The 63,374-nt window shown below is 42.6% G+C and overlaps 4 protein-coding genes across 5 annotated transcripts; 2 read left to right on the forward strand and 2 right to left on the reverse strand.

Annotated features, from left to right (window-relative positions):
* The first annotated feature begins 3,018 nt into the window (after positions 1–3,018).
* Positions 3,019–6,831, forward strand: sync (syncoilin, intermediate filament protein). Its single transcript, XM_079175768.1, has 6 exons — positions 3,019–3,102; positions 4,106–5,650; positions 5,729–5,943; positions 6,089–6,296; positions 6,380–6,504; positions 6,586–6,831. Exons 2-6 carry the CDS (start codon positions 4,172–4,174, stop codon positions 6,638–6,640), a joined length of 2,082 nt encoding a protein of 693 aa, XP_079031894.1. The 5' UTR covers positions 3,019–3,102; positions 4,106–4,171; the 3' UTR covers positions 6,641–6,831.
* A 310-nt stretch (positions 6,832–7,141) lies between these two features.
* Positions 7,142–11,846, reverse strand: rbbp4 (retinoblastoma binding protein 4). 2 transcript variants are annotated; one of them, XM_079176217.1, is made up of 12 exons: positions 11,662–11,846; positions 10,938–11,085; positions 10,701–10,846; positions 10,147–10,320; positions 9,863–9,981; positions 9,562–9,722; positions 9,326–9,452; positions 9,133–9,210; positions 8,795–8,871; positions 8,583–8,640; positions 8,380–8,490; positions 7,142–8,007 (listed from the first exon to the last, which is right to left on the reverse strand). In XM_079176217.1, the coding sequence occupies exons 1-12, from the start codon at positions 11,675–11,677 to the stop codon at positions 7,945–7,947; spliced, it is 1,278 nt and encodes a 425-aa protein (XP_079032343.1). In that variant the 5' UTR covers positions 11,678–11,846; the 3' UTR covers positions 7,142–7,944. The 2 variants fall into 2 exon arrangements, with proteins under 2 accessions (XP_079032343.1, XP_079032342.1); XM_079176216.1 differs by having other exon boundaries at positions 10,938–11,088.
* Positions 11,847–12,369: 523 nt separating this feature from the next.
* Positions 12,370–36,981, forward strand: slc66a2 (solute carrier family 66 member 2). The gene is made up of 4 exons (XM_079176287.1): positions 12,370–13,004; positions 13,556–13,689; positions 23,799–24,015; positions 34,378–36,981. The coding sequence occupies exons 1-4, from the start codon at positions 12,802–12,804 to the stop codon at positions 34,586–34,588; spliced, it is 765 nt and encodes a 254-aa protein (XP_079032413.1). The 5' UTR covers positions 12,370–12,801; the 3' UTR covers positions 34,589–36,981.
* Positions 36,982–42,159: 5,178 nt separating this feature from the next.
* Positions 42,160–55,662, reverse strand: kcng2 (potassium voltage-gated channel, subfamily G, member 2; the record flags this gene model as incomplete). Its single annotated transcript, XM_079175718.1, has 2 exons — positions 42,160–42,987; positions 54,871–55,662. The coding sequence occupies 2 exons, from the start codon at positions 55,660–55,662 to the stop codon at positions 42,160–42,162; spliced, it is 1,620 nt and encodes a 539-aa protein (XP_079031844.1).
* Positions 55,663–63,374: the final 7,712 nt, after the last annotated feature.

The raw sequence follows: 63,374 nt of genomic DNA on the forward strand, positions 1-63,374 counted from the left end.
CGCAACTGATTTAGTGTGCTGACTCACTTCATTGATTTTTTTACTGTAAAGCGAATAGATCAGCAGTCCAAGAGCATCAGCCGTGTTATGAACTTTTGAACATGTATCAGTGTATAAACATACTTAAATGCTGATGAAACTTAAAACTCCTGTTCACTGAATGTTTTGGGGGGTGGTCACAGATGCATTGTTTATGTTTCATGATGTGTTTTCTTTTGGCACTTTTGGACATTTCAGATTTTGTAGTATTGCTCCTTTAAATGTTTTTTAGTGCAGCCTACCATCTGAAATGTAATGCATCTATGAGAAACATGTGGCCGCAACTATTTTGGCTGTACATGCAGGCTGGTGGGTCATACTTTAGGTCATGCACAACCATTTTTTTTTTTGTCTGGAAAAAATACACTGAAAAACTGTGACCACTGGATTAAATCATGTTCTAATTAAAACACATGTTCAGCTACTGCACAAGTGTAACTGCAACGGTTTGTTTCGGTGTTAGATCTGCGTTGTTTTCTATGTTATTTTGCTCATATTCAGCACCAATGTCTTTGACTTTAATCACATAAGGAAATAATCTCAAATCCCTGAGCACCAAATGTGGTGAGACCACCGACATTGAATAACACCGTGAGTGTAACCAGAGTGGAGCCACCCATAAAGACGCTTTCAGATGAAACGCACGTGTTCCTTTATGCAAACTGCTTTTGAAAAAATGTTTTCAGAGCAAACAATAGACCAAATGCATATTTTGTTTTGAATGAGATATGCACTATGAAGATGCACTTAATGTCAACACACAAGTGTTGGAATATACACTAAAACAGATGATCAAGGAACAGATTTTGGTAAATAATACGTTGCATACTCTTCTGTATCGCAGTACAATTTTGAGCCAAGAGACATTGTGCTGCCGGCCCTGAAAGGCAAAAAAAGGTTTGAAATTTGAACAATACGAATGTAACCTTTTGAGTTCAGCTTTTGTTTCAGCTGTCTGTGAGACTGATTAAAGGATGGAAAGAGAAGAAGAACAGGAGGAAGGGGAGGACACACTGACAGGATGTTCTGGTGAGTTCGGGCAGTCCTGCAGATTGGAGCAGACAGAAACAGAGCATATGGCCTATCTCAGCGGGACATTCAGTCCTCGACCACAACGCCCCCTTACATATTTGTTTCCCCCCTTGTCTGACTCCACACCCACACACACTGATGATCTTTCCGTCCTCCGCGAAGGGAAATGAGAGAAAAGAGACCGAAAAGATGATGATTTTGTGTGGAGGTCAAGGGAAGAAAAGTCTCAAAGTCTCTCCAAGTCCCAGTGGCCCCAGTGGTCGTGTGCATCAGCTCAACAGGTTTGAACAGCGTGTTGAAACAGTAAATCCCTCAACATAACTCAATGTGAATCACCATCTCGCTCCCAAAGCCGAGACTCGCCAAAACACAGAGTCACAGCGGCCAACAAGAGCGGATTAGATCAACATTACATCTTTCCTTGAGCACGAGTGACGCGATCTTGTCATTGCCAGCGCTGAATCTCAAAGGAATCATCATTATTTTATAGGGTGTTAACTGCAAATAAAAGTATATTTAGTAAAAAAAAGGATCTTGTAAATACTCTGAAGTGGGATTTGTGGTGAATTAATCTCAGACCTTTTTGTTCATTACACAGACAGGCGTCCATCGTTCTCTTTCTAGCTTCATGTCTCTTTGTAAAGCAGGAATTAGCCTTCAATAACATTGAGAAAATAACAAGATAGACAAAAAGAGTGTGAAAGGTCATCCACCTCAGTAAAGTAACAATGTGTAATGTCTGTAGTGTAATATTTCCTTTTATGTATAAGACGAGTCAAAATTAAACTATGAGGCCATCTAGTGGTGTCTGACTGTTATACGTGTTCTTATGTAACGTGTGTGTACTGAAAGGTAGGAAATATGAAAATGAACTATAACCCATAAAAGGGATGTCACATGAATGATGAACTAAAATAAAGTCTGTTTTGGGGGTAAAAATACAAAAAAAAACATTTAGTATTTGCAGCTCAAGTGACAGGTCACATGAGGAGTCTTTCCACCGCTCTGTCTTTCTCAATATTTCTACGTCGGCCACATCTTCTCATGTCTTTTACAGGCCTGTCTCGACCCCTCTGCCCTCTCCTCAGACTACACGAGACCACCTGTGCTCCATTGTCGGGGTCACAAGTTTAGGTTGAAAACCAATCCTCCCCGTGGGAAGCGGCCAGAAAAGTGAGGGGTGCTATTTAAAGACGCCTCGATAATGAGGAGGTGCGGGGGGAATCTGGAGCCATGTTCTCTTTCATGATACACACACACACACACACACACACACACACACACACAGACACACACACACACACACACACACACCATAAACCCTTCACACACCTGTCTAAAGCCATAATAAACACATCCAGCTGTATCTGGCATTGTAGACACCTTCTGCTGCGGACCTTACCAAAATAATAAAAACATTCATCCAGTGAATTATCTAATGTTCTAACGCAGTTTTAACTTCAGTTTAATCTGTAAACACTGTGGTTTTTATTTAAATATGACAGATTACTTTTTGTATAGTAAGAAAATGTCACTTGATTAAGGAAAATGCAAGTTCTCTGAGAATAAAGACAACTCTCAGGGAGGTTGTTGTGAAGTCCTTTTGTATCTTCCAACAAATATAAAATTATACAAGCAGGTTATAAACCACATTTGGCAACCAGGTGTTCAGCACAATTCTTAGAGGTCCATTTTGGCAAATCCTTTATGTCTCTTGGGTGGAAACAGCCGGCCGCGGCTCCTCTTTCTGCCTGGCCCAGTGTTTATTAATATATGTAAACAGAATCGAGGTAGCCATGGTCACACATAGCAGCACACTGAGAGAGAGAGAGAATGAGAGAGAGAGAGAGAGAGAGAGAGAGAGAGAGAGAGAGAGGGAGGAGGAGAGGAGGCTGGGTCAACTGTCTAAGTTTGTCTGCACACACTTCTCCCGCTCACTCTTTGCTTTGTTGCTGGAACCTCAACTCATTTCTAACGGCTCCATCCTGAGGACAACGCGTGAGGGCAGAAGAACCAACCGGACGTATATCAGTAAGTGCAATTCAACATTTCACGTTTGTGTATTTCATTCAATTTGAATGGAAACCGCTGAAGAAAATCCAAACACTAACCCTGCATGCCTGCTCCCAAGAGTCGACTTCCAAATAAACAGCTTGCTCAATCGCAAATCAGGAAGCTTAGAAGACATTTTTGTAAAAGAAGAAGACAACAAGCGTTCAGAATGCCGTCTTTGTGTGGTGGAGGTCTGAAGGAATGTGACTTGTGCCCAAAGCCTGGCCTTGCAGCAAGACAGCTGGTGAGTGTCATGTCTTCCCTTTAGTCAGCCATGCATAAAGTACAACACTATCCAGTCCTGTAGGTTTTTACCACTCAACATTATTTTTTCATGATCTGACCTTATTTAACACAAACGATAGAGCTCGGCGAGGAAACAGCAGCTATGAAATGAAATGTCACACTTGTCTTCCTCGCCCGTTCTACATTACGAATCGCTGTCAGTATGACAGTATCGGGTCAATTTGATCAATTTACTCTCTTGGAGTCTCTGGACAGTCTTGACTAACACCTCATAGGGTGTAATTACAGCTCCATTATTCACCAGGGGGAGAGTGCATATGCCCATCCATCAGCACAATGACATGTTCGGATAATCTGCTCTAATCTGTTCATAATGCCACTTCAGACGACAGCCTTTTGTACGTGTTTATCTACATAGAGTCGCTGTGTTCTGCATGAGTGGACTTGTTTGAGGTGTGGTCTGATCATTGCCAAGCGGCCGGTCAGTTGGTCTCTGTGGCATCTAAGCCACGCCGGACAGCTGCTTGTAGTATATTATCTGCCCCCTTTGCCCAGCTACATGTGCTAATGACATCTGCATACCTCACACGGGCGTAGGGGCAAAATATTAACCCAGCTCGTCTGTCGACATTTCATCAGCGCAGGGCCGAGTATTTGTGACATGCAACACACCTGCCAACGACTACAGCCGTCATGTTGAATAGGCTGTCTAACGTATTCATGTGCTTTTGTCAAGGGATGAGACGGCCGTAAAAAAGGAGACTTCTACAACGGAGGTGGATACAAGAGTTCGGCTGAACCAATGGAGGACGACAGCGTTTCATCTGGGTTCGAGCCTCTCTTCATCAAAGAGGAGGATGTGGATCCGGACAGAACCCTCGCGACGCGATCTGGACTCACCTTCAAGGGAACGCAGCTGAATCAATCGGTTTTAATCAAGCCATACTTACAGGAGATGGATGAGTTACTGAAAGGCTGTGAGGAGCTCATTGGTGTCCCTTTCGGCTCTCGCTTCTCAGCGAGTTACAATGAAACGAGCTCGACTACATCAACTCGTAGCCACAGCAAAGAGGAAGACACATCGGAGAGCTATGGAGAAACAAGCGTTTCTCCCCAAGCGTATCTTTCCACGAGCTACATGGACACGCACATGGATGGGGCTGAAACTGAGGAGCAGCCGGCACAAGGCCGGTCACAAATCTCGGGCACCATCGGTAGCAGGCGTGGAGTAACCTCAGTAGCTACTCGCCAAAAGGAGATGCCTCTCACTTCGGCGGGAAACCAACTGAGTGACACCATGGTGGAGTACGAGGGTCAGCTCCTGGGGATGCTGGCCATGCTGGAGAGCTCTATGGAAGAGTCTGGGATGGACTATGAGCCCCAAGGCTGCGCTCCAGATGCAAGCCAGGAGTACGTACACATCAGTAAGTATCCTCGTCTTAACAGGGGTGCAACACTGGTGCCAGTTGAGCAAGGGAGCTCGATGACGTTGGAGACCCAGCCAATGCAATTTGAGTCCTGGGCTGGTCGGCGTGCAGGGGGAGAGAAAGCCTCCGGGGAGAGCAGACATGAGGAAACAGTGGGTTCAGCAACAAACGGAGGCCTGCAGAATCATTTCTCGATGAAGGCACTGGAATGGCAAGACCGTGGGGTTCTTGATCCTCTGTTTGGGTTTTCAGGGCCATCGATGCCATTAGATAGCAGAGAAAATGATCCGATGTGCTGTGAGGCGACAAAGACGGGATATTTTTCGACGAAGGAAGACACGTGCACGAAAGGAGACGTAACTGGGATTGAAGTAGACGACGCCGAAGAGCTCAGGATGGACACCATTGATCTGGAATCTGGCATGAATGATTTAGGCGCGCTCGGGTGTCAGATGGAGGAGTGCATAGAGGAGGTACAGCGGTTGGAGAGGAGGAGGAAGGAGCTGCTGACGGAGGTGCTGGAGTTGAGAGGGACTAAAGACAGAGGGGAGTCAGCGGGGAGCAATGATGAGGAAGAGGAGCAACTTGACAGCAAAGTGGTAGAGCTGATGAACACATTCAAGAGGGAGGAAGAGGGGAGAAGAGAGGAGAGGAAGAAAGAGATTCAGGGCTTAAGGGAGGAGAGACAGGAGGAGGAGAGGATGCTGTGGAAGGTGAACCTGGAGAGACAGGGGCTGCACGAGGAGCTCAGAAGGCTGAAGAGGAGGCTGTTCGCCGTGGCCAGGGACTGCGCTCACAACCAGGCCGCCCTGAAAACCCAGCACCGCGAGGTGGAGGTGCTGAGGAGAGAGGAGGTAAGAAACACCTCAAGAAACATTGTTATCTGTGCATTTCAGAGGAAACCTCGATCATAGAAATCCCTGTTCCTCCAGGAGAAGCTGCAGTCGCTGGTGCTCCAGCTGACAGAAGAGGGCTCCCGGCTCAGGGCGGCTCAGCAGCAACAGCTCTCAGACCTACAAGCAGCGCTTCAGGCCCAGACCTCCAGTCAGACCTCCAGCACCCAGGATGAGCTGACCGAGTGCAGGAGGCACTCCTGTGGAGACGTCCAGCAGTATCTGCAGGGTGGGCTGAAAGCGCTGGAGGACAGGTGCTGTAAAGTTGTTCAAAGTATTCATTTGGGCTTGATCATTATTCATCATGTTTTTCATTTCCCTGTCTCTTTAAACACAGACCTTTAGTGTCTGATTACATGTATGTTTCCTCATTAAACTGTAAATGGTTGTCCTGGCCAGGTACGAACCCATCTTGCTCACACTGCTGAAGAGAAGGGAGGCAACAGCCGGAGCGCTGCTGAAAGCCAAAGAGCAGGCCCGGGAGCTGAAGGCCCAGCTGAGACCCCTAAAGGAGGAGATCCAAAGGCTGAACCTCCAGAGGGCGTGTCTGGAGGAGAAGCTGAAACTAATTCACTTTCAACGGAGAGAGGACATGGGGCAGTATAAGGTGAGCAAGGTGGAGTCTTAGGAAGTAGAAGAGATGTCCCTTGACCCTTGACCCAAAGCACTAAAGCTGTGGCCGTGTTACAGGCGACAGTGTGCTTTCTGGAGGACAGCAGCAGAGAGCTGAAGACAGAGTTAAAGATCCAGAAGAGAAAAACCAAAGAGATAGAGGAGCTGAGAGACAGCCTAAACAAACAACTACTCCTCTACAGGTAAGACTTGTTCATGAATACTCTGAATCAGACTTGAATCCTGGAGGGGGAAACGCTCTAATTCAAACGTGTTTCTTACAGGGCTGCCATCGAGGAGCATAACAAGTCTGACGACGATGACGAGGAGGAAACATGATCGAATGTTCTTGATCTAAAAAAAAAAAAACAGAGTTCTGTGATCATTATTTTTTTATCTGCAACATAGTAAACGCCACTTTTCAATGAATGCACTTTACACACATTGAGACACGCTGTTGTCTATTTTTTTAGAGCAGTCGCTGCAGCTCGTAGAAAGGTTTCTGTTATGAATAAAGGCTTTTGTGATCGCTGTAATCCGAGTGCGACTGACGAGTTAATGTCTCCGCGTGACGAGCCGAGAGGGGTTCATGTGCTTATAAGGGCAACACGGCTGAAGGACCAAACAGTGGGACACGGAGTAACGAGTTCGTTAAAGGCACCAAGTCATCACACCGGGCACATGAAAAGGTTCACGAGGCACGACCGACTCTTTCACTAAGAGGATTATTTTTAGGATTGTTTAAAAATACTCCAACGCTTCGCAAGGCGCTGATCTTATTAATGAAACATGCAAGTAACACATTCATGTTGAGGAATGTCAAACAAGCGGAGGCCAAAGACCAATGAAACACATTTTATTAAGAATGCACTCACTGTACAATTACAAAATATTGAACATAGAAAAAGTTCAACCACTAATCTATAACACGACAAATGATTAATGTAGGACTAAGATGAGGGAAGGTGGGACCACAAAGGGACATTTAAAACTTTCTTTTTTTATGTATTTTTTGTAATTTCATTGAGGAGCAGATGGTGTGAAAATCTGAACAATTAGGTGACTGAAGCAGGGAGATGATGAGACGTCTTTAGGACCGTAAGCTAGCCTGACAACAAACTGTCAGAGTCACTACGCTGTGCATCTAGTCAAAAAACTGGACTGCATTTCACTTAAAACATGATTCTTTTTTCCTGCAACATATCCAACATGTGCAGAGGCAGCTGTTCACACTCAGCTCATCGTTGTGAATTATCACTTGTTGTTGTGATCACCATCTCAGGTTCTTAAAAAAAGCATTTCATTCATTATTGAAAATGTATTCGCTAAAACATGTCCGTGTACGAGGGAGAGCCAATTTAATTACAAAAATATATATTTTATACGCAGTGCGGGGGAAAAAACACGAGTGAGATTCTTCAGGAAATAAGTTACTCAGTTAAAGGAGAGCTCTTCACTGTGAGTATTCAAAAAAAACGGCTGACATGATTATTCTCTTTCTTGTATTTACAGTGATTTACAGCGTACGGTGTCCCACGGGAAAAGTAGAGCGAAAGGAACGTGGGAGGAAGTAGCTGCATGGAAGTACAGGAGATCGCAGATTGTGATGAGGTTGTTGGTTGAGACGCACGGCAGGAAAAGAGTTACGCCGTGGCCTCGGGGTCTGTCGAACCCTCGGGGTCTTCATCGTTGTAGATGTTCTCAGCCTGAAAAAAGAGAATCGGCGTCAATCATTCAGCTGCACACTGTCAGGTTGATATGTAATGATGAGTCGGAGGCATTTTGTGAGTCTGTGACAACAAGAGGAAGATAAACTGTGGAGCTTTCAAAGAGCCAAATGTTCCAAAAACAAGTTTCACTGCTGGGTTTTCTGACATCTATCACAGTAGAGTGTTAGAAGTTTTAGTAGCATTAAAAGAAAGTATTACAAAGTGATGAAAACACACAACTGAGTTAGTACACTTAACATTCCTTCTATGTTGTCTTTGAGGGAAAATACTTCCCTCTGACAAGGAATCACGTTCCCTGCCTGTCCGTCGCTAACATGCGTTCATAAATTGCCGCCTCAGCAGTCTTACCATTTGCCAGACTTGCATAATGTTGTCTTCAGACACCGAGCAGATGACCCAGGGCTCGTTGGGATTCCAGGAGAAGTCGGAGATCTTAGCGGTGTGGCCTCCATGGATGAACTAGAAGATAGAAGAAAAGACGCCATTTTCGTTATTACGACACAAGCTGATGTTTCCACTAATAGAGAATCTCAACTTCCAATGAGACCCACCAGAAGCTCGGGTGGGCCGTCCTCTGCATCTTCGGGTGACTGCTCCTCTCCGATTTTACTACAAAAACAAGAAGAAAGAAGAGTTGTATGACTGACCCCACATGTCCACACCGGCTAGAACGGCGGAGGATGATCTCTGGCAACAACAATGCACCCTGAACGCAACACAGTTACATTCAGGGGACACTGGGAGAAGATGTTGAGTTGCTTACCTGAGGTCCCAGACGTTGAGGCGGCGGTCTGTTCCGCTGGACGCCAGTATGGTCTCATTATGAGGTGACCACTGAACCTGGAACAGACAGAGGAGTCAAACTAGGTACAACACTGAAACTCTCCTCACAAAGACTTTACCAGCAACATTCATCTCGGTGTCCAGCGTTGATTATTCGGATATATAATAACTTTACCGGCTTGTCTGAGAACTCAACTTAAAATTGCTTCATTGTGAGCCAAATTAATCAACCGCCTTTAAACTGATTCTACAGATTTGTACCCGAGACATCCTGCTGTCCTTGTTTCAATAAAATGCCATGAGTGATAAATATCATACCTGGAAGATCTCGTCCTTGTGTGACTCGAAGGAATGCAGCTTCAGTTTCAAGTTTCTTAAGTCCCAAAGAGCCACAGTCTGAAGCGAGAGAGAGGGAGAGATATTACACAAAGCTGCCTGATTTTATTACTAAACAGCGACAATATAATCAGTAAAATGCAGAGGATTAAGGTGTGGTGGCATATTGCATTACCTTGTCTGCAGAGCCGGATGCGAGGATGAACTCGCTGTACGGGTTGAATGACAAACAGTTGACCTCTGCCGTGTGAGCGTCGACTGCGTGGCTGGGTTTAGACGTGTTGTTCGAACGAGTGTCCCAACTGAGGGGGAAAATGACAAAACGTTCGTGGACTGTGAAGACGCAAGGTCACAAAACATTTGAACTATTTCATCTGCTCGTCAGATTTGACTCGTCATCGAGCGTCTTACATCATGAGCTTCTGGTCGTCGGCTACGGATCCAAAGAGCGACTCGTGAAGCAAGTGCCAGGAGACGTCTTCCACCACGGCAGTGTGGCCGGTGAAGATGGTCTTCGCCTCTACTATCTTCCCTTCCTTCGGCACGGCACTTATGTCCCACAGACAGATTGTCTGCAGATTAGAAAAAATGAAGAGTTAAAAACCCATTCATATTTCAGACACCGTATCTGAACACGCTATAATTCCATGAGAGGCCGCGTGAGTTTATTGTTAGTTTGAATACAAACAATGAAATCGGACTTTTCACTCACATGGTCGTCTGACGCACTGAGGAGAGAGCCGGACAGATTTGGGTTCCAGGAGAGACCGTAGCCTTCCTTCTGGTGGCCTCTGAGACGCAGATCGGGGTGACACTCTCCCGAGGCATCCACTGTCAACGAAAATATGGCACATCGTCCATTTCATTCACCGCAATAAACCAAGCCGGTACGCAGTAATGATGATGATGATGTTAAACAAAATACAACTAGCCTACTTAACTTTCCAAAGAACAAACATTAAGCAGTGTCTTGTGCTGTGTGTGTGTAGGATCTACCTGGCTTGGAGGGGTGCTTGGTGTAGTCAAACACCAGCACTTCTGAGGTGGGGGTCTTGGTGGCGATGATGCAGGGGTTCTGGGGCATGTAGCGAGCACGGTTCACCTCTCCTTCGTGGTTGATCTTGATTTCTATCTCGATCTTGCCACTCACTGAGCCGAAGCCTCCGAACTCTGTCGGGAAATACGAGGAAATGTGTTTAAAGAGACAAAAAAAACAGACGTTTGTGGCTACTGGCAATTAATTTCGGAGCACGGTGTTTAAAAAGGTACAATTCACCCCTGCATAACAATGCAATAACCTGGTGGTCACTCATACCAAAGGAAACTATCTTACTTGACATGCAACAATCACATTTTATGCTCGCTGAGGTGTGGATGTGCAGTGCCTAATAAAAACTCCCTTTTCACTAAAAGGCTTCAGAATCTAACTATCATTTCATTCAGTATTATCGCACCACATCAACCTGGTTACACGATTAGTCATCTACACGTTAGCCGTCTCCTTAAAGCACATTGGGGCATACTATAAACATACGGTGCAGGTCTCCCACCTCCTTTTTCGCTGTCATAATGTGAGGCCTCAAACTGGGCGTCATCGTTGGGCAGCTGAACGCTGGCGATGACCAGGTGGTTCTGCTCATCGGATGTGTGAGTGCCCAACACCAGCCGGTGCACGCTGTAATCCTTCCCCTCTGGCCTGGTAAGGAAGAACAGAAAAAGTGTTTTATAATTAATGTCGTTCACACTTGAGTGCTTGTTGGTATGTGTGTGAAAATGACTGAGTGTACCTGGAGACGTCGGGCAGCCACTGGGCGGTGAGGCTGGGCCACTCTAGAGCGTGGGTCATCACCAAGTCATACAGGAAGGGAGTGTTCTTCTTCCAGATCTTGTACTCCTCGTTTATCACCCTCTCCTCCACCGCATCATCAAATGCTCCTGCTGAGAGAGGACACACTGTGTAATACATGAGTACTGACAATGTTGTGGAGGCATCATTCATCAGACATTTACAACACCAGTGTAGGTTAATATTAAGGAAACTGACAATGTACCTCAGTGATCATCAATGCATTAAAGATAATGAAATGGCACATATATGTGTACGGTTGTCTCTGCAGACGACAAACACGACTCAAAGTCCTAATTGTTCAATATGTACCAGTATGGGAGTACAGAACTACATCCCCGTTAGCTTAACATGCTAACATCATTATGCTCTTGCTAGTGTTAACATACGTTACTTATTGTGACGCTGAATGTGTCGCGCTGCAGCCTCAATTGCAGTTAGGTGGTAATGTTATAGAGTAAACAACAACAACTGGTGTGAAAACAAGAACTGTGACCTGAAATCGAGGTTGTTACAGTGTACACACACACATAAAATGCACCCGGCTTTTGTTATTGTCGGCTCTGGCAGCTAACGTTAGCTGCTACCCAAGCTAGCCAGGTAGCTAACGCTAGCAAAGATATGTCAGATAAACACTGACCACGTTAAAAAGCCTTTAGCCTCACCTTCCTTGTCCGCCATTGCAGATATAAGTCGCTGATAGTCCACAGAGAATTGAGGATACTAATTGAGATGCGGAGCCCAAATACCCTTATCTCAGATCCTCCACTCGTGCGCCAGCAGACCCCCTGGTGCTGTTAAAAGGCACACAGTGAAAGACGCTAAGCTAACAGCTAGCTAGGTTGTGAGAGACGTGGGAAGCATTCGCGCGCTCTGTCTGAAGAGGGAGGGGCCACAGGGCCGTCCTCCCACAAGTCATTGCGCAGCAGCTGCTGTGCTCGTACTGACCAGCAGATGGCAGCAGGAGGTCGTGGGCAGATGGCAGCGTGATGCTTCTTCTTTTTTTTGCTTCTTCGTTTATTGGCGGTTGGCAAACAATTAATTGGTGCATTACCGCCACCAGCTGGTATGGAGAGTGGATCAGGATGAAGACTAAAACAAATAATACAAAATAATATATATATATACATATATATATATATATATATATATATATATATATATATATATATATATATATATTCTTTTATTTTTGTATTTTATTTAATTTGTTTGTTTTGGTTTGGGGGAAATATTGTAGGTCTTTTGGCTGATCCACACTCCGGAGCAGAAGGTAGCGGTAATTTACCAATAAGCTGGATGCCAACCACCGTAAAACCAGAAGAAGCCCATAAGCACCAAAGAAGAAGAAACACAGATGAGCCAGTCAGTGAAGAAACTACAGTCACAATTTTGGGCGCTAGCTGTTTATTGCCTATTCCAATATAATTTTATATAACATCAGGATCCGTTGGAGTTTCTTCTTCTTGAGTTTGGTGCAACCATGTCAAACAACGACAGCTAGCATCAACAGGAGTGTTGAGAAATGTGACGTAATGAGCAGCTTAACGGTCGTCTGCTCCACTGCAACAAACCACCGCTGCCTTTAGTGAGCGTCGTTCTGTCGGTACAGTAGCATATTGACGTCCCCAGTGTTTGGACTATTCTCAGATATTACTGTACCGTCTCTGTGATCCGTGTCAGGACTATGCACGAACAACACGGATGTTACAAGTCACTACAAGGAACCACCGCGTAACAGTCTCCATCGAGCCAGTGACGGCCAGCTGACATCACTGCACAACATCTCCCTGAGCAGCTGAACAATGGAGGATGAGGTGTTTGACCAGATTGTGTCCGTGTTTCACGACCTGGTGGCGTGGATCGCCGCTGGTGCCATGGTGTTCGGTGGGGTGGTGCCCTACGTGCCCCAGTACAGAGACATCCGACGGACCCAGAACGCAGAGGGCTTCTCCACGTACGTGTGCCTGGTCCTCCTGGTGGCGAACATCCTACGGATACTCTTCAGGTAACACCATCCTCCTCCTGGCTGTTCACTCACAACAAGACCAGCTTCTGTACTTGCTTATAATGCAAAAGTATAGCCTGTACTTTATGGAACAAGAGTTAAGATGTTTCAGGAATCAATTCTTCAATAGATGCTGGATACAAATTATGACCAACAGAGACCTCTTACACAAGTTGCCACCTACACAAGGTAACTGAATAACTGGTGGATTGGATGCATGATGGATTAAATTATGGTTTCTAATAATCTTAAATCGATAGGTTCATTTTATTTAATTAAACTGGAGTACTAACCAGGTACAGGCACACGAGTCCCTGACTAAACCAAAACATCAAACTACTGAGCAGTTCACTCTAAACTGTCTAATGTGGCAGCCAGGTACGTGTTTAAGAGTGAGAAACCCCTTCTGGGATCATTTCCTGTATGATATCTTCCTAGAGGTTAATAACATTGTACACGCTTCTGCTGAAGTTCCATAGCAGTAGTAAAATCCAGCATGTGTGCTACATGTTAGTGCCTTCACACATTTTTCCCTTTCTTCTCTCCATCAGATTTGGCCGCTACTTCGAGACCCTGCTGCTGTGGCAGAGCATCATCATGATCGCCACCATGCTCATCATGCTGAACCTGTGCACCAACGTCCGCACGGCCACTGAACTCAACACCAAGAGGCGCTCCTTCATAGGTCAGAAACCCTCCGCGGGGGCCTCTTTACGGCGCAGATAAAGCTCGCTTATCCGAGTTTACTTTGGCGAAAGTGTGTTTGTGTGGGAGTCTGTGAGCGAGGGGTGAGAGGGATGTGTGATAGAGCTGCGATTGTGTGTGAGAGGTATAAACATATCCCAGAGTGAGTGTGCGTAGGCAGCTGCATGTGTGAGTGTTTTACCAGGAATGTAAATACGTGTGAATGATTGTGCGTTGAGAGTGTTTGAGAAAGGTGTTCACAGGTCTCCTCACCTCCCTGTGTGAGTGACCAAAGGGCCACTCCTTCAAATGCTATGTTTGTTTGTTGGATAATCCAGTTAAACCTGCTTCAACACTTGTTGCAGACTACGAGTGAACTTTTCCACATGTAGGTTGTGTTTGTTAGGATACGTTTGAAAACTAATTCCCCAAAGCCCCTCAACGAAGAAACACAGACTTCAAACTGCATCTTAATACTTGTAAATAAACAGGTATTTCATGTATTATTGATTCTTTTTTGTTGCTATTTACAATTTTCAATCAATAGACAATCTAAAAACGTTGATAGATGACTAATATTATATTTGGTTGTAAGTTTAGTAGGGAAAATATACATTTACAAGGGCTACTTTTTACTATTCTGTTAATACTTATACTTAGTTACAAATGAGTTAATAATAATATAAACCTAGAGTTTAGTGAAAAGTTATTTAATACCCTGTGTTGACACTTTGGATCCTGTTTTTCTTTATGTACATTCGTTTGCTTACAAACGGACAAGGAGCAGCCCTTTGTGGGTTTCTAAGTCACGTGTTTCAAGCCTGCGTCACGTGTCGCGTGCGGTGCTCCTGCTCCAGGATCGGATGCTTCAGCTCCGCTTCCTGTCCTCGTGGCAGTCTGACCATATGGGAGGGGGAGCCACTTGGAGAATGAGCGCTAATGTCCGTTAGGCTCAGTGTCAGATGACAAAAACAAACATCAAATGAATCCAGTACAGAAAGCAGTTAGTCGTCTCTATTAAAAAAGGGAAAAGCCTGTAGCTGTAGGCCGGTCAGCCATCTTGACAAACCAGTGTGAGTCAAGAAAGAAACGTCCAGATACGTTACAGCTGATTCACAACTACGCAGTTGCGTTTTGTTTTCTTTCTATATGTGTTGTGTGCATTTTGTGCAAACCAGTCATGATGGAATTCATTTTTGTTTGTGGAAAAAATGACTTTGCTGTGAAAGCCCCAGGAATAGTGAGTCACTTTGAGAAATAGGCGACAAGTAACTGCTTTCTTTGCCGTGAATTAGATGAGACGGTTATGGGAAACAAAATATGCCAACCAGCTCCTCCAAAGTTCACTAATTATCACGTTTGTTTAATACAGGCAAGATTAAAGTGTAACAACTACAAGCTGTGCATTAACAGAGGGTTATGTGCAGGACTGTTTCTCGACCAGGAGTAGTAACTTTCGTAAGACACAATGGATGCACTTGAGTATTGACTTATTGTGTTTTGTGACACTGTACCGATTCTCAAAAACACTATTGTTTTTTTAATTGAGAGTTTACATGCAAGAGTGGCTCAGATTGCATAAAAAGTAGAGTTATGATGTCGGATGTTACAGGGATTGTTATGCAGATCAAACTGTTCTGTTTTTGTTTTTAATTAATCCGATTTTATGCAAATGAAAGCGTGTTAGTGCTAAAATTAGATTATAAATCGCAGTGTATTGCCAGTAATAATGAGCCCGAAAGTGAATGAGTGTTTTCCCCAGAAATATTATTGCTATCGCCCTAAAAACAAATCTCAGGTTTTTCTTGAGAACGTTAAATAGCCGTGACTTAACAAGCGTTAAGGTGCAGAGAGATGCCCTTTTGTGGTCTTCTGATCAGTTATATCATTGTAATAATCAGTGATATAACTGATCTGTTTTGTTGTATCACTAATTACTCACCATGACCTGAAATGTCTGACGCTTCATAGCTCACCTCTGAAGGAAATCAAGCTCTTCTTTTTCTTTCCCTGTTTATTATTTCTTTATTTTTTTCCGCCCGTAGCGACAGACAATAAGGACGAGGAGATCAGAATCCTTAAGAGGCTCTTTCTGGGTATGTACAGCACTTACCGTGTCTGCCATGAAACATCAGTTGTAGTTCATCTGCCTCCTCCATCTGTGTGTGTGTCGTTGCATGATGACTAACGCCATCAACACGTGAGCCCATTTCACCCGCATGTCGTCCCGCCGTGCTGCTGCATCCCTGTGTGATTCACGGAGCTCACTGGCCCCCTGTGAAGCCTTCAATGCATGTCACACGTCACACCCTCGGTACGGATGAAGCATCAGCTTTCATTGAAAAACACCTGTGTGAAAGTGATTTTTGTGCATGTTTTCTTTAGTGCTTGAATCTGTTATTTCTATGAAATGACAGATTTAGGAATAAATCAAAAGCTTGTGTATTCTCACAACTCGCATTAGTTACAGAAGACTAACCTGCTGCACCGATATTCAGAAGCCTTTTACTGACATCTTGTAGTTTTTCTAACGTTATGCTTCTGTTTTTCCAGTTGGAAATGATTGTTTGATCTCAAACCAAATGTGTTTTGTGTGTTTAATGGCCCTTAATTAAACCGGTGCATGCTCATTTCATCGTGCCCTTAAATGTGAATGTAAAGCATCTTTTTAATGGCTGATTTATGCAAATTGATGTCTTCTAACCGGCTTTTTAAATTGTTCCCTGAACTACACTTGGTTTCAGCACAATGCCCCTTTTTATTATGGATAAGTCAGTGAATCAGTTCGGTGGGCTGCAAAGCTGCTGGTCTTCTTTCCGTTAGTCAATCTTTATTTTAAACTCTAGACATCTTGCATTATCAAGCTTATTGAGAAGATAATCAGAGGTTCATCCAACTAATAAGTATTGCCTGCTTATCCAAGCCTGATGTATATTATTCTCCTCTAAGCCACAGACTTCCATTGTTGTCCAAAAACAACACTGGGTGACATGTTCCTTCATTACCAGGAACACAAACACTAGTTTGTTTTCAGTCCACCGTCCTGCTGCTGGAAATACTCACTAGAGCACAAAATACGTATTCATCCGAGGCTGAAAATAGTCCCCAACAGATGTACCTCTCTGTCCCGACTGAGTAACGTTGGCTGAAAACTACAGTGCCCAGCTGTTTTTAGGAAATGGATTAAAAAAAAACATATATTTGCAACATTTCTAAAGATTTAAATCTTCAGTAGAAACAAAGAGTTTAAATGGCTCAGCAGACAGGTTGTACAAACTTGTAAAGTATATTGATTTCTTCCGCTGTAAGAACTTGTGTATGTATGCACTGTATAATTAGCACACAGGATAAGTGAAGAAAGGGCTGTTATTTCTGGTATGGACACTAGATGGCAGTAGAATACAATACTTGTATGATGAGAAGATGTACACTTGGCTCAGCAGGTATATTACAAATTGTCCTCTTGGGACTGAATGATGGCTCAACAGACGGTTTGGTGTTCAAGTGCTGTTTTGTACGCTTTAGTTGGATGTTTTGTTGAATAGTTCCAGACATTGTGGCTTTCTGTGGTTCGGTCTGTTTGCTTGTTTTCTGGCCTCAGAGGAGCAGCAGGATATTTCCCTCACTGCCCGGCTCCTCTTTGCACGTATTGAATCTGATCTCTGTGAATGGCCCATCGATCCGTGAACTCCGCCAAGCATCACTACAATTGACAGAACGCCATGTTCTCCGATCTCTGCGCTGCTCGTGGACATGAGCGCGTTGTAGTCTGCTATTGATGGAGGCATAGAAACACCCGATTGCAGAGGGAGGAAGAAATTAAGAAGGGAAGCGGAGTTAGACACGCGGCATCACTTAAGAGGACGGATATAGGATAAAATGATGGTGATGGAGAACCAGCAGTATAACACGTAGCACCAGACTGGTGTCAAGTCTGCAGACGTCAGGTGGAACAGCTTCATATTGCAGCTCTCTGCAGTGACTCACCAGAGTGTTCTTTAGTCAGCAGGGCACATTCTCAACCTGTGTTCCTCTTATTGTTCCGTCAGTTCCCTTTTTATGTTCTCGTAGCGGCACAGCATCATTATCACACCAGGTACTTCCATCAAACAGCTGGACGTTGACGCACAGTGTGGCTGTCTTGTAATGGATCTTCCTCTTATGCCCAAATAAGGCTGTATTACTATAGACATGGCCGTCTGAGAACATTTCATGTAGAGGCGTTTTACGTCGTAGTGTGTAATTTGGTAGCTGATGGTTCAGTAAGTCATAGAGGTTCTAAAGAACACCCATGGTGCCTCAACCACACACCTAGGTCCTATGTTGTAGACTAGTTTTATGGGAGAAATCCTGGTGTAATAGCAGCTCAGAGTGATTTATACAGAAGACTGCCTGCTGGAATCCTTTAAGGAGATTAAAAGATCAGATCATTTGTCTGTGACGGGACCAGAAACGCTGGTGATCACTCAGGTGGAGGTAAAAGGGTTTTGGAAGATGAAATATTTGTAGAAAAAGTTCTGACGGGTGACAGTGGGGTGCGTTTCACCTGTCTAATGTGTGCCAGAGTCAAACTTTACTTTTAGTTATTTTTAAAGAGCCGACAGAGGAAACCCTGATTGAATTAGTTGAGCAGCATTTGAATGAATTTGTGTCAGCCAGCGAACCATCAGACGGGGCTCTGCTCCAGGATTCTAAATCCTGTATGCAAACTTTGGGGGCGTCTGTGGTTTCAGACTCCTGGGTAGCTCGCCGGTTTGTGCTTCCTGTCAACACCGCATCCTCATTCACTCTCAGCTGGCTTCTGATCCATCAGCTGTCTGTGAATGGAAATCTTTGAATTCATTCCAGTCAGCACATCGAGGTAGCCTGGTGAGGGCCGCGTTTTATCGGAGGAAGAATAAAAGATCTACTTTTTGCAAACTTTGTTTTTCAAGAGAACGCATTTTGATACTTAGTTCATGTGCTTTTTTTTTTACACATAAATAACCACAACAGTGCAGACACAGCCATAAAAGTGCTGCGTAAATATATTCGATAATTAGGTTGTGTTGTTCTGCTGAGCTAAGCGGTAACTTTAGCACGTAACTAGCGTGATGTCCCGTTTTTCACTACACACAGTGCAGTTGTGAATAACTTAAGTAACTAACCAGCAAAGCAAATAACAACTGGTTAATTGGAATAGCATCCATAAATAAAAAAAATAGCATTTTTTGCAGCCTTTCCCACAAAATGATTCACTGTCCCTGTGCTGGTAGTGGCGCGCTCAAACATGAATCTACAGTTATCTTGATTATGTCACAATGATTGATTGGTGTTGAACCACAGAGATGTTTGCCTCACAGCGTTACACAGGAACACAGCAATACAAGAGATTTCCATTTCTTTCTATAGTTTGGTTCTGGCTCATTGCTCATTCTGGTCCCACGGCGGTCTGTCAGCTTAGAATAAATCACTCCATCCTGTAGGTGCAGTTATCTCCTCACTAAGGATACTCAGAGGCCCAATTTTTAGCCTCTTTCATGGAAGAGACCTCGCATTTAGTCTAGGTGGCGGTGCAGAACAGTTGCTGTGGCTTGGCAGTGAAAGCCCATTAGTCAGTGTGAAAAAGCTCCCCTGTCCGAATTTCAGAAAATAAAGCTCGTCAAAATCCGAGGTTCAATTTCCCGGGCTGTTAAAATCTGTCTTTCGTAATAATGTTCCTGCTGCTACAACGGGTGCTTTATGAGTGACAGCAAGCCATTATTTCTACTGCCCCCATAGACTTTTTTTTGTTCCAGGCCCTAACTGAAGCTGGCAGGAAACAGTCGGTAAACAAAGCAATTGAAAACTCAGAGCCTGACCGGTGTCTTCCTACACGCGTACCACAACTCTGTGGGACTTCAAAACCGAGCTGCGTACAAGACGTTTGGCCACCACAGGGAGTCTATTGTATGCAGCGCCAGTCTGTTCCCACACAGCGATATCGTGGGTACCGGGATTTAAGAGGAGGAGGAGGAAGAGGAGGAGAATGCCCCAGGGCACACAAGTGGCACAGCGAGACAGGGTGTATGGCTGAGGTTAGTGGTCAGTGTGTACAAGATGTTGTTTTTACATCCGCTGCCGCTCAGAATTAGAGGCAGATTTGCATGCATCTTTAAAGTGTGCACACGCAGGATTAAGAGATGGTGACAGCACAGCACCGGCATGAAGGCGCGTAATCACTAAAACATGAGCCGGAAGACGAGGACTGCACAAATTATTTAGAAGCGTGTCATAAGCACAATGTTGCCTCTTGTTTTTGATTGTAAGAAAAAGGTGTTCTGTACTTTGTGGAATCCCTGGCCACAAAATTACGTTGCAAATTTCACCACAGAGGAAATTTAATGTGTTACTATTCCTCCTCCTCCTCCTCCTCCTCCTCCTCCTCTTCCTCCTCCTCCACTATCCACGCCCTGACAGCAGTGACTGGGGACTAAAGTTAAGAACAGTAAAATTAAATCTTGTTGCATACGCAGTCCGTGCAATTATGTCCCCAATCATTAGCGTCACTGAGATTACTGAGAAGTTGTTTGTTCATTTTAGAACAACTAAAAAGGTCTCAAGAAGTTTGAGGTTAGAACATAATATGTAATCGGTAAAATGTTGAAGAACTGGCTGATTGGTGAGGCTCAATTTGACTGCATCCTGAAGGGAAAAATTATACTTTAGACTTTATTTATCTCGGAACATAAAAGCTATTGTGTAGCAAGAACTTATACATCAAAGTACAGCTATAGTTACGGATATTACTAATGTTAACTTAGCTGCATTTTCATGCCTCCGTGTTACGTGTTGCATTCTGTAAGTTGTCTGTCAGCAAACCAGTTTTTGGCCATAACTCAAGAATGTATATGCTAATTATGACAATGTCTAAAAGGCTAAAATGAGAAAGTGAATACATTTTGGACACACGCATGAAGTGAAACTTGACTGGTTAACGGAGGCCCACAACCGCGAGGCGGTAATTCTAGTTCATCTACTTGAGAGCAGAAGAGACCAGCTGACAGAAACACAGTGAGGTTATATTTGCTTAAAGTGTTAGCTTATTTACACATCCAGCAAGCACTGTGTTAATGTGTTGAAGCTAATTTAATACATGCCTGACACCGTTCTGTGTGTAGCCTTGGTCTCTACTCCAAAAGTCTGCTTAATTGGACCATACTGCTAGCTAGCTAACTAGCCAGCAGCAAGGAAAAATACAGTAAATGTTTCCTTATGCTCCTGCCAACAACTACTACCACAGTATTTGTTTGTTTTTTTTCCGTCATACTCTCCCATCTGGAGCCCAGTCGTTTTCATCACTTGCAGCCATACATTAAACGTCTCACACGTTCGAGCTGTACATGCCTTTAGCAGCCTGGTTGGTGTTGAACGCTGCTCTATCGCCCCTGATATCCTGCCTCTGTGTTTGGCTGTTATCATGCAGCACCAGCCTGGCGCTAGTTGGCCCAGATTCACAGTCCTCTGCTGCCAGCAGGGCTCCACCGCCACGGCTACAACACCTACAGAATAAACAGATATACAGTAACGCATAACAGCGCTCAAAGGATATTCATGTTGATTTATACTCCAAACAAAAATTCATGCCATGTTATAGCTTTTAAGAACCGTTTGCTTGCTGCTGCCGTCCTACATAGTTTAAGGTTTTGCATCGAGTGTGCCGTTGGTAGACAGAAGGCCGTGGCCTGATCTGAATTGCTCTTTGGAGGTTTATTCGGTTACATTTACAAGATTTGTTGAACTCGCCTGTCAGACGGGAACAATTGGATTGAATAGTGCAAAGCCAGGTTATCTGTCGTGCGTGTTCATGTAGAAATACCATCTAAATGTCACAATGGCTCAGTTAATTCTCTAATGAAACAATATTTCATTAAATCTGAAACTGAAATGTCATACAGGCTTGTGTTCTTTCACTCTTGATTTGATCAAGTCTTGATGAATTGCAGGTTTTATGGTATTTGGTTATGAAGTTATTCCAAACGATGCTCCGGCATTTTATTTATTTATTTTTCTAGCTTTATCTACTGTATAGGCCCTTTTCCGGAGGCCTATACAGTGCAGTGCTTAGATGTGCCTCTTAGATAAAGAGAAACCTCATTTAAACGTGATTAAACAAATCGGCTCTATTGCATTTGAGGATTGTGGAAATCTCATTTACGTTGCAGCAGAGAAGAAACAGCTTTCGCTCTCAGCCGTGATTAGATTTTTGTGATAAACTCTTTCGGAGTCCTCTGCTCTCACATTAAACCAGCAGCTACTTGGGGACTTGTTCATATCATTTGTACCATGAAGATATGTTGAATGGGCTTCTTTTTTTTTTTTTTTTGCAGAGAAGAAATTAGAGGAAGAGATGTCAGCTGTAGTTGAAGTAGTACCCGAGGGGATCGATGCGTTGTGGCCTCTGGTTTGATTAGTATTGGCTGTGTTGCTTATTACAGGAAGCCGGTGGTGTTGTGCTCAGAATCACTATCTAATCTGAAAGAACACACACCAGAGGTGTTGGGGGCAGAGAGTTTTAATCATTCATCAGTGTCCAGATTCCCACCCAGCCCATTACTACTGCGTGGAAAATACTATAACCACCATCACCCTTTTCTCACACAGCCTCCTCCCTCAAGACCCTGAAGTCAAAGGCGTCTGTACTGCCAGAAGCTGAATGAAGTCCAACTCGTGTGCGCTTCAGACGGCCTATTTGTGGCAGTGACATATAGTTGAAGGGGATTGTGGGAGGTGTGTGAACATTCGCAGCTCAAGTGTGAAGTTAGTTAAAAATGTTCACAATAATAGTTTTTTTTCTTCCTTTTGTTAACTAGATACAGCTTTAAAAAAAAAAAAAAGGATTTGTAGATAATGAATTCCTCCAGTGCTGGAGGAATGAGGAGAAAAGAAAAATGTGATTACTTGCAAGTACAAAAGAGTATAGAAGTGTCTCACAGCTTACCAACCAACCGGAAATTTAATCCACAATTTGTGTGTCATGAATGTTTCAAACACTATCAAACAAAGTCTCGAACACCAACATGTAAAGTCATTACTGAAAGGCAATTTTAAAGCACTTTATGACTATATAAATACATTTTAATTCACTGATGTAGTTTTAAAACCTTTTTCTACAGAATAGTATTTTAGGTGACACCTTAAAAGGGATTTTTCTAAATTGATTTATAATATTAAATAGTCTATTGAGCTTTTTCTTCATTTTAAAGGCATTTACTTCATTACCACAGTCACTACTGGTAAGAACTTCAATGATTCACTATCACACTTCCATAACAGAAGGTCAGATTTGAAGCAGTGGAGGCTGAGATATTCTGACTTCTTGTCCCCAGACTGGATCGTACATTTCATATGATGCTGCCAAACGCATGCATTACACAACTCATATTTACCAGGAAGCCAATGCGGAAGCACTTTAAACCTGCGTTCTTTCTAATGGCCAACAGGGGGCGACTCCTCTACTTGCTAAAATATATCTTGTTGTATATAAGTGTATGAGACGATGACCACTGGATTTCTTACCACCATGTTTTTGTCTCAGAGCTTAAACCCTTCCAACAGTGTGTTTTCAGTCCATTACAGTTAATTGTAACCGCTTTGGTTCCCTTAAAATGTCTCAGTCAGTGTTCGGTGGTCACTTCTTCCTGCAAAAAAACAAGATGGTGAACTCGAGGCTTCAAAGCAACAATCCACAAACCAATGGGTGTAGACGTCTGCTTCTTATATACAGTCTATGATATTTACTCAAAATCATTGCCATGTTGCTTGTTTTTTGGGACAACACTTCTGTATTTTTGGATGTAATGAATGTTGCATCCTCTCGGGGCCACTAGCTACACTTTTAGTTTGTTTTTCCCCCCAAAAGTCCCCCTGGAATGAAACTCTTCAGCTGTGATGTGTCTGAAAAAGTTCTGTTTCATGTCTCTTATGTTTTTTTTTATAACAGCTTTACTTTATTTTTTACAGGATCTGTGCACATCAATTAATGTCTCTGTTATTCTGCCAGTATTGGCCAGCTGGTTGAGAACTGTTCTCCCTTGAGGAGGTAGTTGTTATCCATTTCTGTTGACTCATTTGTGATTTACCTGTATTTAGACTTCGACTGGAGCTACTTCTGGTTATGGAGTCGCTTCTTGGACTACATGCAGTGCGTGCTGGCCTTCACGCTGACGGCGGCCTACATCACCTACCTCTTCCTGGACTCGACGCTGTTCGTGGAGACCCTGGGCTTCCTGGCCGTCTTCACCGAAGCAATGCTGGGCACCCCGCAGCTCTACTGCAATTATCAGAACAAGTCCACAGAGGGCATGAGGTACGGACTCAATACTGATGAGAAAAGTCAATACTTCCGAGTTCAACGGACACTAACTGGGCAGGGAAGTGACTATTATATTTCTCACATCTATGAATTATGAAAAGGCCTAAATTACAAGCACATGAAACATGAATTTGATCAAGGACGATGTAGTTTCACGACGTATTCTGATTTGGCTTTAGCAGCAGTCGAGTTGAGGTTCAACCAAAGGCTGCTCTAAATTGTCAGCGTCTCACAGTGCGATCCAGGACCACCCTTTAAAAAAAATGTCTCCTTTTTCTCTCACGATTGTCAACTCTCATCTCGGAGAGCTCAAAACTCACACAGTGTAAAAACACACTTTGACTGCTGAGAAGTCTTTTTGGGCTGCGAGTATAATTTAACAGTCAAGATTTAAATCAAAACAAAGCGTGTTGCATCCTTGATTAATGATAATGTCTCTTTATCCTGAAGAGTACTGTTTTATTTATGAGTGCCGCTTCCATCACAGGCTGTGTAGTACTGGAAGCACACGTTCGTGAGCAATGCCTCCAGATTATGTTGTCTCACATACGATTACTAAACACCGACACATGCTTATTAAGTATTTCTGGCACCTGTCGAACAAGAAGCGAGGACGGGGCTCCTGACAGCTATTTATTATGCTGACATGACAATTAACCCTCTGAAAATCAATATGATAATGAGGTATTCTGTCTTGCCCGTATCTACGGCCAATGTATCATTTTAGCTCATTAATGTTGATTCACATCAAATCTCGGGCTGTAATTAGGGGGCGTTGACGTAGAATAGATTTTTGAAAGCATACACAGTTTGTAGCCAAGCTCTAAAAACTGCTTTTCAAAATAGTTGCCACAGGATTGTACAGAGGATACGAATATTTATGGCAGCACTGCCGTCACAGGCAGAGCCGCAGTTTACCAGGTTTTTAATCAAACAAACCCCAAGTAACACAAGCAAAACAAAACACCTCGCTCAGTCGAAAGCTCTAGCACAAGAAAAATAAGCTACATCAGCCGGGCCGCTCGCCGACTTACTATATCTCCACTATCTCTCCCCCCTGGAGGTCTTGGGGAGAAGAGGCTCTGCTCCTCCTCTCAGCATGTTCTCTCTGATCAGCTTCCCTGCTTGATATCTGTTCAGCTCCCTGATGAGGAGATCAGCTTCTCCCACACCTGATCCCAATGCTCTCCTGAGGGAGAGGGTGGAGCCCAGTCAATGAAAAAGCTACGAGACATGAATGGATCAACAGAGAGCCCAACATGCAGGGTCAAAGAAATATCATAAAGACAAATGTTGAAGTTGTAAAAAAGATGAAACTGACAATCTATTTAAAGACTTGTGAGTCCACACACAGTCCTGATTAAAAGCTTTCTTCTGGCTGTGCATGTCCTGCCTCGGAGCAGTGCCCCCCCCCTCTCTCTCTCTGCTGGTTGGCTTTCTGCAGCAGACAGATAACGGCGCTCCAGCACAGCTGCCTGTCCACTTAACCGGCAGTGACAGCTCCCACGCTGGGCTTTCCGTACCCTCTCTGTCCCATGCCTTATTTATTTTAGATTTCTTTGTTCTTCCTTCCCACCCGACACTGTCTACCGTACGGCCGTACGGGAGGAGTTCACCCTTGGTTACTCTTATAAGTCCGATGGATTACATGATTTTGTTTTTATGATTAGTGTATCTGACTTTTAGACATTATAGCCCTAGAATGCAATTCAACAAACCCCCAGACAATGGTTGCAAACATGCTGGTTGAACACAACGTTGTTATAAACATACCCTCTACTCAAAACGCAACTTTCTTTTGTGGTTGCAGTGGATTCTGGTCTATTCAGCTGCTGTAGAAGCAGAAATTGGTGTGCATGCCACTTCCATGATCGATTTCTTCCCGTCTGATTGTTGAAGCTTGTAGAAAAAAAGCACTTTAAATCTGAAGTCCTTTCAACAAAACCTAATAATTGCTATTGATGTTTTAGAAAGAGCCCAACAATGTTCTGCTGTTAAACCCAAGCGTAGGAAGTGTCCTGTCGTCTGTATTTGACCAGTAACCCATGAGGATAAACTGAACAACAAAAACCCTACAATGGATGCAGAAAAACAAGACACATTGCCCAATAGCGGTTTCCCGTCATGCACAGTATTTTTATGTTTATTAACTCCTAAACACTTTTAGTTGTTTAAACACTCGTGCATCCGTTCCTCTCAATCCATCGTGCTTAGGTAGGCAATCGTAATCCTGCATGGGAATGGCGGACTCCGCCACAACCATTAGACATTGTTGTGTGGAGAGGCAATCATAGAATGTAAATGCATTGAATGGTTATTACAGCCAAATTGCAGACCATGAGTAGCATTAACAAAATATATTTTCCAGTGATAAACAACTAATAAAGGTACAGCAGTATGTTTTACCAGTGATATAGACATTTTCATTTTATGCGCTATGTGAGATTTTAAGGCCAAAAATAAATATATTATTTTGTATTTTGCTAATAGTAGCTTGTGAAATGTAGCCCCGGAGGTATCTGACCCATCGAGTCTCCAGCCGTCTCTGCTCGTCTGTTCTTTGGTCTCAACCTGCAACGTGTTGTGCCAGCCAGCAGCCGGTGCAGTGAAAGCTGTCATAGGAGGCCGAGGACGTCGTGGTTTCTAGTTCTGTTTACTGCTTGTGTCCTCTTGTCCCTCTGCTCACAACCTGTTGAGTCTGGAAGGCTGTTGCTAGGTTACTTTACCTCCTCACTCCGTTCAAGGTTTCTGTCTGTGTGTGTGTGTGTGTGTGTGTGTCTCTGCAGGAAGAGCAAGCAAAAACCTCTAAAGTGTGGATGTCTGGGTTTCGAAGTGCAATTTTTAAAACCAAAAAAAAAGAAGCGTTTTAACTTCGGTGTGGGGTCAGGTTTGTGTTCGTGGTGTTGGAACGTTTACAGTGAGCGTTGGGGATTTAATGAATGTGTGTTTGTGAGGACGGATAAGCACATGTGCATTTTGCGAAGACAAAAACAAACAGACAGGAGAAGTAAAGCAGAGTGCTCTTTCCCCGTAAGTGCATGGAACGGAAAAAACACAACAATAAGTCTCATGTTCGAAATCACATAAGGTACTGCACACTACAAACTCAGTCTGTATGTACTGCACACTACAAACTCAGTCTGTATGTACAAACTCAGTCTGTATGTACTGCATACTGCCTCCTAAGTAATGATTTTGTACGCCATTACCAGCAGACTGTTCTCACTGAAGTAAACTGAAGAAATACGTCTTCTCTGCTTCACATCACGGCATCAATCAGGACGTCACCGGTCCGAGTTACAGTGGAAAGAAAATTGTTTAACACAAGTGAACATTACCAATTTAATATTTTTACGGGAAATAAAAATGAGTAAATATTTTCGTGTTAAGTATGTTTTCTACAGTACATTATAAATGTGACCTCCCGCGGTTTCCCTCATAACTGGACCCTAATAACACCATCATTATTTTATTCAACCAGCTAAACATTTTTAACCGTCTTCCTTGCAGTCCGCCATTTGACAGGCTGAAGAGCCGCAATGCATTCTGGGGCGGTTAAGTATGTCCGTACCATACTCGGAAAGTCTTGCAAATCTGCACCAGAGCATTTCTCGCGTCCACAAAATCCACACACTGCAGTTTATTATGAATGGTGGGTAAATATGCAACACAGCCTCACATCCCATGCAGCACGTACATGTGGAAAAACCTCCTCCCCGAAGCCCCCGCTCCGACCGGAGACACATTTATAACTAATGTCAAAACTACTTCCAGTGCTCGCGGTAGGAATCTTCACCACCTTATACACCCTCCCAAGTAGGCAGGGACTAGAGTGAGTCATATCGGATGTCCTCAGTATATATACACACCAGCATTGTTCCATTGAAACATGGATAGAGTTCGGGGGCAGGGTGAGGAGTGCTGCGTTGGAGGCGTTGGTCCCTCGAGGACGTAGCTGAAGGTACTTGGTTTTCGTCCGATGCTAATTGACCCCCAGGTTCTCTGTTAGCCTCACTGATGCTGTCTGACACCGCTAACGGCTCTGATTCCATAATGGGCCCTTGGAGGTTTGCTTCACTGTGATGATAGCGCTATTGAGTCTTGTTCCTAATTTAACCTGTAGCCCCACAAAATAATGTAGTTCGCTACTGTAAGTTCAGCTAAACTCCGTGAAGCAATGCTCGTTTACTACTGCAGTTAGTAAGCTAAATACATTGTGGCATCCTATGTTTAAGCATAAAAACTCACGGCTTAATCAGTTTCTTGCACGCTTGTGTTTCTTGTTTTTGTTTTGTAAATGATTAAAAAGGACGCTCTTCAAACTCTTGAAGTAGTGAGGCTCTTTTGCAGCCCCGTGCACACCGCCTCAGCATGTGGATAAATCCAGAGATCGACAGGAGAATTGTGTGCGTGGGTGAGAGGTTTAGAGGATGTTCAAATGCAACACTTTATGCAAAGTTCAACAAGAACATATTGTGGAATAAATGAAATATACCTTTTGTGTAAGTGCTGAAGCAAATGACAGCATTATCAGTACGCCCGGTAGCTTCTTTCACACTGATGATATTTAAAGAAAATGTCATGAATGTACTCCTCCGGTCTCGGCTTGTGTGTGTAATCTCTTTGGCTCCGAATAACCTTTTTTTGTTCATTGTTTATTCTCTCCTTCCACCAGTTGTCAAAATGTCCCCCATATTTGAACTGAAAAACAGCGACTTCTTCCTTCTTTGTGTGTTTTTTTTAAAAAGCGAGCCAGCTTTTTAGTTTTGCACACTGCCTTAGGGCCCTGTAAACGCTGGTTATCACACTGCACTCTGATGCAGTTATCAAACCCAAACAGCTCACTTACACTCACTGACAGCACAGACCTCTCGTTTTACAGCTCATCCAAACCTCTTGAGGAATGGAGAAAAGGCCACAGTGGAAGAAGGGTCATGATCCATTGAATTGATAACACAAACGTCCAAGAGAAAAGGCAAACTAAGTGTCCCTGATGCTGGCTGTGATATCACCAATCTCTGGTTTCTATTTCTATTTCTATCTTCTTTTCAGTGTGAATTGACATACTTTAGGAATTGTGTTTCGAACCGGTTGAAATTGGACTTGGAACCGAGTGAAACTATCTCAGCCAGTGCAACTGTAAATGCTCGAAGACCGTGAAAGGTGTTTTGTGCGTTTGTGCGTGGGGGATGACAGGGGTTTTGAGTTAAAAGTTGTCAGGCCGCAACTATTATTAGATGGCCCCCAAACTGGAGAGCCAGAGGTTGGTGCTGGTACTGAACAGCATGCCATAAAGCAAAACAAAAAAACACTCGCAGACAAACATAAAACATGGAGATGGGACACGTAGACAGCCAAGTGCCTCCTTAAAAGGCTTGTGGTGTTGAGCTGCATCCCAGTATGCTAGATAAGAGTGCCAGAGCCTTATTTAGCCAGCGGGCTGCTGTCCACACGCACACAGCCACACACAGCCACGTGCTGGGATAGAGTTGTATTGACTACCGATGCTGCTGGGCCATCACCCCTGCGGCCGAACGCATGGCGCTGCTGTGTGCAGCAGGGCTGTAGAACAGAGCAGCTCTGGCTCCCTGCAGCAGATCAATGCAGCTGGAGAACCTTTGGATCGTCCGCCCAAACCCTTCCTCCCTCCGTCTGCTCGCATCACTCAGAGCGCTGCTTCCTCTCTCTCAGGATATGACCATTAATCAATTTGTTTCTGTTCATTTAGGGGGAAATTTAGGGGGAAGTGAAGTCTTTATCAGGGAAACGTCTCCCTGCGTCTTGTATGCAATGCGTTTGTCTCGCGAAACTAATAGCACATCATTCATTAACGGCAAGAGACGATATAAATGATGTAGGCGAGGACCACAAAGCCATTATCATTAATGTGGTATCTACTCTCATAAAACAAAAAATAAAGTTAATGTTATAGAAAACTCAATGCAACTAAACTGCCTCGTCCACAAAATGATAATGCTCCTACAGCCCAGACGATTGAATGAGTAAGAGCAAATGCACAGCGAGCATCAAACGGTGATATATTGTTATCATTCAATATCCCCAGTGCTGTGTGAAATGATAGATCATCGGGGAAACCCTTCACCATCCAGTGTCACACTTCCTCCTTTAAGTCACATTTTCCAGTGTTTTAAAACAATACTATAATATTTTCTCCTGTCTTTACTGGACATTATGTGTCTTTCCATCCATCTGTTTGAAGTCCAAAGTCTGCTTTCTAACGTTCAGGTGAAGTCAATAGGTGTCAGAGTTCTGAGTTAGATAACTGTAGAGGTAATCTTCCAGCATTTCTGTCTTTTTTTAGAACATAATTCCTTTTTGGTGTTACTATTGCGCCGCCTCAGCAAACAAGCTCCTTCTGTTAAGAGAGCAGATTCTGTATTAAAACAGTGAATGCTTTCATTTTGGGATATGCAGCTTTGTTGTTCTTATTACTTAATTATATTACTCCCCAAATAATGTCGCTCTGAACTCCATAGTAATTCTCCCGGTAAGTATTTCAGTTAATGCATTATGAGTCAGCGCTGGACTCTCCTCTACCGCCGTCATGTGCTCTCTGCTGTCCAGCAGAATAACAGCTGAATCCTAAGAGATGCACTGAAATGCATTAAAGCTGCAGAGAGACGATAAGAAATGTTGTGGCACAGATTTCACAAAGTCTGTTTAGTAAGAAGAAATAACTCTTTATTAAATGATATATTGTTACGTCACTTTGTACAGCTTACAGTTATAGCTATAAAAAGAGGTTTACGGTACGTACCATAATTATGTAAATATGTTCATCTTATTAGTTACTAATTAGTTAGATCAAATTTATAAAATATTAAGCCAATAACGTCAGCTAGGTTAGCATAATCCAATATTTCTCACTCTTTCTGAACTGTATTTGATATTAAATCCCCCCCAAAAAAATACCCATATCTCCTGTTTACACAAAGAATTAACTTTAATATCTTTGTTCCCTAAAGTAGTTTTCTTTCTATAAAAAGCAACAAACGACATTGACATGATGTTGACATGAAATAAAGAAATGTATTATGGTGTATTTAAGGGAACTGACAATGTTATAGTAGATATAAAAATAGAAGAAAAAGAAAAGTCCAAAAAATGATTTGATAGCGGTGAACTGTAGAACCTGTAATGTTTGGTTTGCTACAGAGCAACTAGGAAACTAGCGAGTAGCTACTAACAACTTAAGCCAACCTGTGCAGCACTTCTACTGTAGAAATTGTGTCGCCCACTACAGCTCTACGTCTTGTCAATATTACAGTCTTCCTTTTCTTTTAACCCTGAAACGGTTCCAAAATGCCGGTAGTTCTTTGCCAACGCATTCATCGTGTCTTAAAATAGCCTCAACATAAACATCCCGTGTGCTTTAACCTTCGATGTGTCTCTATGTATTCAAAGCAACACAAACAAAGCCAGCATTGCTATTCAGTGCATATTTTCATCCCCCGTAGCAATTGTCTGGTCCAATGTGCAACTTCTCCACTGCCGTCATCTCAGCTTTCTCTCCTCCTTTTATATTTGTCTTGGAGAAGGCGATAAATAAGTCGCCAGACATGTCCGCTCCCTATTCTACCGGCCCTCCCCGTGTTACCTCTTGTTAGGGAACGAGCAGAGGCATCGATCAAACAAGAATCCAGCCTCTTTCATCATTACCTGCAAATATACATCGTGGCAACTCAGACAGCAGCCGCCGAGGAGCAGGGAGGGGGGGGGGGGGGGGGGAGAAAAGAGTGGGGACGGAGGATCTCTTTCCACAGAGCTAACAAGATCCTTACTGAGAAAGACGAGTGCGAGGACGGTACGCAGGGGGGGGGAGGCAAATGCAAACAGGTATAGAGAGGCGAAGGAGCTGGTGGGAAGATGAATGGACAAGGAGAAAGAGAGAAGTGCTGGTGAGAGTGGGCTTATGAAATAAAAAAATAAAAAAGTATGTGAAAATGGAAGCTAGAGGGGACATTCAGAGATGCTGCAGGGAAAGAGCCGGTAAAAAAAAAAAAGTAAGGAAGGACTATGAGGAAAACCGCAAGGTTTGCAGAAATGAAAAGGGCTAAGGTGAAGCTGGGGGCATGAATAATGCAAGAGCTTTTTGCAAAGCTTTGCCCCGACAATGGCTGAAAGAAAGACGGAGAGTTGGGGTTACGCTCGGCTCTGCTGGGGGGGGGGGGGGGGAGAGAGACACTAGATTACCTCTCATCCATCTTTTTACATCTGTTGAGAGGCTTACATCTGTTAAAAGGCAAGAGAATCTGCAAACGCAGAGACTCATCCTGTTTTTACTGTCATACCGCCATGTTTCACCTGCTGCAGGAATCAAGGCGTTGTTCTGTGACTTGTTTGTTTCAGCACGTGAGGATCCACAGGGGTCGGGATATGTGAGAGAAATTCAGTTATGAAATCCTCCCGTCATAGATTAATGGTTATCTTTGTTAAACACAGCGCCACAAAATAAATATATTTGTGTGTTGCAGCGTTACGGTTTCCCCAGACCAAAAGTACGAGGACAGGGCTGTCTGCATACTTTAGCCCATATAGTTATTCTAGGATTTCTACCTACACCCCTGTACAATAGAGATTGATTGAATATCATTTTAGGAGCAAACAGCTTTTAAAGATTACATAAAAACATCTCAACAACACGTCTTCCCAGCACAGTTATCACAGCTAACTGTTGATAGAAGGTAGTTCCAGATCAATGGGTTTTTCCATCCCGGAGTAAAGATGTCGCTGATTATTTACTACCTCTGCTAACCATCCTGCATTGTATTATCTTGCATAGTTAATAACACCGTGGATAAAACGCACTCTATAAATCTAAGTAGCAAGAAAAACCTCCCACAAAGCTTTTTCAAATAGTGCTGACCAACCAACCTGACACGCTTGAGTGAACACATTTCAGATGTCTCAGCTCGCGTTGGTATTGTTGTAGGCAGGTTGCTTTTAGGAGGCACATCTGAAGACTCCTGTATGTGTGCACAGGGGCACATTGTAGACACAGTGCTTGCTCAGTCCTTTTCCTCTGCCAGCGTTGCCTACACGTATCCCTGCCTCAAGCAAAATGTATGAAAAAAATTCAGAGCTCTGCAGAAGTGGAGATGTGTGTTGATGTTGTTATAAACTGGTGTGGAAAACACCCTTAACCATTGTATTATGTCTATTTTTTGGAGAGTCTGACATGTATAGAAAGTTTTGTGTTTGGACCCTGGGGGGGGGGGGGCTTCATTCTTTTCCTATGTTTCTTCTACCCTCGTTAGACTTCCTTTTCAACCTCATTAGTTGAGTTCACATTGTTTCTCAGTGCCGGCGAGAGGACAAAGCTTACGCTTAAAGGAACTCTCTGCCGTCTCAAAACCACACAGGCATTTTTCTCATTTAACTCATTCCATGGATTGTCTCATTGAGCACACTATGAACCATCAGCTGTGTACCGGAAACGCTCTTATGAGTTTTATTTAGAAACGTGCCACAGGATGTCGAGTTGATGAGAAAATTTGTCCCCCCGAGAAGATTCATTTTCAATTTCCCATGGTTGTTATTGTGGCAAATTAGCTTTTCTCGTCTTGGCTGAACTGTTAGTGCTGTCCCCTTTTCCTGTTCTCATTAACATGTGCTGTTGGTAACCAGCACAAATATGATGCATTAAAGAGAAGACGGGAATGCCAAGTTTGGAACCTCGTGAATAATTTCTGAAATATATACAATTATTAGAGAGCAACTCTACAAGCAATCCCATTCTGAATCACAAACTAGGAGTCTTATAAAACACAGTACAGACAGCAACTAACCAATTGTTTTATTTAGCTTAACAAGACTCTGCATGCTATCTACCTAGCCAGCTAACTAGCGAGGCTAAGTTGTTAGCTTGAGCAGTTTCAGTGTTAGCGGCAGCAGCTAGCGTTAGCTGGATGGTTCAGAGTTTTTATTCTATAATTGCTCATCAGAGAAAGGTACAGAGCTCTGTGTAGAGACGAAAGAGTCTTTGTCTGTGGTCGCGCTAGCCAACACCGTATCTTCACACTTTTGTAGCTCTAGCTAACAGGAGTTGGATGGATAAATGTGGTAGCAATTGTTGAGCTTGCTAGCTTAAGAGAGGCTTCAGTGATTGGCCGAGCTGTGACTTTTGAGAACACCACTGTCGAGAAAAAACGACAATGTGGAATAAAATCTGACATGAATTTAAAGTGTCACAACAATGCTATAATATAATAAAAATAATGTTTGAAGAAGGAACTCCAACTGTTATTGAGGACGTGATGGACTGTGAGTGCTATTCATTTTTAATAAAATTGTACTAAAACATTCATCATCCCTTTTCTTACTCTTTCCTTCCAGTATCAAGATGGTGCTGATGTGGACCAGCGGCGACACCTTTAAAACAGGCTACTTCCTGCTCACCCAGGCTCCTGTGCAGTTCTGGACGTGTGGCCTGCTGCAGGTCTTAGTGGACTTCACCATCCTGTTCCAGGTTTACTACTACAGCCGCTACCCACAGAAGCCAGTGTCCCACACTGTCTCCCACACCACCAGTGCCAAAGCCCTCTGATAGCCGCTGTGAGCTCTCTGAGGACGTCAACACCCAAAAGCACCAGTGAGGAAGCATTTTTAGAGGAGCTGTGGACGTGTATAAACATACATGACTACCAAAGCGCCTTGAGATGGCACAGGCTACACACCCTCACCCTTTAGTATACATCAAGACACATACACACCCATAAATAAGGCATGAACATACACACTTGAGGCATGAACATGTTGGTGTCTGCAGCGATACCCGAAGGACACTTGTCCCAAACAAACTCAACCTTTTTTTCCTTTTATGTATCCTACTGACTTCTTCGCAATGCGACAGTATGCTTTGTCTTGGAAGGCAGACTTCTGAAAGAATATACCCTTGAATCGACCTGTGCATGTGTAGAATGTTATGCACATAAATGAATACACAAAGTGCAGATGTGTGCGCTGAAATCTGCGCTCAAGGAAACGTGGACCAGCTGGTGATTGATGCACGGACCCTCTGCCTTAAATCACACACATTCAAACATGGCTCGCTGCATTACCAGCAATATACATGTTTGAATCAGTCAAATTGATCTTAAAACACAAAGTTACTGAATGTACAAAAATGGTATTTGTTATTTTGTTGTTATTTTTCCAACACAGTGGAGAAATGCTGGTCAGTCTGCCACTTGTTGGACACTTTTGCCGTGTGCTGTGACACACAGGCTCATTCTTCTGTGTTAACAGAGGAATCAAATTGTAAGAAACTAAAGGCAATCCGAATTTTCCAAAAGAAGAAAAATCCCAAAGGCTTTGAAGATGCATTGTATTGGCTTTTTAAAAACAAACAGATGATCGTACACATTAGCGGCCTTGATGGTAACGGAGCGATGAGATAATCGAGCTTTGTACGAAGCCAGTGTTGCTGGAAGGACAAAGGTGTTCAGTGTTTTGAAGCATCACGACCCGTGTTCAGGCTGCGTACAGTAGGTTGTTAAAAGGCCAACGCCAAGATTTTTATACTGAAGCTGCTAATGACATTTGTATATCTTATATTTTGATCGTTTTCATTCCACAAACGCCAAAGTAGTTGATGTGCTTTTACACTAAACACAAAAGTGAATTTAAGACAGAGCACAGTGAAGCAAGGACGAGTTAGCCTCAGTTCAAATGTGTTAATTTGAGCTAAATCTGGCTTAACCTGCGAGTTTATGAATCCACTTCATAAAGGTACAGGAACGAGAGGAAAAAGGAGGCGGAGGGTTACGGTCAAGGTCTGACTAACAAGATGTAGATGCAGCACTAGCGTCCATCACTCCTTTCTGTAAGAATGACATTATACGCACAAAGTTAATTACTGAGATGTGGGAAAGCGGCGACATCTCTACAAAGATCAGACGAGCTCCGAAAGAATTCTGTTGAATACAGTGGTTATTATTGCCAATAGAAGTTACAGCCAAATTGTCCTTTTAGTTCACTTTTTTAGAGATTGATACTTCTGAATATGTTCAGCAAAATTGTATCTTCACTTCCCATCATTGTCTGAAGTTTATTGTTGATATTGCAAATCCGACAACGTCCCCTGATGTCCCTCCTCATGACTCCACAGTGCTGTGTGCTGCTGCTTTGGGCAGGTTGTACTCATCACCATCTTGTCTCGAGAAATTAATTTCCTGTTCAGAAGGAAAGGCCGCCGCATAACACGGTGAATATGTTGTGTGTTGTTATTGTTGTTTTTGTAATCTTTCTCTGGGGACGGGTGACATGCCAAACCAGGAGGTGTCAGGACTGTCAGCCCTTCAGTGAACTGTGTACCGGAGCAGACCTCATTCTGTCCTAAAAATATGGAAACTTCCCTTTTGTTCCGGAGGGACATGGCAGGAGATGCCTATGAATAATTCTTTCCTCGCTCTTAAATATACAAAAGAACACATGGTTGCACCTTGGTTTCTTAGTTGAGGGTGGGCACTTTTTGTGTTTGACACCTGTTTAGTCACCCTATTTATTTTGTTATCCTTATTTTTTACAACTCTTTAAATGTAAGATAATGTACGCTCGCTGTTTATTCAGGCAGTGGTGGGGTTGACTGTGTTGTGCTCAACGTGATCAAAAGAGTTTCACTTTATTTCATTCCATGTGTCTGTTTTTACTTTCTTTTTGTATTACTTTGTGTTTTGTACCATTTCATCCATTAATTTTCATATAAGAGGTATTTTCTCATATACACTGCCATTGTTATGCATTGTCTTATCTGTTACTGTACCAAAAATATAATTACCTGTATGTTCAGTTTTTATGGCATTTTTACTCTGTTACATTGTTGGTTTGTGTTTAATTTGTCTTTTGAAGTGCCAGTTGTCCATCTCAATAACTAGTAACATCCATCAACACTTGTTTGAACACCAAGTTGAGAACCCAACGTGGCATTGACACACAATAAAGAGGACATGGAGAGATTCATGAGTCATGTTCTGTTTGTGTCAGGCCTGCAGACATCGACCGATGCAGCTCTGGCAGACATCAATTGTCAAAGGAAGAATACGTAAGCCAAGCGGTCGAGGTCCGTCTTTGGGCATAGGCCATCGAAATAGTAAGCACATGAATTGTAATGCGTGGGGCTCTCACATCAAGCTCTCCACTGGTACATAGATGAGACAGTACACAGATAATAGAAAAAGTGGATTTGAAAATGCATTTTCTAAAAGTAGATCCAGATTTATATTGTCTTTTACTGTGCCATTAACCACGACCGTCTCTTATACTGTCGATGTGGCTGACTGTGCATAGGTTTTACATTTTTTTGATGATGCAAGATGTTTGACAATTTATTTGCGAAACAAAATCATGAGATAATGAAATGGACCAAACACAATAAGAATGTCTTACCTACAATACTTATGTAGAGAAAACACTTCCAGAACAAGTATGTTGACAAAAAGTCCTACTATAGTGTGTTGAAAGAAATTGTCACAAAAGTCATATTATAGTTTATTTTAAAAGTAATTAAAAAGTCATGGTATAGTTCATCGAAGAAGTCCTAAAAGTGTCATAGTATAGCATGTCGAAAAAGTCAAAAGTAATGGGATGGCATATCAAAAATAGTCAGAACATTGTACGTCAAGAAAAAGTCTTACAAAAAGTCTTAGACTTTAGACATGTCGAAAAAGTCATCATATAGTATGTCGAAAATATAAATTGTATAATATGTCAAAAAAGTAATATGTCCATCTAATGAAGTACTTGTAATGAGATGCACAGGATAAGTAGAGCTAATATAAAAATCATAAAAAAGTTAAAGTCAAAAGTCATAGTATATTGTTTTGTGAAAATGCTATAAAAGTCATAAATTACATTAAAAAGTCATAACGTATATAAAAAAATGTGATTGAAAAGTCATGGTTTAGCATGTTGTAAAAATATGATATAAAATTCAAGGATTTAAAGATAATTTATTGTCATTGTGCAACACAGTGATTTATAACAACATGCAGTCAAAGCTTATTAGCATCACAAGACACAAAGCTAATTTAGACAGTGGTAGATTCCTGCATCACGATGAAAACAAACAGAAGCAACAAAAACAATTCTCTTGGCAGATAACTTGGCCGGCATCTTAACATTCAACGTTCAACATCAGGAAAACATTGTTCATCAACCTCGACTTTTGTTTGAGCACCAAGCGTCATTGATGTAAACACAGAGTCCACTTCCTCTCGTCCCGCGGAGTGCTGCGCTCTGTCCGGCGGTGTGCTTGTCGAGCCAGCTCTTTGTAAAGATGTGGGCACCGCAGTCACCCACCTCTCATTGCTGGCTTAGCCCGATGTCTTGTTTCAACCATCTTACATTTTTGCTTTCCTCCGTGGGGAAGTTTGACTTCACTTTTGGTGGGTCAGGAATGGCTGAGTGGTTGGCCTTGGGCAGTGATAGGACTGCTGCTGTACTGGAACTGGAAAAAGTACCACAATTCATGGGAGCTGCAGGCCGTGGAAACCCATTGTACAGTATGTCGAAAAAAGTACTTAAAAGTCACAGTATAGAATGTTGAAAAAAAGTCGTAACAAAGTATAGCATGTCGAAAAAGTCTTTAAAAAGTCATGGTATAGAATCACGAAAAACATCACAATCATAAATAGTCACAGTATGTCGAAAAAAGTCATCAAAAGGTCATAGTATAGCATGTCAAACAAAAGTCAAAAAAAGTTGAAATAAAGTTGAAAAAAAGTTGAAAAAAAGTTGAAAAAAAGTTGAAATAAAGTTGAAAAAAAGTTGAAAAAAAGTTGAAAAAAATGTCATGGTATAGAATCACGAAAAACGTCAGGAAAAAGTCATAGTATGTCAATAACAATCATAAATAGTCACAGTATGTCGAAAAAAGTCATCAAAAGGTCAGTATAGCATGTCAAACAAAAGTCAAAAAAAGTCAAAAAAAGTCAAAAAAAGTTGAAAAAAATGTCATGGTATAGAATCACGAAAAACGTCACGAAAAAGTCATAGTATGTCAATAACAATCATAAATAGTCACAGTATAGTATGTCGAAAAAAGTCATCAAAAGGTCAGTATAGCATGTCAAACAAAAGTCAAAAAAAGTCAAAAAAAGTTGAATAAAAGTTGAAATAAAGTTGAAAAAAAGTTGAAAAAAAGTTGAAAAAAAGTTGAAAAAAAGTTGAAATAAAGTTGAAAAAAAGTTGAAAAAAATGTCATGGTATAGAATCACGAAAAACGTCAGGAAAAAGTCATAGTATGTCAATAACAATCATAAATAGTCACAGTATGTCGAAAAAAGTCATCAAAAGGTCAGTATAGCATGTCAAACAAAAGTCAAAAAAAGTTGAAAAAAATGTCATGGTATAGAATCACGAAAAACGTCACGAAAAAGTCATAGTATGTCAATAACAATCATAAATAGTCATAGTATAGTATGTTGAAGAAAGTCCTAAAAAAGTCATATTATAGGATGTTGGAAAAAAAAGAGATACAGAAGATATACAACGAAATGCAGGACATCCCTTACAAAACAAGAAAAACAAGACAAAACACAAAAACTTAGTGCATTCCTGTAGTGCATTTTGTTCATTTGCATGAGGAAGAACGCAAACAGCAGCAGCAAAAACAAGTCTCTTGGCAGATAACATGGCAGGGATCTTTATATTATCATTCAACATCAGGAATACGTTGTCCATCCACTTTGACTTGAGCGCGATGCATCATTGATGTAATCAGGGAGTCCGCCTCCTCTCATCCAGCTGGATTCATGCGCTCTCATGTGCAGATTAATCCGGGATGCAACGATGAAGCCAGGTCGTTGTGAAGATGTGGGCAAAACAGTCACCGACCTCCTGGCTGGGTCAACCTGAAGTCTTAATTAATCCATTTAAAATTGTTATTTTGTAATTTATGTAATTTGCCCTCATTGATGTACTTTCTTGTGTTTTTTTTCTTTCATCTCAAAAGGCTCAGGCACACACACACACACACACACACACACACACACACCGTTCTCCCATACACTGACTATATGATGTTGAAGTCATAAAAAAGTCATAATACAGTGTGTCGAAAAAAAATCATAAAAAGTCATAGTATGTCAAAGAAAGTCATTAAAATGTCATGGTATAGTATTTGGAAAAAATGTCGACATTTAAAAAAAAAAGTCGTAGTATAGTATGTCATTAAAACACATACTGTAGTTTGACATAAATGTCATAAGATAATCATAACAAATCTTAGTGTAGTATGTCATAAAAATGTGTTTTTATAGTAAGTCATATAAGATGTCATAAAAGTCATAGAATTAACAGAATTAATTTATTATCAATATCGAATGTGGGAAAAAAAAACATTAACCAAACTGCAGATAAACCAATTTAGGAGTTTCGAAGTGAAAAAGTAAAGCACGCTCTCTCGTGCTAACTCGAGGGCATCCTTTTGTATAATACATCGTTAAATCAAAGCCTCTCCACATTGTTCAATATGATCTTTATTACATTTTTTTAAATGAAGCTGTTCCTCAGGCTACGGATTCATAACGCAAAGCACAAATCCATTCAAATGATGTGTCGCTGCACCATCCCTCAGCATTTAAACAATATTTTAAATTTTAAAAACTTTAATACTGCAGATGTAATAGTTTTAAGAGAGTCATATTTCCACGCTTTTTAACGAGTCAGTTAATCCAAAGACTGCGATTCAGAGGTAGCAGATTAAATGTGTCTTTACAACCTGTATGGCACATTAAACTCTCTCGAGCACTTACGCTGCTTTTACAATAATTTGTTTTTTTTAATGTGTCACATCAAAAGTACAAGGCACTCGAGTCAAGAAAATGAAGTGCTTTATTTGCAATTATGTGAGGAAATCATGTAAGACTGTGAACATTATTATTAGAATTATTAATAATCTGAAATATAATTTAGACATAAGCATTTGGAGTCCGTTGCTTTCACAGTCAGTCAGTCCCTTTGAAGAAAATTACACATATGATTACACATATTTGTAAGTGTGCTTCTCTAGCCGGTTTCATTCTAATTCAAGAATTTATTTTAATATTGTGTCCACTAGTCACTGTACCTCAACATGTGCTAAGATGTCTGGCACCGACATCTGTCTCTCCAAAAGATACAGTAGCTCTACCTAGTGCTGTTAGTATCAAGGATACGAAGTAATCACTCATAATATCCCCAAAATAAGAAAATGAACAGTGATTTGAACTTTGGGTGGTTTTAACTGTAATGAAACATATACAAACCTTTCAGATTTGTGTAGAGGATTGGGCAAGAAATGAGCGGCCATACCAGATTTCATGGCAATTTGCACGGCATGGCAGTTGCACCTGACCAAAGTGTTGAACAAACAGATATGCGTATATATCATTTTTAACATGCAACAACTTTGCTGAAACCTTGATAAAAGCAAACAAGCCTATTTCCTGAAATGGCGTACTACTCTTTTAAAGCTCTAGCATGGGAACCACGAGTGTGTGCAAAGCCCTTTGACAAATAAATTAGTTTTGTGTTATGTCGTAGATTAATAAGCTCTGCTTCATTGCAAATAAATGTGCTGACATCATCATGTGCATGTGTGTATCTTATGTAACAAAGTTATTTGGTTTGGCAAAATGCAATATGGAGATGGTATTGCACATCAATAATAAACTACATGTCTCACAACTCAGCAAATACCTTTATTTTCAGACAATCCTCTCAAATGCAGCTACATGAGGAACATTATTTATAAGTCTGAGGTCTGAAAAACAACTTGTTTTCGTGTCTGTTTGCTCAGACTCGTCTGAAGTCTAAATCGCAGTCAGAGAGAATCCCGTCTGTCACTTTTTTCTCATTCGACTGGTTCTTTAACGATGCACTTGAACTATCTAAGTTCTAAAGTCAAATTTGTGGAGAAAAAAAAAAGACCTCTGCAGCTCCTCCGTAAAACTTTGGAAACCCCAGATACACTCTGGTGCAGAAGCGGCTTCCCGCGATCAAAGCGGAGACCTCAATCTCCAGAGAAGAAAATCTCCTCCCTGCTCACAGTCCTGCAGCTTGACAACTTGGAAGTCCCAGCGCTGGCTGCCACGGCCTCCCAGACTGCCACTTGAACACAGACAAGACAGAGCAGCTCTAGGTGTTCATGGCCGCTTTAATCTCAGCAGCCCTGCGAGCGGCCATGGACTTCCTCCGCTGCATGGACGAGGCCGCGGCCTCCGTGATGCCGTGGTAGCTGTCCGTCTCCTGCGAGTCTTCGCTGTTCTGGGACTTGGTGCTGTCTTGCGAGTCCGGCTTCTGCCTCAGCGCCCGGATCTGCTCCTCCTTCAGCTCCAAGTAGGAGCGGGAGAAGGTGTGAAAGATGGACGTGACGGGGAAAGCCATGAGGAGGATGCCGCTCAGGATGCTGCTGAGCGCCACCACCTGGCCGGGGATGCTTCTGGGCACCATGTCGCCGTAGCCGACCGTGGTCATGGAGATGACGGCCCACCAGTAGCTGCCGGGGATGCTTGTGAACTCCTGCTTGGCGCCCAGCTCGCTCTCAGCCAGGAACACCAGCGGGGAGAAAAGAGCCATGGCGACGCAAAGGAAAAGCAGCAGCAGGCCGAATTCACGCGTACACCTCCTCACCGTCAGCCCGAGCGTCTGCAAGCCTAAGGAGTGGCGAGCCAACCTCATCACGTAGAAGATCCGTAGAGCTCGCAGGACGCGGAGAACTAACCCCACCTTCTCCAGGTAGTTGTTCCCCGAGCCCGCAGGCTTCTCTCCCACCGACAGAGAGTCCACGATGAGGGTGATGTAGTAGGGGAGGATGGCCACCACGTCGATGACATTTAGAGGCGTTCGCAAGAACATGCACTTGCTCTGCGTCTGAATGAAGCGCAGCGTGAACTCCAGGGAGAACCAGGCAACGCACACCGTCTCCAGCACAAAGATGTTATAGCACCTCTGGGAGCACTCACCCTACGGAGAGAAGAAGAAGAAGAAAAAAGCATATAAAGACAGACATTAATTAAGGGTTGTGTTACATTACAAAACAGCAACAACACCCCCTCAGTGTGTGAGATATACAGTGCTTCAGATAAGGTGCAGTGTCAGCGATTAAGACTATTTCAAAGCCTGCTATTTGGTTCGTGGGGTTGTCATTAACAGAGGAAGCTGATGTGTTTGATCTCACAACAAAAAGGTGATGCCGAACAAAACACAAAAGAGAAGGTGCTGAAAGATTCACGAAGTGTAAAACAAAAGGCTTTGATTATCTCGTTTAGTAAACCTTTGCCGACTCACACGTCAAACCTGACTGACGAAGAGGTGAACGCTGTAGAATGCTACATCAGTAATTAACTGTCTCGCCGGAGTCAGTCATCTTCTCAAAGCTACCGCAGCTGAAATATTCTCTCTTTTAATGATAATCTATTTTATTCTACTGCTGAAATAGGGTTCATACATATTTTAAAATATAATTATAAGAGATTACTTGGTTATTAAGTCAAAGTCACCCCTGGAGGACACTGGGAAAAAAAAGTATGTGCTTTTCATTTTTTTCAGCATTTAATTAAGTGTTATTAATTACAAACAATATACTTTGCTTTATTAGTATCAGTTAATTATGTGTGGATTAATTAGAATATGAGAATGTTGAAGCCATACAGAATTTCGTCCTCTTTGAAATGTCGCGTAATACTGAGAAATAGATACCTCTAAAGAATCTTCAATCCTTTCAGACTCCGTTCCCTGTTGTGTTTCGTTGGCTCAGATATTCACGACTTTGATGTTGTGCAGAAACATATGATGACATTAGCGAGCCAACAGTGATACAAGAGCACACTCTCTGTGGTTGTAAAGATTTTCTCCAGGTGAGAATGTGCGCGAGCGGGAAATATACAAGCAAAACATCTCGCTTAGTATTTGCTCAGTCAACAGCTCTGCTGCCATGGACGCGTCATTCCAACTGACTGGCCTCAAAGAAAAGAAGTCCCCCTCACCGTTTGAGCCTCATGCATTTTTCAGTATAGACTTAGTTTTGCATATAGCATGTTTTTTTGCCCTAGAGAGCTAAGACGTGCTAAACCCATTAAGGAACATGTACGTATATAACGGATCGACACAGCTGGAGTTGCAATTTTTCACACAGCAGCAGCAGCAGCAGCAGTAGCAGCAATTATCTGCTGTATGGATTTGGAGAAGTAGTCATCGTGATCAAAAGTGGGATGGATTTGCCGACCGATTTATGTGTTATGTTCTTCAGTGCTGCGGTGGCAGAGCTCTGTCAAACCTCCACAGTGTGTATGTGAAAGTGCAATTAAATGCCGGTCGGCATTACTTACTAGTTTATGATAACTTGCAATCCATGATTTCCTGAATTGTAAATCAGATAAAACACAAAATCTCTTGCAGTTTTGACCGAGAAACGTTCCATGGAGTACCCAGCTAGCAAGAGATCTGCAGGCCTGAAGCAGCACACTGCAGGCAGCCATCACAATATGACTGTATCTGTACGTCTAACAATCAGCCCTCGTCTTCAGCTGTTAATAGCCATGTTGGTGGCTACCACTTGGTCCAGACTAAAATATCTCAACAACAATGTGATGCATCACCATGTCATTTTGTACAGGCATGCATGGTCCCCAGAGGATGAACTGTAGTACCTCCCGATGATCTTGATCCCCTGAGTTTTTCATAGAAAGTCTGCTCAAAACTTCATTTTGTCCAGTAATTTGCTTTGTGAACCGAATACCAGCATAACTCATGACAGTCCCTTCAGCCCCAGCTGCACTTTGTGTTCAGTGCTAATTAGTGTGGATGCTAAAGCTGAACATTAACATACCAGAACCACAATTGGTATTAGCATGCTGATGTGCATTTAGCTCAAGCACAGCCACACAGAGCTCTCTTTAATTAAACTGCATTTCAGAAAGTCTCCATTGGCTGCCGTCCACAGCCAACATTAAAATGAACAATAGGAAGTTGGTTCTCTTCCTCTGCACAGCTCCGTAGGTCCCTGGCCAGCTGCTAACAAGCCGATATATTCTTATTGTGAAATGTGAAATGATAAAATAACTGTGAGGTTAAGAGCACAGATTGTCGGCTTCTCTTTGAGGGGATTTGAAGCCGAATTGGACCAGAAATTTAAAAGAAAAATTTTATATTCTCCCATTTCGGAATGCCAAAACCATTTGGATAGATTATAGAGGAAACAGTACTTTGCTGAATATTGTTTTATTCAGTAAAAGAGCCTCTCCATTAAGTTTCATATCGTCAGTAACATATTTTCTGTTTCTCTCTCAAACTCATTATCCGCTTTATGGCTGGGTCATCAATCTGCCTCTGAGTCCTCGTGCAAAGTGTTTTCCTGAACACCAGTTTTTTGTATTTGCGGGGACATTAAAGCTCTGCAGCACATGGCAATGTTGAAGCTCTGGAGGCGCAGCAGAGGAATTCAAATTTGAGCTGAAATCCACCCTCTAACCACATGCTGCCATTCCACATCCAAAATAATACGAGTCTGAAGCCAAGACAAATAAATGTGCTCCTGTCCAAATCCTTAAGGAGCTCATTCGTTTTTTCACATGGTAACCAGTATGTTTCACACCTCCTCTGTCGTTCTGCTCTTCTGCGTCCACAAGGGAGTCTGTCTGTTTTTTAAAAACCGATACTGTCCCTTTGCTTGTATTCGACCAGCATATTTGTATTGTTCTCTGTCGGAGGCTTTTTTCCGGCTGAGTGCACTTTCCACTCCCTCCCGCCTGCTCGTTCTCCACACTGAGAAGCCTCTGATGTCGGCAGAGGCGCGGAGGATCAAAATTAAAAGCACACAATTATCCGTCTCAGCGATCAGGGGACTCTGAACCCTGTCACAGCTGAAGACAAGCATGCAAACCAAACAATGAGGGAGGCGACGGCCCACCTCTGATCCCAGCAGATATGTTGGAGTGGGTGTGATTCACAAACAGGGGGACTTCAAGTGCCGAGCTGTCCTGGGCACGCCCATGCTTTTAATGGATTTATTCATTCACCTCACTGGGCTCCACTGTGTGCACTGAGTGTCTTGTGTGTTTGCTCTGCCGGTCAGATTGAGTTTCAACGCTTCCCGCTCTCTTCCAGAAACCATCTTAATAAGCTTCTTCAAAAAGACGGCATCTTATTTCAGAACAATAACAGGATCGTGTGTGAATCCTCAGGCTTTTCAAGTGAAGCAAGCGCTATTTCCATAATCCACGAGAGGAGATGGCAGATTTATGATTGTATGGACAATAAACAAAAGGCCAGGTTTCACTTTTAGCTCTGATAGCAGGAAAATTAAGTGTTTTTAAAGCAAAAGAAAGCTGCATGACATGTTGTGTGCAGTCATAAATATTTAAACAACTTGAAACCAGTAACATACAGGATGAAAAGGGCTCTAACACCAGCAGTTGGTGCTGCCGATGAAGTAAACGCGTATAGAAACAGACACCGTGTCTCATTTCTGCTTCCTACGTGCTTTACAAGAAGACACATAAACCATCCATGTGTGGATCTGTAGCTCAGGCTATAACTTCAGAATAGATGACAGCAGGACACTAGCATTATTATTACTACGAGTGTGACTTTCTTTATTTTTATATATACCGTCATCGGATATGCAAGGCAATAATTGTCCACAGCCAACTGCAAATTAAAAGAACACGCGGTTGCTCAACTCAACTACATTCACAACGATTCATTTCCACAGGCTGAATTAATTTATGTCATTTATTGACTGGCTGCAGTTTCGGGGAATTGGAAACTTACTAAATATACATCTGTCTATTTATAGCCCTGAAAAAGACTGACGGCCCCCTGACACTCACACAGTGCATGCTGGGATACCCCCCCCCCCCCCACACACACACACAGTTAACGATGTATTCAATAACCATTAGTACTGAAAGTAAGTAACATGCTGCATTTCAGCGTCATGCCTGTCTACTCCACATCGAAATACTGTCAGCCAAGTATATTTCTCTATCCTCGTCTTAATTCTTCTCCCACAACCTTAAAATTACTTTCATTCAGTGTAAAATCTGTGACAGTGAATGCTGGGTTTGCGATTACTGCCCGGGAAAGAGGAAACAGCGAATCAGGAGAGCAGGACGGTTCAGGGAAACCTGAGCAGATAGAAGCTCACTCGAGTAATTTTACACAAATTATAACAAATAAGATTGATGTTCCCACTAAGTTAATAGCTTTGCGACCTGCTGTGTGTCTAATCATTTCCCAAAATGGTCAAATAACATCATCTTATTTCCCTCACTCTGGTTTGGTGAATTTCCTCCAGTACGTCTCTCTCTCTCTCTGTGTGTGTGTGTGTGTGTGTGTGTGTGCGTGCGTGTGTGTGTGTGTGCGTGTGTGTGTGTGTGATTAGGATGCACAATTATGATTAGCAGGCAAAGTTTTCTGCTCAAACCCAGATTCAATAATTACATAAGCATGATTACTTTCTCTGGAACTTTTTAAAGACTCTAATAAACATCGTCTTTGGCAAGAAGAAGAAGTCTAATCCACCACTGCCATGGAGTCTGGTCAAAATGTTTCATCATTTCAGAAATGTATTTATTTTTTCGATCGCCTGAAAACACTGCTATAACTCTCTCACACACACACACACACACACACACACACACACACACACACGTGGGCATTGATCTCGGCCCAAGCAGTTTTGTGGCTTGTCAATATGTATTTATGACGGTCGGTTCTTTAGGGAGGGCTGTGGAACTTTATGACAGATGGTTGATATGCTTGCTGTACTTTGCTGAACAGAAACGTATTCTGTTCTGTAAAAGCCAATAATACCTGCTCTGATAATAGCCTGCACCGCGTAGTTGCCCTTCTGGATACATTAAAGCATTGTTCTGTCCATACGCCTGATATAATGGTATAGCTGAATAGCTGACCATCCACTTCAGCCTGAAATACCAGGAACACGGTTCCCCGTATGCCCATTCACTGTTATTTATATCCTGTTCTCTACTGCTGCGACAACCAAAATTCCCCATGGGGGTCATTATAGTTTCATCTGGTCTAACCTAATCTATAATATCATCAAGAATTATGGCTGTTGCCTGACAGATGTGTCTCTCGCTCTCTCTCTCTGCTCCCTTAAAACACACATTTACAATAAACAGTACGATAACTGATGGACTGAAGTCAACAGAGAGGGAGTGAATGAGTAAAAGTGGTCCGGTTTTAATGTTTTAAAGTTGGCAACAACAACATTTATGAGCAAGGCTAATGCACCTTAAATGGGCTGAAAGTAATGCCATAGATATATTACATACACATACATATATATATATTTGACATGAGATGAATGCTCAGTCTCCTGGGACTTTGATTAGAGTTTAGAACTGTTCTTTCAAATTTCCCGGAGCATCATCAGTCAATATCCCTCACAAGCCACACAGCAAAGTGCTTCCTTTGTGGTTTAACTGGAAGAAATATTTAAATATTTATTTAAATATTGGGTAAGACAATGCTTCGGTCAATGGCAGACAGACTGCTCTTGCTTGTAAATGTTGACTAATGCAAATGCTTCTATGGTAACAGGAGAAGTGTTTTCTAATAAAGTCAAAGATGTTCCCTCCTCATGCGCTGAGAGGCTGTTCAGCTGGTGCACTTGCAGCTCCGCAGGGAAGAGCAATTAGAGCACGCTAAACCGGAGCATTTTTCTGTTGTAACCAAAGGGTTGGAGAAATACATTACATTGTTTAACCTTTTTTAATCTCAGTTTTTGTAGATTCTCGATTAATCCTGGAACCAGACGGCAATGCACCGGCCTGTCAAGGCATGTGAGGGAAAGTTGGAGCCGTGTCAGAATGGGATCTAGATATAAACACAGCAGTGGGGTAATGTCATCAAAGCAGTAGTTAGTCTCCAAACCTTTATCCTTCATTTTACAGGCTGATTGCATCCACACTACAGAAATACTTTGACACAATCCTCTCGCTAAGTAAATCAACTTTTGGTGTTTCCCAACTTTAAAGGTTCAAAATCTTAAACCCAGTCAGACGCAGACTATTGTAGACACTCAAATCTCAGATCAAGTCCTAAAAAACGGGAGACCTTCTCACGTTCCAGACGGAGTCAGAAGACTACTTTACGTAGTTTTGAGAGAACAAAGAGAGTAACCAGTGGAAAAGTGCATCACATGACTGTCTCTGGTGTTTTGTGCCGGCAAAATAGTGAATGTTCACTTGTCTGAGCTTGCGTGACAGAAATTACGCCATTAAGAGTTGGTGAGAGCCAATGGACTCAACTATACAGTACATTTGTCTGCGAGAAAATGTAAAAAAATTAGCTTTGTCACGCGTGAAAAACGAATCCCCTCCAAATAACCTCTGCAGCTTTTTGTTCACCAGGTTGTCGTCGTGCTAATGTGCCAGTCTTGGAACAGCTCAGTAAAGTATCTTCATATAGTATTGGTTCTATATTCTTAGTATCACATTATGAACTTAAATTGATGAATGCATTTAAAAAATCTGATAAACTGATGGTACTGTGCAGTTGGGCGGCTTTGACTGAGCCTATTTTAACTGACATTGCCTTCTCATTTGCTTCTTGCAAAGTACTATATTAATATTAACAGCTTAAAGAACTATTTTCTCTTGTTTAAAAATGTCCCTGCAAATATGTTGGCATACTCATCCAATCTCTGTACATCACCTTTCACATTTTTTAACTGACAGTAGAGGTTTGCTTAAGTCCTATAGCATAAAACACGGCAATGTTCCCATGGGGATTTACAGTTAATAAAAATCACTTCTCGACTCACCAGAAATTATTTACCGAACACTGAATGAGAAACACAAATCATCACCGCCATGATGGATCGCACACTTCTCTGGGCACGAAACAGCAATACGTCTAACTCACAGTCAGGGGGGAAGAGTGATGTTCACCTCTTATTTTCAGCATAGACTACAACAAATATCTTTCTAGTTTTTGTTTTTTTTACAGCATTGGCACACATTTCTCATCCACCCGTCCACACCCTCTGACCTCTGCCTCCCCTGTGATGATTTCTGGCCCGAGGTGAGGGTGTACTTTTAAAGTGGCTGGGATTTACATCACAATGGAGTGTATAGGGCTCTGAGGCATGAGCGGAGTCACCGAGAGGTTAGATCCACAGCCGGAGCTCTCGCAGGAGATAAATGGGACAAGAAACACAGTTTTCAAAGATGCTTCTGTGAACAGAGTAAGCTGTTCTGAGGGAAGAAATCAACAAAACACTTGAGATGTTTCATCCCCTATTCATCCAGAGAGTGCAAAGAGCGGCCATGAAATACGAAATGCAACATAGCTTCTTATTTTTTTATATTGTGTGTGTGTGTGTGTGTGTGTGTGGGTGTGTGTTAGAGGGGTAGAGAAAGGCCTCTTAGCCACCAAATGCTTTTTCTAAGAGCCGCATTAGATTAGAAAGCCTGGCTAAGTGCTTTTCATTGCAGGAGGATCCTTAAAAAGTTGTTTCTGCCCGAACTCTCTCCTACGGCTCAAGTGACCAAGTGCATAAAGATGGACGCTTCCTGGGTTTGGGTTGCATTGCCCTCCTGCTTCACAGTGCAATTTAATTTAGGCTGGAATCCACGACTGAGAGCTTCACAACATGACTTAATTTCCTGTCAAATAAAAATGTTAAAATGCTTTTAGCGTCTTACATGACTATGTGTATGTGGAAGGGGCAGCTGTTTGCTCACTGTTTTGGTTTTCTGGCTCGTAACTTTATACTGTTTTCGTCTGGCGGCGACCTTCGTCACTGAAAAGGGAAGCTAACGCAGAAGTGCCTTCAACTTGCATTCTTTCTAATGGCCATTAGGGGGCGACTCCTGTATTTAAGTCGAAGAGAAAATGACCCTACTTCTCTCTTGATTTACTACCTCAGTAAACACTGTAAACATGAGTTTCATTTAGTGAGTTATGGTCCCCATTTACAATAAAATAGATCATAAAGCAATGTGCTTTCAGTTCATGAAAGATAATCCTAACATTTCGGTTGGCTAAAAGTCTTCTTGAAAGTATTAGTATTAGTAGATTTAATCAGGTGTAGCAGGCATGGGAGTGCTGCTTCCTTCATACTGCCGAACCCTGGAGCCATAATTGAGGTCTGAAAAACAACATTAGAAATACACAATATATTATAACCTAGATATGGATATCCAAGGGAAATGATAATTTCATTAGTTTCATTACTATGGGGAGGATATGTGCAGATGTAAATGGTTGGCTATCAAAGCTAATGGATATTGGGAAGTTCTGTAATGTGGAAGGATGAGTGGGCGGACTCCAGTGAAAGAGATGTGCGGTAATTAGCAAAAGCAATTCACCAATTTGAGCTGAATGCAAGGCTTGAGCTACTTAAATGCTTTGCTTGACATTCGTGTGAATGAAGACAAAGCAGGAAGTAAAGCCCACTCGCAGAGCATTAACATACGTTTTCAGAGCAAGGCCGAATTCTTCTCATAACACGGTAATACGGAGAAGAGACGCTCCACAGCCTTAACTCTGTCCCCTCGCTACAAACCGTGACTGCTGGGAACAAAACAGGGGAATCACAGGGTGCGACCACACTTTTATTTTTCTTCTCAAACCATCGTGAGAAGGTTGGTTTTGTCTCCTGTTGTGTGTAGGATTCCTTTTATGTGCACACGGAACAATTACCACCTAGCCAGAAGCGCAGTCACAACACTTGTAGGACAAAGTTATAGTTATGTGTCTCCTCATATTCAAATTGGCATTTTGGGGGTGGCACTTTGTTTTTATTTACCGTCTCCGGTGTTCATGGCGGTTAAGAATATGCAAATAAGTGGCAGATTGTGGTTTGCCTCCCTTCATAGTGTTATCCTAGGTTTGCCAAGAATGACACAGGCACCTCATTATACTGATAAACCCTTGCGTTTTGGGGTTTGCCCACTTAGTTTGGGTTCTCACTTCTAATGAACCACCAGCACCTAATGTTCTCCTGGAGGAGGAGTGAGGCTCACTATTTCAGGCACTCCTGGGTGCTTAATTGGTGCCACGATGACACCTTTTCAGCTGTCCAGAGTTTGAAACATATAATCACTCCCGTTGCTCTTCTGATTCAGATAATTAAAGCTGCGGTTTCATACAGGCATATAATGACAGATGACACTTAATTGGAGATAAAAAAGAGACAATGTCTAAGCTGGTCTTGGTTCAGCTTTCACCCGTTTTGTTTTCCTGATTGATTTTCCCTTTGAAGCTTACGCACTTCCTGCTAACACCCCCCTCCCGGCCTGCTGATGAAGATATATCTTTGACAGAAGGAGACGCGGCGGGGCTCTTCTTTAATCATACACTGGTCTGCTGATGTCGTTCAGGGGTTGAATTAGTGCGATACAAAGACGCTCTGGAGCCAGATCTCCGAGGCTTTCTGAAGTCTCCGAGGCAAAGGTGGACATGAAAATGCTCGGGAGGAAGACATCGTAGGCTTTAATACGCTTTTTCTGTGCTCCACTTGTCACAGACTGTGACAGCATGTGTGGTAAGTGGGTACAAAAGCCCGAGGCAGCAATATTTCTCTTCCATGGAGATGAAAGCTGAACGCAGCAACAAGTGGATGTGCTCCGCTCTCACTATCAGACCTAATTAGAGACTTTAGGTTACGAGTATCATTATTTTATTTAGACCTTCTCAAGCTGTGGAATATTATTGGCCATATTTGTTTTTATTCGTTTTTGTTTGTACTGTGCTTTGCTTTAACCAGATTCAGATTATTTGGAGTAAAACAGAATCTTGGAAAATACACTTTCTTCCTTTAAAAGACTGAAACGAAAAGATGTACGTTAAATATACGGAGCTGGAGTCAGGACATTTATACACGTAGAAACGTGTCTGTCTCTGACTTTAAAAACATTATTAAAAAAAAAGAACCTAGCAACAAATCTATCTGCTTATAGGGCCGACATCAGCTTCTCTTGACGACGTCAACCAGAAACGTGAATCAACATTAATCCCCATTGATTGCCCGGGGAACTCTTCCTCCTTTGTTTTTATTCTAGATGAACTAATTTGAGCCTGTTTTAGGTTTCAACTAACTAAGCATTTTATTTACAATACTGTAGCCTGAATAAAAAATTGTGAGATTGATACTGGAATATCTATATGAATATGGGATGGTAGCAGCTTGAATATCAACAACAGCAAATGACAAAATGCTGAGAGTCAGTTGAGTTGGATTCACTTGAGTTGATGAAAATGATTTCAATCTTTTTAAAGGTTCATCTTTAACAAGACGTGCAAATCGCAGCATAACGATGTGTATGCAAGTTAGCGCACACTTTCTAGCTACTTTCCATTGAGAAGAGTTGACTGGCTGCACAGTTACAGCTGCCAAAAACACAAAGCTCCCTCCAAAACCACAATTAGGTGCTATTAAGTTTCTGTCCGTGTTGAATAAACAAATAAGATTCAACGTGTTAATTAGATTGTTGATATAGAAGGATTTTTTTCAACTTTGGACAGAGCAAGATTAGCAGTTTCCCCTTATTTCCAGTCTTTATGCTAAGCTAAGCTAACCATGCCCTAGCTCCATTAACGTATACAGACATGAGATTCATATCTATCTTCTCATCTAACTCTAAGTTATTTCCCAAATGTTGAATTTTAAATGTCCCCTTCAGGAGTGATCTGACTTGTCTTGTTGCTCATGATAAAATGTTTTAGCAGATCTTTGGACTGTAACATCAAAGATGCTCTCTGAAATGCCATGCAACATCTACATAACGGTTAAAAAGCATCTGCATCTATGAAGCTTCAAAGTGAACGCGGCACTCAATATAAATCTAATTTATTTCCATTTAAAGCTCCCAATTTGTTTACTGGTCAGCTGGTGTAGATACTTTATGGTTTGGGTAAACAAGCCTTTAACTGTATGGATTAAGACTGCATGGCTATAATTTGCATAATCATCATGTTATATAACAATAATGAGCTTATTTAACATTCATTTTATCTCATTTCATATTTCTTTTTGGAAGCAAGGGGGAAAATATCTTCGGGATACTGAACTGAAATCCAAAACCAGAACAGACTATTCATTTAAAGATATGTAAATATACATATAGCCGTTTTCCATGTTGTGTATATGTCAATTACTGCCTGCGATGGGGAGAACTTGGATCTCGTTTCGCTATGAAGGCATTCATGCAGCAGGAACAGTGAGGGGAGCAACGCAATAATCTGGTATTAAAGTGAATGGAGCTTCTGCGTCCCTTCGCCTTCGCCTCTGTCTCTGTCACAATGATTTACAATAAAGCCAAGGAAGACTCTGTGTGTGTGGGCTGCGGCATCAACATAATCTCAATAGTACTGCAGCATGAAGCACTCACATCCCCAAGGCCGTTAGGAATAAAAAGGAATGCTCAGTGCGAGGTTCCTTAAGTTTATAGTTATGTGTGTTCATCATGAAAATCTGTTCAGCATGTGATGGCTTTAGCATTTATTTAGCTGTTAGACGGCTATTTCACTCTGTGGGAAACCCAATATTTGATATCACATTACTGCCTGTCTGTTTTTTTACTTTCTAAAATTGTTAATTTGATACTGTCCTTGCTTCAAAAAAAAGAAAATTGGGAGATGCCTCTCTTTTGAATGGTGGCTAAATGATTTGGATGCTGAGTGCTGCAGCTTCTGCCGAGCTGAATCATTCCAATCCAATAATTTTCAGGACTTCATTCCAGAAACGAAATATGGGGAAGCAGATAAGAGTTTGGACTTTTTTGGGATAATTTAAAATGGATTTGTGAGTAAAGAGGCCAAGGCAAAGAGTAATTACAGAAGTTGATTATAGAAGAGACGGAGTGAACTCACCCTCTCCTCCTCCTCTCTGAGGTCTGGCATGGTGCTGACACACAGCGTCACTGCGGTGATGGCTACAAATATCACAGACAGACAGGCGAAGATCTTCCCCGGCAACCCGGATTGGGGGTTCTCCACCATGTCCCTCAGTCTTCGCATGCAGCCCCCCGTCTGGACCTCTTCCTGCGGCCCTGCTCCGGGAGACTGCAGGCTCTCCTCGCAGGACTGCGGCGAGGTGAGCTCGGCCTCCTCCTCCTCCTCCAACCTCTGCAGCTCCTTGTACTCCTCCTGCCTGAGCCGCAGCTTCCTGAGGCAGCACCAGTCCAGGTTGTTCTCCTCCACGCCCCAGTACAGCAGCTCCTCCTGGAAGGACAGGGCGCACATCTCCCTGAGCAGCCGCAGCCTCCCCGCCGCCAAGAAAGAGACGATTGTGCGGAAAGCCGACGGGCTTCGGTCGAAGAAGTACTCGTTGCGGCTGCCGTCGTAGTCGTCGCACAAGTCCATGATCTCGGCCTCGTTGCTGCAGCCGCGCAGCTTGCCCAGTCTTGTCAGGGGGAACTCCTCCAGCGTGGACCAGGGGATGCGGTACTTGATCCCCCCCACGTTGATGATGGCCGCCCCGTCAGTTAGGCCGATCTCGTCCCCATCCTGTTGCCGGGGCTGAGGCTGGAGCAGCAGCTGGGCTCGCTTGTAGAACAAGCCCTTTTTGCTTGCGACCTCCCGCGTGTTCTCCACAGGCTTGAAGTGGAAGGGGGTGAACTGGTGATCATTGCTTCCCGCCAGGAAGGCCACCTCCTGGTACATCACTGCCACTTTGCTGGGGGACCCTGTCCTGCACAATGGGATGGGACGGGGGCTTCACAGGATTCGTGAGGTGACAGGGAGCTTGTCACCCATTCAGCAACACAGCATGTCTCTGTAGGACAAAAAAGATGAGTCAACAATTACATTTGTTGGTTCTACAATGCGTACAAACTGTTTTGAACACTAGTAGTTTCGTATCTTCAGGATATGAGGGGGAACCCAGTCAAACCAATTAAGAACATGTAGTCCTAACAAAGGAAAGATATATCAGTAAACTCTATAAAAGTGATCCAGAGTCCTACTTTTCTTATTGGACTGTAAACAGAACACAGAAATAATGTTGCAGACAACTCACGAGTCAAAACACTCTTCTCTGGACTCCAAACGAAAGATCAAATAAAAGCAACTAGATGCCAAGTTGCAGCCTGAACCCAACGCTGAGTAATGAATTACGTTGTTTTTCTTTTTACTGCAACACCAGGCTCTGGAATAAGACAATTTAGAGTTGTCTGGGGTGAATCAACATCACAATGTGGACTTTCACACAGCGCAATGAGGGAAAGTATCACCTTAATGCACCCAACTTTAGGGAATCAAAAGTGCAGAATTGCTAACTCATTTCCAGCTTTTAGGACTATTTCTTGTGTACTCTCTATAGAATACCATTAAATAGTCATAAAAAGTCGTAGTATATCACGCAAAGAAATGTTCAAACATAAAAGCTGATGACCAAGCAAAAAAGGCCACTTACAAGACAGAGATGTCCAACTGCCTGGTGTTTTTGCTGAATCAGCCCAGTCTCAACCCTCTCTGATCAAACAATACAATGTCTGTCTGTCTGCATTGACTCGTTTCACATCTTCCGAAAAAAAAAAGGGATTTAGATTAAATTTCACATTTCTGAATCCACGGTGTCCTAACAAGCTGAGACTCTTGTTATAGTTAATATCGGCTTCTAAGCACAGGCTGCAGCAACAGGGCCAGCGATCCTTTACTCACCCGAGGATGGCTGTACTGGACCCGAGGCAGCGGAGCTGATGTGGGGAGGACGGGCACATCATCACAACAAATTAAGAGTGGGACCCCTCTAGCTATCCTCAGAGTTTGCGCTTCTATTGTGAGGCCAATCATCCCTTCTCCGAGGGAGGGGGGGGGGGTTCGAAGAGCTGCACCTCTACAGCGACTCAGCAAAGTGCTTCTGACGGGAGCAGTTTATTGAGCATGACACTGCACCCAGGGGTGGCTTCAAGGAGCACAAAAAGAAAGTCATATAGGAGGAGCTCCGCAGAGAGGCGACATGTCAAACACGGCTTATTGAATCATGGGAATTTTATATTTATAAATGCAGGATTAAGGCACTAGCAGCAGGATTGTGGTCTAAAAAGTATATTTAGTTTAAAATATATACGTAGTTTGCTTTTTCCCTTTCTCGCTGAGAGTTAGACAAGAAGATCTAAACACCAGCCAGTAGATGGTTAGCTTAGCTTAGCATAAGACTGGACACAGAGAGAAAACGCTAGCCTGGCTCTGTCCAAAGGTGACATAGCACGCCTACCAGATCTACTAAAGCTAACTAACACCTTATATCCTGTTTGTTAAATCCATAAATAAACAAAAGTATTTAAAACGGCAAGTTGCTTCTCAGTCTATTTAATTTGATGGATTTCAAGCAGTAGAAGTAACCAGTATTTCTCAACAAACATTTGTTTGTCCTTTACTAATCTTGTATTCCTTGAGATCTGTATTTGTCTTAAAAATTAAATCAGTGAAATCAATTACAAGCTTTGAGACACAAATGTTTTTCTAATTTGATAAACCAGGCCACTAATGCAACACTTTACTTATTAAGTGGGATTTTTGAGTAAAAAAAGTTCCATTCCAATAACATCCCTCTCGTCCTCATTATGCAGAGTGAGTGGAGCATATTCGTGTTTCCTTTCATCCTCTACACAAAATATTTTTGCCAGAGAACTGTGAGCCTGAACGCCTCTGTGCTGGTGTTTCAGACGCTGGATCTGAGACAAAATAGTCAATAAAAAAAAAAACATTCCTTCAACAATGCTTTCAAGAAATACTTCAAAGGTGGATTTATCTCTTTCCTTTTATCAGGAATAGTACGTAAAAAAAAGTGTGGCGTACTTTTAAACTCTGCTTTGTTCTTTCGCCACCTGTTGCTCATGCAAATATAATTTCAATGCCTCTTTGCATAAATCTGCAATTCGTGCATCACTGACACATCAGCCTTCCCACATCCACTCAGTCGTCATCCTTGTAAAAGGCCTGAAGCAGAAGTCTTCTTGTGGGACACAGAGATCCTGAAGGACACTGAACCATCACCTGACCTGCTCCTGAATCAGACTGATTGGTCGTCCTCAGAGCGTCTTTTTGTCTGTGACAAGTCTGCGCTCAAAAGTACGAGGACAATTAGGTGTCTCGCTTGCAGGAGCAGCGCAGCAATCAGCCGAGAGAAAAGCAATTTCACAATCTAGAGTGACGCAAAACGTCTCCCTCCAACTGCAATAATCATGGAAAGAGTACTTCTCACAACATAATCACATGCGTAAGAGTCTGAGGGGCAGAGATGAAGAGCACCTTTTAGAGTCTGAGTCACAGGAAGTGATGGTTATGTTGACCAGCTGGGGTTTGTGTCATAAAAAAAGATGCTTCATAATAAGAAATGGCAAAACTAAATGGGCTAAATGGGTTGATCCAAGTCGACAAGTCTTTCTATACCCTAAAGTCTTGATATTTACTTGAACTCTTAAAGGGACGGTTCACCCCATAATCAAAAATACATATTTGTCCTCTTACCTTTCATGCTATTTATCAATCTAGCTTGTTTTGGTGTGAGTTGCCTACAGTTTTGGAGGTATCGGCCATAGAGCAATCTACCGTCCCTCAAATATAATGTAACTATGTGGCAATCGGCTTGTAGTGCACAAAGTGCTGCTAAAAATACATCCGAAAAATGAAACAGCAGTGTCTTTTTCCAGAAATCCTGACCCGGTTACTCAAAATAGTCCACAGACCTTGTTGTGAGCAGTTTCGTGTCGGAACTGTGGTTGAAAGAAAATAGTTCCTCCACGAAACTGCACACAGAAGGCCGACATCTCTACGGCCGATATCTTCGAAACTAGGCAACTCGCACCAAAACAATCTAGAATTGCTGACTTGTTTGTGTTGAATATATCTTCTTATTAAACATGAACTGTCCTAACAAGTTGCGGGAAGTTCCTGAAATGTAATTGGCTCCTATCGTACAAAGGAACCACTGGCTTCCTTCCCCAGTTTTTCTGGGAAAAGTTTTTCCCACTCACTTTTCTATCGGCCCACCCAACACGCAATATGTGCCTCCGCAACTGCTGGAGACTTCAGGACTTAACAGCCAGTCTCTCCCACTTTACATACTGCTGTTCAGAACCTCCAGAAGTAGCGTGACGATCTCAAATTGAAAAAAATTAAACCTGGCGCTTGGTGCCTAACAGTCAGTGTCAATCAGTTGATTGAAAGAGCTGGATTTAACAAAGTGTGAGACAGGGAGGAGGAGATAATGGGCTGAATAAATTGCTGGAAGGGAAAGGATCTATTTGATGGTGAGCCTGAAAGCGGAGAGAATGTGATGTCTGAGTGGAAGCACAGTTGCAACAAACGTATGAAGAATGTGGCACATCTGCAGTCTCTCTCCTCTTTCCTCTATTTTACATTCTGATTATGTGTCAGCTCACCTTCAGCTACAGAGCAGGAGGGCTAATTAGAGAGATGAGCTGCTGAAGTGTTTGGTCGCAGGGAGAAAATGACGTTTGCAAAAACCCCAAAACACAGCGATACAGAACAGACTGACATGTTCTACGTAATCTGTTCTCATTAGTTTGTCCTCTCTTGTTTCAAGGGCCCACCGGTGCAGTGCTTTGGCCCCGATTTACTGCGAAGGAGAGCATTCGTCTCCACATACCAACAGGTTAATGATCCTGGCACAAGGAGGGGGCATGTTTATCTGGACAATCCATACAAGAAAGGGAGAGGGGACATTTCTCTAAGAATCGTCATTTAAAAGCCTCTCATTAAGGGAAAACTCATCCACTTAAATACTGACAGGTAAATCCAGTTATCCATGGACAATGCTTTGGAAAGGTATGTTTTTGTCTGACGAGGAAGCAGCATAACGGGACTGCTCTCCAACAAATTTAAAGAAGAACAGTGTTGGGAGTAAAACACAAACATGTGATGACAGGAGCACATTTAATATGTGAGGAAAAATCCCTTCAATGGCATGGAGCTGGCTGCAAGGCTACCCTTTGTAGGAGACGTGTAATAATATACCAGGAGGAGATGAATTAAGTACAAGGAGGACACGTGCGGAAGCACTCAGAGTCCATTCAAGAACATGTTAGGGTTATTATACCACGAGGATATTATGGAAGCAGTAATTGAGAATAATTAGCCCCTTTGGCCCCTTCACAACCCCCTAAAGGAAAACCAGTGGGATATTACAATGACATGGAAGAAGTTTGTCACATGTATTAAAACAGGCTGCTTCTGTTATAACAGACGTGTGTGATCAACGTCTGATGGGTCAAGTGTTCTCCTCTGTAGCTCCAACGTCATTTGACAATTTCGACCCATTTGTGGGGTTATTAAAAACAAAAAAACAACCACTTATGTCATAAAAACAAAAAAAAAGTAAATCCTAAATGCCAGACTTACCCAGTGGGTAGTTGAGCTCGTGTCCATGTGTTTCAGCCGGCTCGCATGTTCGCAGCCCTCGATGTGCAGCATGCCTTTAAGTTTTCCACGCAGATGTTCTGGGACATTGTAGTACAATTCACGCTGCGCTCGATTTTTCCACGGAGTTTTTGCGCCTTCTTAAAAGTCGCCGTTCAAACGTCCAGAATAGATCCGCGGAGATCCCACAACACCGATTCGGTCCGCGGGAGACGCCAAAGAGGTAGACAGACGCGTTACTCCACATCAACAAACACTCCGTCAGTCTGCTCCGCTCTCCATCAGAGACGACGTGGCAGATGTTGCAGAGCAGACTGTGTGTGAGCGTGTGTGTGTGTATGTATGTGTGTGTGTGTGTGTGTGTGTGTGTGTGTGTGTGTGTTTGTGTGTGTGTGTGTGTGTGTGTGTGTGTGTGTGTGTGCGTGTGGCTCGAAAGACTGATGATGGTCACACCGCTCTGACTGTTCAGGTGCGTCCGGAGCTGCGCGCTCCGCGGTGCGCTGCGCTCAACTGCCAAACTGCGTCTCTGGGAAACCACGCATGCTGCAAGTCCAACCCGACAGCGTCAGGGGGGAGGGGGGGGGGGGGGGGGGGGTTGTTATGTATTTCATCTCACTGTCATGGCATAAGTATGGACTCTAATTATGTTTTCTTTTCTTCTGAATCTATATCCTCATTTTATTCACTCATCTGGCACCAAATTCTGATTTTAAAAATGATTTCTGGTAAGTTTGTCGGTGACATATTTGATAAAATTTCCCGGGATTGCTATTTTATTTAGATATAGACTACACTTTATTTCTAGGACACTTTGCTCATCACCTTTGCTCGTATTTTCCCAAGCAGGAAAAAAGATCACTAGTGGACACAAAGTCAGAGTCAGACCCAGCTCGTACAGGAGGTGTGGCTTTGCTGAAAGCCTGTCATACTGGCTCGAGCTTCTCTTTCATTTCTGTCAACACGACGTCAGCTTAACTCAAAATGAGAGACGGCAGAGAGACAATGATTTGGAGTCAGATTGATGCCAAAGTAAACAGTGGTGATGGCAGTACACGCATGCATTTGCAGGATATCTGCTCGGGTGAAAAGCTTCAAATGTGGTGACATAAGAAATGACTCTGGCCAGATTTTATATTGGACGTTTTCACAGACTAAAAAAAGAATCAAGGACAGGTGGTTGTTTTTATGGGCTGCATGTTGTTTTTGCAGAAACAACATGACAGGTTGTTAAGTTGTCCTTGGACAAAACACTCAACAATAGCCAGACCCAGAGGCGCTGCTCAAAAAGTTAAAACAAGATGATTTCCCTGGAATAAACCAAAATTATTTAGGATAAAAAAAATACTACATCTTCTAAAATCCACAATGAAGTAGGCTGAGTACTCTCACTGACATGTGTTCATGTGTTAGCCTACTGTTCCCCTTCAAACCCACAAAACTCCCAGTTTTCCCTCCACCTGATCACGCCTGCTTCTATCGTGTCATAACATTAAGGTCCTATAAGAAGCTCGATTGGACAAAATGATGTATGGGTCGTTAAGATAAGTCAAATAAAGCACCTGCAGCAACATATGCAGTGTGTAACTCGGCATCTCCCATTAGTTTACATTCATCATCTTTGTAAGCATTGATTTATGGGCCTATATATGCAACGTTTGCTGTGGAAGTTCACGGCAAATGCTACAATGTAGCGTAATAGAGAAAGAGTCATATTGATGTTGGTTACTCAGGCAAACTCTAAAGTTTGCTAATATCACTGAAGCAAACATTAGATATTGTTCGTACCAGACCAAGTAGTCCCTGAGTGAAATGAGCAATGGCGTGTTTTCTTAGCTATTAATTCAACTTTACATTTGTAAGTTGATGAATGTGTTATTTCTAATTTCAAAAGTCAGACATTCTCGCTTTAAATTTGAATAACTGCGGAGCAAGAATCCCCAGTGGCAACGCCACTTTAATTTACTTTTCTTTGACAGGTCAGTCCTGTCCGGGCTTTAGGGGGTCGCTGCAGAAAGTCTGGACCTCGAAGGCATCCAGGAAGAAAGATGTGAAGTCCTGCAAGCTAAGTGAAAAAATGTCCTTACTCGAATCAAAAATGATGAGATGGCTTTGGGGAGAAAAGACCATAGAGATTTGATAATAAGAGATCCTTTAAATTTGGGGAAAGTTAATTGGACTTTTTAATGGAGCAGGAAAACTCGCACAGCCAGCGAAAAAAAGAAACCCTTTAGATGTCCCCTCTAGGAGTTATGAACTCAGGAAGTCCACTCCTCTCTTTGTTTGTGTCTCTGACTTTAGTTGGTGTGTTTCTACAGTTAATTCTGAGCCCACATCAAGGTGGGAGATCCTCCCGGGCCCCTTTGGTCTGCAGACAGACATTATTAATCTGCCATCCGTTCGCTTGTATTCATCTCTCTCTCTTACGAGCCAGACTCTTCCTGTCCCATGTGTGTGTGTGTGTGTGTGTGTGTGTGTGTGTGTGTGTGTGTGTGTGTGTGTGTGTGTGTGTGTGTGTGTGTGAGACAAAGGTGTTTTCAGTTCACGCCGCTTGATGAAATGAAAATGGAAGTTTGTTGTTGTGCAAAATCATATTTAATTTAACCGTTCTGAGTCAGGCAGCTATTTTAGGTTTTCATCCGTGACATGTAAATCTTGCGTCGGCTCGTTATGAAAGAAAAAGGAGTTTACAGCGAGAGAATAACCACGAGTTCCACTGATACAGCTATATTAGCTGCTCTCCACAAGCGCCTGACATTGATGAATTACAACGCTCCGAATATGCTGCATCAGCCATGCGGGTACATAATAAACTTTGACTTCATCCCCCCCCGTGCCCTACCTCTGCACGAAGATGAAGTGACTGGACCGCAAGTAACGTGCTGCTCAACCTGAGATTATGGTCACAACATGCTCCCAGCCTTGTGCACCTCTCAGGCCTGAAACTGTCCTGGAAGCAAAATATAAAACAAAAGGCTTTGTTTTCTCCACAC

Source organism: Pholis gunnellus (assembly GCF_910591455.1).
Source record: "Pholis gunnellus genome assembly, chromosome: 16".
NCBI lineage: Eukaryota > Metazoa > Chordata > Actinopteri > Perciformes > Pholidae > Pholis > Pholis gunnellus.

Bases quoted from the DNA above. Each gene is read 5' to 3' on its own strand.
- rbbp4 (XM_079176216.1), bottom strand. The intron at 10,847-10,937 runs GTACACTCAGTC...CTTCCTTACCAG, and splicing joins TGGCTGCCCGACGTCTCCAG to GCCAGAGGGGAAGGATTACA. The intron at 10,321-10,700 runs GTGGGAGACCTG...ATTTCCCGACAG, and splicing joins TTATGACAGCGAAAAAGGAG to AGTTCGGAGGCTTCGGCTCA.
- slc66a2 (XM_079176287.1), top strand. From the start codon at position 12,802: ATGGAGGATGAGGTGTTTGACCAGATTGTGTCCGTGTTTCACGACCTG. The intron at 13,690-23,798 runs GTCAGAAACCCT...ACCTGTATTTAG, and splicing joins CAAGAGGCGCTCCTTCATAG to ACTTCGACTGGAGCTACTTC. The intron at 24,016-34,377 runs GTACGGACTCAA...CTTTCCTTCCAG, and splicing joins AAGTCCACAGAGGGCATGAG to TATCAAGATGGTGCTGATGT.
- sync (XM_079175768.1), top strand. From the start codon at position 4,172: ATGGAGGACGACAGCGTTTCATCTGGGTTCGAGCCTCTCTTCATCAAA. The intron at 5,651-5,728 runs GTAAGAAACACC...CTGTTCCTCCAG, and splicing joins AGGTGCTGAGGAGAGAGGAG to GAGAAGCTGCAGTCGCTGGT. The intron at 5,944-6,088 runs GTGCTGTAAAGT...TGTCCTGGCCAG, and splicing joins CTGAAAGCGCTGGAGGACAG to GTACGAACCCATCTTGCTCA.